This window comes from Cricetulus griseus, chromosome 2 (assembly GCF_003668045.3).
Source record: "Cricetulus griseus strain 17A/GY chromosome 2, alternate assembly CriGri-PICRH-1.0, whole genome shotgun sequence".
Taxonomy (NCBI): Eukaryota; Metazoa; Chordata; class Mammalia; order Rodentia; family Cricetidae; genus Cricetulus; species Cricetulus griseus.
This window is the reverse complement of record NC_048595.1, coordinates 348,169,362-348,241,450: the sequence shown is the minus strand read 5'-3', so window position 1 is coordinate 348,241,450 and position 72,089 is coordinate 348,169,362.

The following is a 72,089-nucleotide window of genomic DNA, read 5'->3' as shown; positions in this document are numbered from 1 at the left end:
CTCTTGAAGAGCAAATGGTTCTCTCACCTGCAGATCCATCTCTCTAGTCGTAACACAGAAGGTTTCATCCAAAAAGACCGAGTCTGTTCTATTTAACTTACCCAGAATTTTTTTTTATTATTTAGACAATAATTGCTAAGTTCCTGGAATCAAGCTCATGTGCACAAGACCTTTGATATTTAATACAGTCTGTGTCCACCGTAAAAATGAAAAATAATATTTTTAGACAAATATAGCTTTAAATGTCTGTCTAATGCTCACACACAGTGTACATAAATAAATTTTTGCCAAACTTGACAACACAGGTGTGTTTACCAAAATTCAAATTGTTCATTTGTACATTTCTGGTTTCTTTGGAGGGGGATTATAGTATAATTATATCAATTCTCTTTCTTCAATAAAATCCCATCCTAATACTACTCCTTGATCTTTTTAAAATCCATGGCCTCTTCTTTCATTAACTATCATTGCATGCATACATGTAATAAAGATCATGTGTACATGCAATAATAACTATATGTATTAAGTGTAACCTGCTCAGTCTGTACTATACATATACCAGTGTGTGTGTGTGTGTGTGTGTGTGTGTGTGTGTGTGTGTGTGTGTGTGTAAGATTTTCAGGACTGTTCATTTGGTGTTGGATAACCAATCGGTTGCTCTTCCCTTGGAAAGACTACTATTTACCACTCTGAATGTTCCTTAGTTGCCAGTAGTTCTTTGTGCATGCTTGAGGCCCCATGGGCTTTTAGTTTGGCCCAGTTGTGCATATCTATTGGTGTTATCTTTATTCATCTCATGTTTAGGCTGTCATGGAAGTGAGAATTTATGCTATAGATTCTGACATTTATTGGAGACATAATCTCTCTCTCCCACACACAAAATAAAATGTCCTTTATTTTCTGGCTTTTATGTTCTTATGCCCCCTACTCCCAACAATGTTCCCTGAAACTTAGGTGCTGCAGGTGTTTTGCACATGTGTTCACTGCAAATGAGCTTCACAATTTTGCATTTTGGTTGGTTGTAGTTTCCTTTAATTGTCTTCATCTATTGCAAAGTGAATTTTCCTTGAGAAGCAGTGAGGACTATACAACTTATCTGTGGATATAAGGAAAATTATAGTGAGTGTAATCAAGAATTGTACTTTTTGCTCCAGTCATTGCAGGCTCTCCCCCAGGATCCCTGACTTAACTAGCTTTGGATAGTTGTCAAGGCTTCTAGTATTACTAACCCAGTTCATTGTTTCTTTATCTATAGAGATTTTAATTTTATGATGTGCCACTTTACAGTTGGCCTCATGTCTTGGACAGATTGACTGTAATTCAGGAAGGTTTTCACTCCAGTTGTATCATTATGATTACTCCCAATGTTTTCTACTAGCTCTTAGAGTCTTAACAATCAAATCTTTGTTCAATTTGTGATTTTTGTAATTTAATAGATAAATATCTAATTTAATAAATCTACAAATGTACATTGTCCAGGTTTTCCAGCACTGTTTGTTGAAGATGTTTTCTTTCTTACACCTTAAGGTTTTTGCACCTCTGTTAAACATCAAATAGCTAAAATTCTGTGTACTCATATTTGGGTCTTTAGATTTATTATATTGGTCTACTCATGTGCTTTTTGTCTATACCATATAGGTTTCATTACTATGGATCTGTTATATATCTTAAAATCTTGAAAGGAAATTCTAGTGTTGTTATTTTTTTGCTCAGGACTATTTTGGCTAACTGGGGTATTTGATGATTTCATATGTAATTTAGGGTAGATTTTCCTATTCTTTCTGAAGAATTAGATCAGGATTGCAATTTGAATTGCATTGATCCCATGAAGGTTCTTGGTAAAATGGTCATTCTACCAATCCATGAACATATGATGCAGTTCTATTTTCTTAGATCTTTATCTATCTCTTTTTAAAAGAGTTTTAAAATTTTTTGAGATCTTTTCTTTCTAGGTTAAGTTTATTCCTAGATACTTTGTTTCCTTTGTGTTTATTTTGAGTGGGAGATTGACCATTTCCTCAATCTCTGTATGTTTGTTGGTAGTGTGTATAAAAGCTATTGATTGGTAAAAGTTCATTCTATTTATTCTGTATCTTGCCACATTGATGAATGTGTTATCCATTGCTAAATGTTTTCTAGTTTGGCATATCTCATGTACCGTTTCACATAATAAGCAAGTAGCAATATTTTGACTTTTTAATCCCTACTTAAATTACTGTAATTTCTTTTTCTTGCATCAATGCTCCACCTATTGAAAAGCATGAGGATAGTGGAAATCCTGTCTCCTTCCTGAATTCAGTATGATTGTTCCAAAGCTTTCCTAGTTGAGAACATGTTGGCGGTTAGTTTCTCATATATATCTGTTATTACACTGAGGTATGCTCCCTCTAATCATACATCCTTCATCACGTTTGTTATGTAGTCTTGATGGAGTTTGTCAAAGGCTTTGTATAAATTATCAATTTTTTACTTGAATTACATTGGTGGCTTACTACATTTATTGACTTAACCATGTTGAAGCATACTGTTATTCTGTCATTTAAGAGGTAAAGTCAGATTGATCATTGATTTCTTGATGTATGTCTGTATTCTGTTTGCAAATATTTCACTGAGCATTTTTGTGTCTATGGTCATCATGGATATTTGGCTGTACTTTACCTTTTTGTTGTATCTTTACTTTGTTTTGTAGCAGAGTGTTAATGGTTTCAAAGAAGGAGATTAGAGTACTCCTTGTGTTTCTAAAGGTTGTTTTGTATCACTGGATGTTGTTTTCATTAAAATATTACTATGTATTCCTGAGTATAGTGTGCATTTATTTTTAGTAAAATCTTATGAAAGCTATGGTCCTAGGCATAAGAGAAAACAACTATAGAAGACAAACCTGGTTTTTAAATTCAACAGTAGTGTGGTGTGGTTAGGTTCAAATGCACAGAATACTACAGCAAACTTCAAATTGCAGACAGACATGGACCATGATCCTTGCATGATAATAGTGAGTCAAACAAGTCAAAATCTTCAAGTGAACACATACACACACACACACACACACACACACAAACACACACACACACACACACACACACACACACACACAAACACACATGCACACATGCACACACAAAACCACTGCAGAAGTCATTTAATCTATATCTCTGATGTTGACACTGAGAACACGTTAACCTAAACTCAGGAAGTAAGTACCATAATCATGTTTTCTGTTAGAGGAATTTAACTTTAGGGCAGTTACCCTATGTATAGTATAAAAAGTTTATATCATTCAGAATAAATGTATGTTGTAGTTGCCCCAAATCTATTCTTATGAATACCAAGCTTAATTATACTGCATACCTTTGAACTCAATGAAATTCCATTGAAATATGTGTAAGCACATCAGATTCCTCCTTGCTCAAGTCTCACTGTTTGTACTTACAGCATTCACATAAGTTGCAAATTTAATCGCATCCTTGCTTGAGGTTAGATGATGATTGTGAGTGTTTGTATTGATTTCTAGGGTTTTTATGAAATTTACTGTCATTTTCTTATACACCAGTAAGCTGTTAGTACTATATTTTATTCCCGTCCTTTTTCCTTCATAAGTTTGAGTACTTCTGCAGTTCACTATTCTTAAATGTCATTTCTACTTCAATATAATGATGAGAGGTGCTCAAATGCTATATATGTTAGCACTTTAGTGGTTAACACTGCTCAATATAAGAGCATTATACAGTATCAGATCTACAGAGAAGTGGGCAGTGCATCAATGAATAAAAAAAGTGTTTGGAATGAAGAGAGTTTCCTACCATAAACCTAGTTGGTAAAGAATTAGATGTTGTCAAAGCATAAACAGTCCAAACCGAAAGAACAAAACCGTGTATGCAGTGATTCATTGGTTCATTAAGTAGAAAGAAAAAGCACCTTTTCCTTGACTGATGATATCTCCAGGACAGTATCTTTGAGTCTAAGAAACCTGAGAAAAGTGAACATTCAACCAGTAAGAATTAATGTATACTTCAAAGGCAGAAGATGACTTGGAAGTATTAGAAATAATAAACAAAGCAGCCATCTGAACCAACTCTGCTCTGGAAACTACTCAGAATACAGGAATAACTGTAATAATATATTTCTAACAAAGATGACAAATTAAAATCATAATAATGTTGTGAACTGTTATTAGGCACTTCATGGCATGTAAATATTGTTGATATTGAAAATAACAGTTAGGCATTTGAGGAGAATGATTTGTGTTAGTTTAAGTTTGGAACCTTAACAAAAATGTGTTTCCCAAGGTTCATCATAACCTTGCATTTCTGTGAAAATCTTTTGTCAAATGACTATGCACATTACTCTTCTTCGTACTTAAATTATAACCCACTCCAAAACCTGTAATTAAGCAAGCATGAAAAATTGTAGGTCTTTCTTTATCAAACAGACTTAATTCTTATAGGGTCATGATATAATCAATTATGAAAATATCAAAAAATTCAAAAGAATTGTTCAGAAAAAACATAACTTCCAGCCCCTGTAGATGATTCTTTGTGAGATAGTTTTAGTCTACAATTATACCTGACAATAAAAATTCACTTGTAGACTATGATATTGAAGTTGACATTGCATTGCTATGTGGAAATATCTTTCTTACTTTCCCATTGCAATATTGCAAAGATAATCAGCTTTTTATGTAAGCAAAATTCTTAGAAAAAGTATTGAAGAGATCATAATATAATTAGAGAATTTATATTTATAGTGAACTTACATCTCATCAGTATCACACTGTGCTTTTATCTTCATAGGTGTGATTAATAACTATTAATAGAAAATATGCAGTTAGTCTCAGAAATATCTACTAAGCCAAAAGGGTGTTAACACAAAACTTAACAACATATAGGATTATACTGTATAAAATTAAAATGAAGGATATTCTACAAATGAAGTGAAACATACAGTAAATGTTTGGATAATAAAACTCAAAACATCATCTTAACTTTATGGATTACAATGTGGCAAAAACAAAGGTAAAAACGCATATTATTTGACTTGAAATAAAAGCTAATGAGTCTATATTATTCCAGAACATTATTTGTCATACTACAGTCATTCATAAGTAGAGTGATTTAAAACATTCAAAAATTATCGAAGACAATATTAACAGGGCATACATCTTAATGGTTTGGAGCATGGGAAATGAGTTAAAATAAATGGTTATAGTTTTAATCAATGAAACTAATTATATTACATAATACAATTATTTAAGCAGTAAATAATTTCCAGACAGTAAAGTAGGGACTACTGTGACATCATTATGGTGGAAATATGTAAATGTTCTAATTGTGTTCATTTAAAATAAGATCCTGAACATAAAGCTAGCTGTATAATTTTTTCTTCAGTCCATGTTGTTAGGTGTTCCTTTCAAACTAAAATCTCTATCCTATAGGGAGGTAAAAGCTTCAGACCACTGAGGAAGTTCATGAGATATACTAGGCTCATATGGAGAACTCAGAAAATCATGATGTGGACAATCCCTGTTCTGAGGCTATATAAATAGTATATTTGCTGTGGAAGAAATAATTTTTTGGAGCATCCTACAAGTCAGCACCCATGTTGGATGTGCTGTTTAGTGATGGAATTACAAGTGAGTTGCTTGCCTTCATGTAATTCTTGTTCTCCAATTTAGACTTGAGAGGAGTCATTCTTTCTTTGAAATTAGCACTCTATCTTGGGTCAGTTTATGCTTTCATATTTTTCTCCAAGAAAAGATATTTAACAATAACCAATGAAAGGTGTATCAACACTATGTTATTTACTAAAATGAATAAAATATAGTAATCACATTTTAGTGCAAATATTTCAGAATAATTTCCCTTGAGGCATTTTTATTACTAAAGTAATACAAGAATTAAAATAAAAGTAGAATTACAATCAAAATAAAATAAATAATTGTTTTGTAAATTGCAAGATCTCCCTATATTTTTATTATTGAAATCAATGTAAATCATGATGAATATTTCCTCAGGACTTCCATTACTTTCATTTCATTTCATTAGTATAAACTAATACAACGAAGAAAGTGTACATCTAAGTTCTGGAGGGTCAAATACAAATATCTATGGGCAAACGAGAAACAGTTGTGTTAGAGCTTTCTGGAAACAATGATGACATCTAGACAAAATACAGCAAGACACTGGATTTCTATAATTGCTTTCTAGAACATATACGCAAATGGCCCAGGACATCCCACCAGCCTCCAAATATGTTTCTTTTCTAATATTCATTTTTACTTTATATTCCTTTAGCCATTATTTATATTTTCCGTATTTTGTTCACACACATCTCCCTTTACTCACTCCTCACAGATCCTGTCATCTACTCACCTGCTTCATTTTCTTTTCTTGCTCTCTCAAAAGTGAAAAAAGTAATGTGAAAATTAAACAAACAAACAAACCATTAACAAATCAAACAAAGAGCACACCAAAACCGTGGTTTCCCCTTTGTGTTGTCCAACCACTTCTGGACATGGGGCCTGCCCAGGATTGTGGTTGATAGACTCAGTAACACTCCACTGCAGAAAACTAATTTTGCTCCTTTCCCAAAAGATATCTCCTGAAAATAACTTCTTTGATAAGGAATGATTAAACATTTTGTGCACTCCTCCATCTCACTGTTGGATTTTAAATTGTTTGTCTGACTCCTTCAGGTATTGTGGATGATATCAGAGTCCCTTTGAGCTCATATGTACTTCATCTCTATTTTCCCTGGAACACACTGTTCCTTTAGAATCATGTACCACCTCTAGCTCTTACAGTCTTTCTAGGTCCTATTTCACAGTGATCCATGAATCTCGGGAGAAATATATATATATATATATATATATATATATATATATATATATATATGGGGTGAGCATCCTCCAGACTCGTACTCCTCCCATCTTGGCTAGTAGTAGGTCACTGTGTTGATCTTTATCTACTGCAATTAGAAGTTTCTGAGATGATTGTTGCATGATACTCTGATCTATAGGAATACAGATAAATCATTATGGGTTGGTTTGCAATCTATATTTATTTAGCAGCAAAATAGTAGCATATTATTCCTTAGAGCATATGATTTCTAGCCATATATTCCTTACTTGATGATTGTGTCAAGTATGGGTTTCATATTGTGGAGTGAAACTTAAATGCAATCAGAAAGTGATTACTTACACTCAGAGTGTCCCTGAATGTCTTTCGAGCCTGGTCATTGTTGTAGTTCACAGGACTCATGGTTGGGTATAATTGATATTAAATTTCCTCTTCTTGCATGTATTTTGCATAGCACCTTCCAGCACTATGAAAGCATGGAACTAGGACAAAACTTACAGGGCAGGACCAGCTTGATTTAATATGTTCTTTGACTAGAGTATTTGATGCCTTCAGCAACAGAGACTTACTGTGAACTTACAAAGAGTAGAAAAGAGTAATGACAAATAGCCCATAATGTTTGGAAGTCTCTGAGACCTCATTTGTCAACAACTCACACAGAAGTAATCCATTCCTGCTATAAGGTTTTTTGTTAGCATCTGGTATCTGGTGGTGGGTATTGTTGCCCTGCTATATGGCTTTGTAGTTCTACTTTACTATTTATGCATGTGTAAATATGCATTTTCGAAAGTATTTACAGTAAAAAGCTTCTGTTTGAATATTTCTGAAGATCAGTACTGTTATTTAGACTTCTGTATACATCCTTCTCTACCCTGGCATTCCTTTCACATCCCAATTTAGCACTTTCTGTCTCATTATTCCTTTTTAACCCTTGACTCCAGCATGTTCTGTTCTTCCTTTGTGACTCCTTAGTGACTTAATGTCCTCTAGATGCTTTCCAAATAGAACACAACGATCTGAAAATCCAAAGCTAACATCCTTAGGTGAGAGATAACATGATGTTTTATGTTTTACAGAAATAGTGAAGATGAATAGAACTAATGCAACAGGAGGGCATGGCAAACTCTTCATTCGACTTTCTACAATAACCATCTTGCTTTAATATCATAAAATAATTCTAATGACAGTGTTTCTTCTTTTACATGGGTCAAAATTAACATAATTGGACCTCAAGGCCAACTGGGAATGAAAGAACACTCTAAATATTGAAATATTTGCTATCTCTTAAAACTGTATTTCTCGGCTTGTTGTAGAATCACATTTTCAGATATTTGACATGTTCCCATAACTTTCTGTAAGCCTGAGTTAAATTACAAACAGCTGATTTATATATGAAAATTAAATAGTTCAGCTACATTGGTTTTCAGGTCCCAAAGACAGGGGGTGTGCAGTTGAAGAAAGAAGGAGCATGACATAATTTGAAGGTGAAATAGGATAGATCTTACTTTATTGAAAAGAGGCTATACATTTTATACACTATAATTGCATAAAGGGTTAAATGAGAATGGGAGATAGGGGACTTGTGAGATGGAGTGGCATATGTGATCAGGGATTGAAGGACACAGAATTGACATTGACAAATTAATTTGCACCACAGTTGTATGCTAATGGGAGGGCCACAAGTTCCTTTACCAGCAGTAAGGAGAATAACTCCCATTGCATCAAGCAGGAACTCCATTCTAGCCTCTGAAGAAATTAGGGCTTTTGTCTAAATGTCTGACCTTGGCAAAAGGGTTTTCTTGGGAGACCAAACACTCCATTATAGAATACTGCCTTTTTTGTATGGATTAGTTTATCCAAAGGCTTAAGGTGAGTAAAGACAAAGCTAGAAAGATATTACTGTGAATATGAGTAGACCTTAGGGATTTATAAATCTTGATTCTCAAATATACTTTGTTTATCAAAAATTTCTTATTTATCAAATATACCTAATTTATTAAGTATATGTTACATATTAACTTTTCTAGCAGTTTGATGTTAACTTCTGTGGGAGTAGCCAGAGTAATCATGGTATATGGTTCCATGGTGGTGGGGATTTTTCCAAAGAATTACTTTGTTTAAATAGACTGCCATTGTATACATCCAAATCCTCATTTTAAGTCCACACAAAATATTCTAAAAGTAAAGGCATGAGTGATCACCCATAGCATACACTGAGAATCAATGTAAATGAAAGTAAAAAGAGGCTAGAGAATTGTGAACTGCACAGTTGAAATTCTGGAAATTTGTGAATAGCAATGGCTGTCACCCAGTTCATGGCAATTGGAGAAAATTTTAAGATTGTGGGAAATGTGAAAAGAGTTTGCATAAAAACAATGAACTGAAATGATTGGATGGGTTATGGAGAAATCCTGTGGAGACAAAAAATGCAACATAACACTTCCAATGAATAATGTAATTTTCAATTTCCATTTTTCCTCAGAGCCAGTTTTTAATAATGAAGCAAAAGAGTCTCATAAAAATTAGCATAACAATATGATATATAAGAAACTGAAAAGTAGTTCATCTATTTAAGATTTCATAGGGTACTTCTTAATTGACATCAAGTTGCATTAGATTCTATAATCTCAATATGTTATTATAACATTGTACCTGGATATTCTTATATTTCCATAACTATTGATTATTTAGTTTAAGGTACATTTGATCAAATCCAATGAGCACAAAGAGTTTTAATTTTCAGATAAAAGAAACAAAACTGACATATTGAGAAATTTCATAATTTTTTCAAAAGTAAGACTAACTTCTAATTTAAAATAAAATTGTCATTTGTGAAAGTAAACATAATGATTTTGTTATTTTTTTGAGATCCAGTTTTAGCTTACAGAGGTTAAATACATATGTCCCTTTTACCAAGTTTTAAGACTTTTTGTTGTTTAAGAGTTTCATGTATTTATATAGCTAACGTTTGTTATTTCTATTCCGTTAGATCTTCCTCTCTCATCTTTTCCCCTCTCCCAATGAAAAACTCCCTTTCAACAATGCTCTGCCCTTTGGTATTACCGTGTCTTCTTATTTGGGTGACACACTGAGTTTAATTGCATTTGCTTAACTGAGTGTGTTGGGGAGTGGGGTAAGGTACTTGCTGCTGGAACCTGACAGAGATCAGGCTCTAGAACCCATATAAAGATAGAAAGAGAGAATGGCTGCCCCCATTTTTCTCTCTGACTGTGATGTGTGTCATGGCACATTCCACCACACAGACATCATCTACAACTTATATTGATACATGATACCTTAAATAAAACAAAAATAATAATACAAATAAAAATTCTACATACAGGTTTTTGCTCTTCTTGATAGAATTTATGATCACACAAATTGGAATCATAGGCATAATATTACCAATGGATTAAACACTATGATTTTTCACTTGTTTATTTCAACACAATCAGAAGTAATTTTGAGATTTCCATATGTAAGGAAAAAGTAACTCCATGATCTTATTGTTTACCCTTTTTGAAATGTTCTCAATTATTCATACATATTCCTATATTCCTGTAGCATTGCTTTTTGAGCCCAGTGACAGAGACAGAGCTCACCTACTGGATTTCTATATGGAATTTTCCTGGAATAAAACAATGTAAATAATAATTTCATGTCTGTTTGGAAACTTTTTCTGTCTCTACTTATCAATATTATAAACAGTTCTTGAAATTCAGCATATACAGGCTAATTTCACTAGATAGTTCCTGCAGCTGATTAGGGAAGAAGCATGTTATAAAAGTGGAAGAGAAAACAGGTTTTTTTGACTAATATTTTCCAGAGAAATTTCAAATTTTGCTACAGAAGAGCATATTCTTCCAGAAATTTATATTTTGTGAGTGAACAGAAAAAATAATTGTTTTCAGCTACATTTCTCAGATGAATACACAGAGGCACACTCAGAGAACTACAGACAGACAAATGTGCGCACTCAGGCCATCTACATTCCTTAAGTTCAAAGTGTTGGTTATGATGAATAATAATCTATGATTAAGGAAAGTCATTTTGGAGAATGCAGAAACCTATTCGAATGATAGTGTGTCTAACAAGATTGCATAAACCCTTGAAGAAGGTGAGGGGGACAGGAAACCCTGAACAAAGTTGGAGCAAGGTGGGTGGAGAGGAAGGAGTTGGGAAGGGAAGAAGTGGAAGGGGAGGAGAATAAGAGGACAGAGACAGGGGAGAAATATAGGATAGCAAGAAAGGAGATGCCTTGATAGAGGGAGACAGTACAGGTTTGTAGAGAGATCTGTCACAGGGGAAATGTTACCAGACACACAGGGATGACCACAACTAAGAATCTAAGCAGTGGTGGTGAAGATGCCATTGATGCCCTTCCCCTATAATGAGATTGATGTGTACCTTGGTTACCATTCCTAGAGCCTTCATCCAGTAGCTGTTCCAAGCAGAAACAGGCACCCACAGCTAAGCACTGAACCATATTTCTGGAATCCAATTGTGGAGAAGGAGGAGGGATGAGCAAAGGAGCCAAGATGATGCTGCAGAAAACTGCAGAAACAGTTGGCCTGACCTAGTGAGAGCGTGGAAACCCAAGTCATAAAGCAGGGGAAACAGCATTGGACAGAACCAAGCTCTCAGGATGTGGGAACCAGCTAGGAGGCCAAGACAGTCTATGGGACCTCTAACAGGGGACCCAGTCTTTAACCCTAGAGCACAAATGGACTTTGGGATCCCATTCCCTATGGATGGATAATATTGCAGCACAGATACAGCAAGGAGGGCCTAGGCCTTCCCCCAAATGAGATGACAGACTTTTAAGGTCCCTGGTAGAGGGCCTCACTATCCCTGGGTATGAGTTGGGGGAAGGGTTGGGGGGCGGTTGGTGGGGAACATGGGAGGATGGGAGAGTGAGGGAATGGGTAAATATGAGTAGTAATTAAAGAATTTAAATAAAAATTAATGTTTGACAAACAAAATGTAGCAAAAGACTTTAAAATGTTCCAAACTTTTTTTTTCTTCCAATGCAGGCTAATAAATTTCTTTTTTCCAATTTTCTTCTCTCATACAATACATTTCAACCACATCCTCTTCTCCCTCCACTCCTCCTAGTTCCTCCCCAACCTCCCCTCTTCTCCAGATCCACCACTCCTTCATTTCCCTTCAGAAGAAGGAGGACAAGCAGGGACATAAACTGAACACAGTCTCACAGAATGCAATAAGATGAAGCACAAACCCTCATATCAAAGCTGGACAGGCAATCCAGGAGGAGATAAAGGTTTCAAGAGCAGACAAAAGAGTCAGAGACACCTTAATTCCCACTGTTAGGAGTCCATAAAACCCCCAAACTAGACTACAACCACATGTATGCAGAGGACCTGATCAAACCCATACAGGCTCCCTGATGGTTGTGAATTCCTTAAGTAGAATATGTAAGCCCAGTTCTCTGGTGTCCTTGAACCTTCTGGCTCCTACAATCCTTCCATCCCCTCTTTGGTAGAACTCTCTAATATTCAGCTGTGGGTCTCTGCATCTGCTCCCATCAACTGCCAGAGTAAGCCTCTTTGATGGTGACTCTGCTAGGCTCCAGTATATAACTATAGCAGAAAGCAGAATATCATTAGTTATCAGTTCACTGTCTATTTTTTATCAGTCATATTTGGTTCTACCCTAGGTCTCTGGGTAACCCAACTTCTGGTCCCAGGCTATCTAAGCATTGCAAAGAATGGGCTTCCTCTTCTCATATAGACATCAAGTAAAAAGAGTCATTGGTTAGACACTCTGACAAGCTCTGAACCACCATTGCCCAAGCACATCTTGTAAGGTTGTGCTTCATCTTGTATGTTGAAAGTTTTGTGGTTGCTTTACTGCCCCAGCCCCACCACTGTAAGTCTCACCTGGTTACAGAGTTTGGTAGCTTCAGGCTCCTGGTCCTCCATTCCTAAGAGTCCTTGCAGGATCATCCTCATAATTTCCAGGATGTTTCTAATATACTAAGTTTTCAAATAACAGGCCAAATTCCCCCGAGTTTCAGTCTTCTCTGTCTGTACCTTCTCTCTCAGTTACGCCCTCTCACACTGATCTCTTGGTTGCTATCCCTATCCTTCCCCAGTCCACATGCAAAATCTACTTTATTTTCCCTTTCTAAGGAGATCTATGTGTCCCCATACAGACCTCTTAGTTACTTACCCTGTCCCGGTCCGTGGATTGTAATAATATTATCCTCTTTTTAACATCTACTATTCCCTCTTTTGTTTGTCTTTCTGGCTCTGGATTGCTTCACTTAGGATGATTTTTTTCTAGTTCCATCCATTTGCCTGAAAATTTCATGATATCATTTTGTTTTTGTTTGTTTGTTTGTTTGTTTGTTTGTTTGTTTGTTTTTCGAGACAGGGTTTCTCTGTGTAGCTTTGGAGCCTATCCTGGCACTCACTCTGGAGACCAGGTTGGCCTCGAACTCAAAGAGATCCACCTGCCTCTTCCTGCCGAGTGCTGGGATTAAAGGCATGGCCACCATTGCCGGGGCATAATGTCATTTTTTAACAGCTAAGGAATACTCCATTTGTAAATGTGCCACATTTTCTTCATCCATTCTTAAGTTGAGGTATAACCAGGTTGTTTCTTGTTTCTGGTGATTAAGCATAAAGAAACTATGAATATAGATAAACAAGTGTTGTTGTGGTGGAACAGAGCATCTTTTGTTTATACTCCCCAGAGTGGTATATCTGGGTCTTTAGGTAAATTCTTTTCCAATTTTCTGAGGTACGATCATACTGACTTCCATAGTGACAATGTGTGTTTGTACTCCCACCAGCAATGGAGGGGAGCTCCTCTCACAAGCTGTCATATTTACATCTTTAAGATGGAATGTCAAAGAATTTTTGATTTGCATGTCACTGATAGCTAAATGCTATGGACAGCAGAATTATGCAGTTGAGAGTTCAGAACATACTTCAGGTGTCCATCTATCAGAGATTGCTTCTCTGTCGAAGGACCTACCTCATTTAGCAAGGTGATGAGGAATATTGTCATCAGAGATGCATATCTTAACCTTATCTGCAAGATGATAAGGAATACTGCCTTCAGGATGTTTTAACCTGACTTCATTGAAGATTCTTGTGTGAACAGCTCACTTTACACCTTGGGAATTCTTCCCATAGCAGTACAGTGTGTTAATTGTTTACTGGGCATACACTGTGGATGGACTGGAAGATGACTTTTCATTTAGCTATATAATTTTGATAATAGAATATATACTGGGACATGCTTCATAAGCAGATCTATTTGTCTGACAGGGACTGTGGACTCTTAACAGCTTGCCTTGTTCTCTCTCAGACTTCTACAGCCAATTAGATCATTTTCTCCTCAGAGCAAGTTCAAGCTAGACTAAAGCCTTTTTGTAAAAAGAAAGCTTTACAACTTGCACAAGTTCAGAGTCCATGTAGTCTACCAAGGTTACTAAAAAGCATCCCAATTCTTCACTTGCCAGTCTAATAACAATATATCTGTGTCTTAAAGTTATTATTGGACACTATGTCCTCCCTGTGTGGTCACGATGTTGTTCCTATGGCCTTGGACACCTGTGTTGTAGTGATAAATGCCTCAGCTCCTTATTGCTTCCTCTAGGAATGTGCTTTTGATCAACAAGAGAAACTTCATTATCACTTCAAGATTCATGAAGAAGAGTTTTTAGATTAGAAGAAGTAAGAAGAAGCTAGAAGTAGGACAGGGTTATTAGAGTAGAAACACAACAATAAAGAGCATGTGAAATGAAGAGCATGACCCTCAGATTGTGTGTGAATTTATTATAGAAATCTTTTATCCCCTCCTTCACTTCTGAGAAGCAGTTCACCTTTGGAATCCTGGGTAAGGACTGGAGCAGGTCTCATAGACCTTACAGCTAAAGTTGTTGAACATTTCATTGAGTGTTTCTCTTCCTTTTGACATTTCTGTGTCAAGAATTCTCTGGTTAGATCTGTACACCTTTTACAATTGAATTATTTCATTTGTTTATGTCTACTTTTTAAGTTCTTTATATAGTTTGTATATTAGCTCTTTATTGAACATGGTTTTGGTGAAAATTCCCATTATGCAAGCTGCCATTGTGTCCAATTGACATTGTCCTTTTCCTTACAGAAGCCTATCAGGCCCCTGAAATCCCATACATTAATTGTTAATTTTAGTGTCTGTCCTATTGGTATTCTGTTTATAAAGTTGCCACCTGAGCCAATGTATTCAAGGCTATTCACTACTTTCTCTTCTATCAGGTTCAGTGTGTCTGTTTTTATGTTGAGATCATTGATCCACTTGGATTTGGGCATTGTAGAGGGTGAAGCATATGGATCTATTTGCATTCTTCTACATGAAGGCATACACTAAGAGGAGCAACATTTGTTGAAGATGTCTTCTTTGTTTCCATAGTGTATTTTGGGGTTCTTTATATAAAAAAATCAGGTATCCATAGGTGTATGTATTTTCGTATGGATGTTTGATTCAATTCTATTAGTCAATGTGTCTGTTTCTATGCCAATACCATATGGTTTTTATTATGATAGCTCTCTAGTACAGCTTGAAATTAGCGATGGTGGTGATTCTGGAGGATCTTTTATTGTACCACATTGTTTTATCTACTCTGTTTTTGTTTTCTTTTTCTTCCCATATGAAATTGAGCACTGTTCTTTCAAAGTCTATAAACAATTGCCCAGAAAGTTGTATCTAGAATGATTCCACTGAAATCAAATTTATGTTCAGTTATAATTATATAAATTATAAAAATTAGGCTAATATTACTTATAAAAACTGTGATATTAGACAAATATAATCATCAACTGCTATTTCTATGTCAAAGATCACCACTAAGTAAATGTTTATGATTGATGTATGGGAAGTAATGGAGATTGTTTTTAAATTTTTTAAAATTCATTTTTAGATGTAATTTGCATCTTAAATGGCTATATCAGCCAGACAAGAAAGAAGTAACAGTCCTCCAAGCAATACAATGTCAAAATATTTCTTAGTAACAAGAAAATCATCCTAATAAGGGAGCAAACAAGCAAACTGCATTAGCTTGTAACTTTGTAACTAGGTTGTAACCAGAATGTACTAGACAAATAGGAAGGGACATAGTATCTATTACATACTTACACTACAATTACAACCTAATTCTTATCTAAGTAATGTTCACACAAAACATATTTTAATTAGTCATGCTAATAAGAAAATAGTAAGCTAGAGCTGACAGCTAAAAGGGCATGAGATACCACATCAGCTCCATTATATGTATTTATAAGTGTGAAGAAAGACAGAGTAGCTGAAGGAATGCTATGTGGGCTTTCCTTAGTTTTCCATGGCCATTCACCTTGATGAGTTTGAATTAAATTGTGCCCAAAGTGCTGTCCCTGAAGTGCAAGTACAGAAACAGTTACCTTTGCCTAAACTCTCCTCTGAAAACAAACAATGGCTGTTAAATGGGCCAACCTTAATCAAAATATTCAGCCAAACATGGTTTAAAGGGTGTTTACCTCTAACCTTAAGGAGGATATGATTAACAAACATCCCCTGAAACAAAACAAAACAAAACAAACAAACAAAAAACAACAACAACAAAAAAAAAACCAAAAAACAAAAAGAGGTGCCACTTGCTCAGCCTGGGCATGGGGAAGAGTGTGGTGCTTGACCTAAGTGAGCAGGTATTTGTTGAATTGATTTGTTGTTTTGTTTAATCCTTCTTGTAGGGCATGGATGACCTTTCCATTCCCGTCATATCTTCAGGGGATGACAAATCCGATATTCTTCTTTCTGGCTTTTACTCTGGAGACAGCTCAGTGATTACATAGACACTTGTATGCACACAAGAGAAAATCAATTATACAGCCTGGGAAGGATCTCTTTTCTCTTTTGATGTGGAGCTTTAAATATATCAGCCTTTTGCAAGTGGTATGTCCCCATCAAATTCACACAGGGGAACCAAATGGATGGCATGAAGGAAGTCATGATTCCTCAGTGCTGAGAACAAGATTATTCTCTCCTAAGATGCTCCATAGTGTATAAAAGTTTTTTTTTTTTAATTCTTTCCAGGCTGTGAAGGCTTTGAGAGACTCTATTTAAAAACAGCTTTTGACCCCAATTTAAGGTTTAAGGATATGTTGGATGTGTGAGTGACAGCATGGATTGATAACTAACATTTCTAAGGAACATGAAGGGAACCACCCTATAAAGTACCACAATGATTTGGTAAATTAAGACTTAGGGGCATATGATCATAATTATTAAAATGATATCATATATACCATGCCCAAGAACAAAGAAAACTAGAGCAAGGAAAGCATATAATTCTTTCACCTAGAAATCATAGCATAAATTGGTAGACAATTAGCATTGGAATAAAAATAGTGCCCACAGAATGCCATCAGACCACCTTTTGTGTACATCCAGGATTGCCAGGTCTGACAAAGGTGGATGCTCCCAACTGTTGATGAGCCTACTCATTTATTGTCTGCAAGTGTTCTGCATTTTCAGTCTATTTGTGCTGTCCATGTGTACATATACATTGTTTCACCTCTACAGGTGTGCTCACCTTAAACTTTGAACCTGTGGTACTCATATAGACCACTTTCTCCAGCTTCCCCCACTGCAGCTGGATTCTGGTTCCTCATCTATACAGATTTGTATTTATTGCTTTCATCTTGTCTGTGGTTCCTGAGGCCTCTTTCAAGCTCCTTGCCTTTCAAATCATAATGCAATGTATACATATTGGTCTAGAGGGTAGATGGTTTGATAAATTTATTGTCTGCTGTGTAATCCTTGAGAAAATATTGAGTAACATACATTGGAATGGGAGAACTTGTATTCTCCTTGTCTGGTGTTAGCAAGGAAATCAGTAATATCTGAGAAATTATTTCTACTGAAATGGAACAATTTGTCTCACCAGGGCAATGTTACAACACCAAAAAAATTAGAGCATCATAAAATCAAAATCACCAATGACAGTTTATGCTGGAGAGGATATGGAGAACAGGGAACACTCCTCCACTACAGGTGGGTGTGCAAACTCAAACAGCCACTTTGTAAATCAGTATGGCAGTTCCTCAGGAAAATGGGCATCAGTCTACCACAATACCTAATAATTACACTCTTAGGCATAAGCCCAAAAAAGCACATTCATACAACAGGGACATCTGTTCAATTATGTTCATAGCAGCATTATTTGTAATAGCAAGAACCTGGCTGCTTCCATCATCTACTAGATGAAGGTTCTAGGATAGCATATATGATAGTCATTATTATCATTATCAGAGAAGGAATTTAAGGTAGCCTCTCAACTATTGCTTAGATTGTCAGTTGGGGTCATCCTTCTAGATCTCTGGACATTTCGCTAGTGACAGATTTCTCTTTAAACCGATAATGGCTCACTCTATTATGGTATCTCTTATCTTTTCATGCTCTATTCTTCCCACAACTCAACCTTCCTGCTCCTTCATGTCCTCCTCTTCCCTCCTCTTCTCCCCTTTTCATTCTCCTAACTCTGTCTCCCCTTCCCCCATGGCCCCAATTAGATCAGTATATCTTGTACCTTTCCCCTTCTTGAGGGAAGGGACTATGTATGTCTCTCTTAGGACAATCCTTCAGATTTTCTTTGACCTCCAATTGAATGTAGTTCATGTATTTCTCAAAGAACTTATAATATTTGATATAGTTTCTGGTTGCCAAAGTATCTGTAGTAAAACTGAAAAGGTGCCATATTAAACTTTCATGAGATGACAAGAATCCTAAAGATGGCAAACAGTCATTGATCAGTATTCATGGGCACAGATAAAGTTCCATGTCCCCAATATACCCTAGCAAGTCTTTAAAACAACTAATATCCTCCACTACAACTAGATAGATATAAGTCAGCCTGATGTGGACTTCTTAATCACAAGGTAGCCACGTTCAAGTACATAAAACAAAATCATTTGTAGTAATGAGTGTAAGTACCTTGAAATGCACATTCTAAGAGGAAATCCTTCAAAATAGAGAGTTCAATATGAGTCACCAAATTTTATATTTCATTTTATATTTCAATCATTCTGTATTTAAAATGTAGATTCACTCTTGTTTTCAAAATATAAATATTGTTGTTTTGCATTTGTAGCATGGAATATGTCTCAACTCTTTATGAAAATACAATAACACAAAATGTATTTTAATAAGGGAATTATCATGTGTTGTAACCAATAGACATTATGAAGAATTACCCTCAAAGTTTTAATGGTGATTCAATAATCACAAGTTTATTGCAATTAAAATGTAATTAATGATAGAGGCTTTTACTTTTAATTAGTATTGGTAAGCATTAACAAGACCTAGTGCCTTATGTAAGATTAATTTGGTAGTAATATTTCACATATCTATTATGTATGTGTCAGAAAATAGAATCATCAAGTATACTTTCATTAGAGTTTCCACAAAGTCATAGACAGGTTGGCCATTTGTATTTAATTAATATGCATTAGCTCATTAGCAATCACTTGATAAAATATTCCTTCAAGCTTTAGGGTTTATTTTTCAATTCTCACATATAAAACTATAATTAAGAAAGTATATTCTTATCAATGCTGTCATAATGTTTAATCATTCCATCTTGTAACTGTAGAGCACAGGGAACATAAAGAAATAATTGATTGCTATTACTTTTGAACAGAATTTGGTGCAAGTCAATATACCCAGCTCTTCCAGTCATCCTTAGCTGCTCATAGGATATATGGAACATCTATTTCCACAAATGATGCAAATTCTTAAACTCACAAGACTATGGCTAGGCTTGAATTTTTAATGCATTATTTCTGAAGTGTTGGTAATAAATTGTGTGAGCCTCACTGGGAAAGGTCTAAAGGTCCCACACAATGGGACTATGGTTCCTTTTAATCCTTCACCATCCAGCATAGCTTGTTCACACAGGTGGCAAGCCCCTGAGATAGGGGACATTTGTAGAGTTACAGAGTTGCCATAGTGCATCTTTAGTCAAAACTTCAGGCTGAAAAATAATAGGGTAATAGGCACAGCTACTAAAAAGTCCACTTTGGAGAGTCCTAAGATATAAGAAGAGCAAGAAGCATGGAGCCAGAATTATACTTTTACACCTGTTGCATACTCTGACTCTGACTCCAAATAACTAGATAATTTGCATAGTTTTGAAAATAACTTTTCTCAAACTTTATAATCCAAGGTGTATATTCTCCCAAATATTAATTACATCAAAAATGTACATGTCAAATGAGTGACACATTTAGAAAGACTCAAATACTGATACACGGATTCCTTGTATGACATGGGGATTCATTCTGATATATCTATTTCTTTCTGTTTTTGTGATTTTTTTTTTCTCACAACTTACACTTTAGCATCTGCTTCCCCTCACCGGAACTTGGAAATATGGTGTTCATTGATATAGTTAATAAGCTATGAATCCACATATTTTACATGATATATAAAAATGAACTATTTTTAATTTCCTACACTAACACAGCTTTCCCTTAAAATGGCACCATATGTAATCACTCATTGTTTACATGTGCATAAAAATGGCTGTAACTGTGAACACACAAGGATCCCCTTACATAAATGTATGTCTTTGTAATTTGAATTCTAAGTATTTCCATTGAGGTCAAACTATTTTCTCGACTGCATAAGCACTCCCTAATCCTGTGGCTTGCTTTTACACACATGCTACATATAAAGTGATGATGTGCCAGTTCTGAACTTGGGTACCAATAGTAATTGCAGACTTGTCAAATTTCTTGTAGCCTTCCTGTACCATGTATTCAAACAGGGTTGGGGGAATAGTTTGATTAAAAACTACAAACAACAAGCCACTTGCTCATAGTAAATAATAGTCAAGAAACTAAAATATATGACGATGACTATACTAAGGGAAGCCTATCAAACTAGCCAAAGAATATACCCAAGATCCAGGAGCAAGCTGAGCTGAGGTAATTTCCACCTAAGTCTGATCTGATTGCCAGCAGTACACAAATGGCCAAATGGAATATATTGTACACCTTAATTTTTTACAGTGAAACTGACAAAGTAAAACACTAAATATTCTTGTAAATAAAATATGTCTTTTTTATATACATGAGTCATTTACATCAGCAACTGCTGGTTTTTAAGAATCTTTGAGATAAATTTTAATGCTGATATGTTTTTTGTGTGACCATATGTAATTTTTATATTATGACCACCACAAAACTGAAATAAAAGCATTTTGTAAGGAGAATCAATTATTTGAGTAAAGTGACCACTATTCAAAACAAATATTATGAGCACATAGTAAGATTATTCCTTCAGGGTAGGACACCTGTAATCATAGTCTAACAAGTACTTTGATACAAGTTTGAATTATCTGCTGCTAAACCTAGATTTTCTGTGAGTCAGATACACTATGAATTCTAATTAGACTTCCTTTGGATTTTTTCAACTGTCAAACTCTATCCTATTATAACACTAAAAAAAGAACTCTCTCCCCTGAAATAATTTTTACTCAAGAGCCCAGATAAAAAAATAAAAGTAAATTATAAAGCCATCAACTGCAAAATTATAGAATAAATATGAAAAAAAGGTTAATGAGAGTACAAAGTTGAAACAACCCTAACCCAAATCTCCAGCACACCTATTGTTCTTAATGATAACAGGCATTCAAAATGATTGCCTTATCCTTGTAAAATAAAATACTGGACTCTTGAAATTCACAGGCAAATGGATGGAACTAGAAGAAACCATTCTGACCGAGGTAACCCAATCACAAAATACAAACAATGTATGTACTCACTCATTTGCGGATTTTAGACATAGAGTAAAGTATTACCAGCCTACAGTACACATTGCCAAAGAAGCTAATAAACAAGGAGGACCCTAAGAGAAACATACATTGTCCCCTGGAGAAGGGAAAAGGGTCAAGATCTGCTGAGCAAATTGGGAGCACCGGAAGGGGGGGAGGGAGCTAGGAGAATGATCAAGGGAGAAGAGGAGGGATGCAGCGGACATGAGGGAGCAGAAAGATTGAGTCAGGGGAAGAATAGATGATAACAAGAATGAAGATATCATAATAGAGGGAGACATTTTAGGTTTACAGAGAAATCAGCCAATAGGGAAATGTCTGGAGATCTACAAAGATGACACCAGCTAACAATCTAAGCAAAAGAAGAGAGGCTACCTTAAATGCCTTCCCCAGATAATGAGATTGATGGCTAACTTATATGCCATCCTATAGTCTTCATCCAGCAGCTGGTGGAAGTAAAAGCAGACACCCACAACTAATCACTGAACTGAACTAGAACCCAGATTCAGAGAAGGACAAGTGAAGAGCAGAGGGGTCCAGACCAGGCTGGTGAAACCCAAAGAAATAGCTGACCTGAATATTGGGGAACTCTTGCTGCCCAGACTGATATCTGGAATATCAGCATGGGTCTGATCGAGACCCCAGGAACATGGGTTTCTTTGATGAACTCACAGAAATCTACGGGATCTCCTGTAGAAGGTCAGTATTTATCCCTAGCATATTTGTGGAATTTGGGAGTCTATTCCATATAGAGGAATACTCCCTGAGCCAAGACACATGTGGGTTGGCCTAGTCCCTATCCCAAAGGATACAATAGACATTGAAAACACCCTATGGAAGTCCTGATCATACAGGGGGAGCAGAAAGGATATGTGATAGATAGAGTTTTAGTTGGGGGGAGTGGTAGGGGAGGAAGGTTGAGAGAAGGGAACTGGTGTATGTGTGTGTGTCTGTGTGTGTGTGTGTGTGTGTGTCTATGTGTTTGATATGCATGTTCATGTGTATATTCATGCATAAAATCGTGTGTGTGTGCAAGCCAGAAGTTAATGTCCATGTCTTTACCTACTGCTTCTCATTATTCCTATTAGATATAGATTAGGTAGATAGAAGATAGATAGATAGATAGATAGATAGATAGATAGATAGATAGATAGATATTTGGAAACAGAGTCTTTCACTTAACTTTGAGCTAACTGACTCAACAAGACTATCTGGCCAAGTGAGCTCCAATGGAGTTCATCTATCCCATACTAGGATTAATAAAAATACTGTTGCTCCCGTTTTTTTGTGTGTCGATGCTGGGACTCTGAACTACCATCTTCATGCTGATGCAGCAAGACCTTTAAATATTGAGGTATATGTCCAACAAGATCTTATTTTTACTTTTTATGGTTTAAGATCAGAATCATTAATTTATTTCTTGTGATCACTTCCTTGTCAAGCTTCAATCAAATAAGATACGATGGTTTTTCCTTGGTCACTTATTTAGACGATTTATATGAGGGTTTAGAAGTTAACAGCACTTAACAAACTTGGAGACCTGAGCTAGATTCCCAACCTCATCAAGCGAATGTCCATAGGGACCAATTCAGTTCATCAACATTGCTCCTTGGAAGTATGGGTTTCAGTTCCTGCTTTGAGTTTCTGAACTTGTTTTATCACAGAAATAGAAAGTCAAACTATGACAACATTTGAAATTAGGTACATAGATCCACACACAGATTTAGATACACACACACACACACACACACACACACACACACACACACACACACACACACACTATTGAGGACTTTGGGAGCCCATCCCACATTGATGGATACTCCCTGAGCATAGACAGAAGGGGTTGGTCCTAGGCCCTATCCAAAAGGATATGACAGAGTTTGAAAACCCCTATGGAAGGCCTCACCCTCCCTGGGGAGCACAAATGGTATAGGATAGGGAGGGTGTTAGTTGGGGGGGCAGGGAAGGAGGGGAGGGAGAGGGACCTGGAATTGACATGCAAAATAATTTTCTTTCTAATAAAAAAGGAAAAAAAGACTAGGCAAAAAAGAATATATATATATATATATATATATATACATAAATATACATATATATTCATATATATATAATATTATAGTGGTAAAGAAATGTTATATAATCAAAAGTTCATTCCCTTGATGTTTGGATCAACTTATTTTATATATCTATTATACTAAAATATATTGCAAAATATCATCTAATATCTCTGTATATTTTAACATCATATAATTCATTCATATAATGCCCTTTGCCCAGATTCTTATGTAACCAGTTTATATTTTTAATAAATAATGTCTCAATATCCTTATACATTTGATATGTATTATTGAGGAATAATCTTTTTGCATGCTGTGAAGATGTGTCTCTGATAAGGCACCTTCTGATTGGTTTAATAAAGAACTGAATGGCTAAGAGTTAGTCAGAGGAGATTAGGTGGGACTTCCAGGCAGAGATAGGAACTTTAGGAAGAATCTTAGGGATATGGGGTTTGCCAGCCAGACTCAGATGCAGTGGTACACATGTAACTGAGGAGAGGTAACAAGCCATGGGGCAGAATGCAGAGTAATATAAATTTGTTAATTTAAATTTTAAGAGCTAGTTGGGAAGAAGTCTAAGCTAAGATCAAGCTTTAATAATTAGTAAAAAGCATATGCATTATTATTTGGGAGTTGGTGGCCCAAAGAATGTCAGCCTACAATGTATAATTACAATAAATATTTTTACATATATATATATATAATATATATATATATATATATATATTATAATGTTGATTATACACACACAGACATGTATATATCATATACAGGGAGTTTAAATTATTCTTCTAATCTAGATGTGATAAATTTAAAAATTATTGAACTTGATTTTTTGTGTGTTTGTATCTGTCTATGTGGTAATTGTCTGGGTCTGGGTCTCTGTGTGTGAGCCTATATGAGTATGTGAAGTTCAAAACACAACTTATATGAGTCAATTCTTTCATTCTACCATTTGGGTCCTGGAGATTGAACTCAGACTACTAGGTAACATCTTTACATGCTGAGCCATCTCATTGACCATAGATAATAATATAAGTTAAAAAAATAGCTTTCACATTTTGCTCTAGTAATCCTACAGCAAAAATAAAATTGTGCAGTGTTGTAAATGACAACTCCAAATCATATTTTTCTACTTTAAAACTTTAATTTGAAAAACTGCATTTTGAAGATGTTTGTGTATATTTAGGTCACAATTACATAATCTTCTAATACCTCATTTGGAATATATTAAGATATTAGTGAACATTTTAAATATAAAGGCATTATTACAAACAAGTCTGATAAATGTTTTTATCATTCCAAAAAGTTTTAATTGATAAAAATTACATCACTTTCTTCCATTCCTTTCCTCCCTCCAGATCTCCAAGCTAGCGTCCCTGAAGCACTTCCCAATTTTGTTCTCAACACTCAAGTTTGTGTCCATTTTTGTCTACACCTCTCTCTCTCTCTCTCTCTCTCTCTCTCTCTCTCTCTCTCTCATACACACACACACACACACACACACACACACACACACACACACACACAAACACATTTGATATCAATTTGTTGACTGATGCAGGTCATACTGCAAAATATACATGCAAGCTACTTAATACAAACTAAGGAAGCTACATATAGGAACATATATTTATATATACATAAAATTTGCATTTGTCACAATTAATGATAAAATACAATATGAATTTGAAAGAGAACAAGGAGAGATGTATGGGACAGGAAAGGAGGAAACATATGATTACAATCTCAAAAATAAAATAAATAATAAAATGGTATGATATTATAATTTTATGTCAAGACTGCTATTTATAATTAGATTTCAGCTGTTTTGGACATAGACTGAAGAATGGCAGTATTTTTTTGTGCTTGACCTTGAAACTTAAATTGCCTAGAATTCAAAGGCCACCAAATGTAAACCTGAAATAATGGCTCTTAATATTAAAGATGCAGACTTTCAAAGGAGTGAGTAAATCAACAGAAGCTTTATCAAGTGTGATTTAAGAAAAGTCAGAGAAATTCCCCTAGACAAATTCCAATGACTAAGAAGGGCCCCAATGTGGAAAAGCCAATGGATTTCTTTGTCTTCAGGTTTCATGGGACCTATGGCAGGAAATAGACAAAGACCAGGCTAATTTCTTTTCAGACTGATTGGTTCTCTGTACTATCATGGACTAATCAATGTGGGGCCTTCATGCTCTACATATTGTTTCCTGGTTCAACCAAGAAGATGATAGTGTGCTGCTAGTTAGGAGTAACTGAGGTGTCCTTCTGGTCATTTCTGATATTTGCTTTGTTAGCAGTTGACTTTGGTAGTTGGCTTGATATTAGCCAACAGTTGTCAATTGTAGTATCTTACTGTCTGTGAATTAAACAAGATCTCATATTTCATGAACTTATGTGGTCAGCTTATAGGTCACACAACCTCTAGATGGTGTTGAACTTGTTCTACCTTTTCTGATAATGAAGTCTTTGTTTATGGGGGCAGACGGTCTAGTGTTTTTTTTTTTTTTTCCACAAAATTGAAGTAGGCACTTTAGAAGCCAAATTTACCTATATTTAATTTTATGCTATAATTATGACATTAGAAGCAATTATAAGTGCAATGCTAATAGTGTTTACCATGTATTTATACAAAAAGGGCAGCGAACTCTTGGCTATTTCATATCTTCAAATTTCTCAGTCTTACTATCTTAACCCTGAACTTCATTTTTAACCTCATAACATGTTTTAATCATAATATTTATGAAAAATCTTTTATATTTCTCCATAGGCCATTTTACTGCCTTAAGTAAGCAAGCTCCTGCCTCAAGTCAAGATCTTGACTTAAATATAATTTTAATTTTATATTTAGCTTTCTGAATATTGCTTTTCTGGTAGTTTAGACTTTAAATTTTCATCATCTTTGAATATTTAAGATGGGTCATGATTTGCAATAACATCATAATTCAATAATACTATTGTTTTGGAAAATTTAATAACAGTGCTAGCAAAACGATAACAATAATAAACTTTTCTGTATCTTAAGTTATTGTGATTTCTGTTGCTTTGGTACACTGCCTGTGGACATAGGCCCAAGAGGGCTAGTGGTTTATTTGTCTCTGAACTTCAAAGATCTCCATGCTTACTCAATTGTCTTTGTTACTATGAGAGCTGTGTCAAGGCAGAACAACAAGGGACAGCACACATAGCTGTGCAAACTGTTCACATCATGTCTTCCGAGAAGACATGACCGAGAAGAGTGATTACATATCTGGATATCACCTTCAAGGGTGGTATCCAATGATTGACTAGCTTTCATAAGGCTTAGATATCTGAAAGTTTTACCATCTTCCCCTGCTTCCAATGACTCTTAAAAAAGTCTTTGCTCTCAGATGTTTCAGAATGTTTAAGATCTAACACTTACCAACCAATCTACTATATATAGAGAGTACTGAGCATATGGATTAGTATGGTCTTATTTTGACATTTTTACATGGTTATTAACTGTAAAAACAAATATATTATTCTTATTTGATTGTTCTCATCTATAATATCTGATTTTTTATGAATCAGAAGAAATAGGTTTATAAAATTATTTTGTTTTCAGGAATACATGCCAAGATAGAATAATTTATGCATCTCCATGACTAATATATAAATTTACTTTAATTGGAAACATGAGAATTAATTGAAATTATTGTTTATAATATATTTTGGGGTCTTTAAAGTAAATAAGATTGAAAATTTGTAAACATTTAGCATTAAAATAGCTATTAGTGAATTTCTCACAAATAAAAATTTCATGGACAAATAGCCTTGAAAAGAAACAAGCACAGCCAATGCATCAGAAGCTCAAGAAGGCAGAGGCTATTCCTTTCCATGGCACCTGCTCATCCTGCACAGACTTAGAGCTTTATTCCCCACTTTCTCTACTCTGAGACCACTGGAAAGGAGCAGGTCTAGTATTGTGGGATCTTGTTTTATATCAGAAAGATAGAAGCAACCATAACTTTTTTCCTGGCTCTTGGAACTTTCCTCTTTTATTGACAGTGCTTCTCATATTTTGCTACCTTATTCAAATCACATTTCTACCACCTAGACTGAGAGGTAAGGATAAGGCAATCATAATGAAGTACTACGTGTTTAATATAACTTCTGATCTCAACAACTGGATCTGAGTGATCAAAACAAAATACAGATCAGAGTTAGAACCTGTTTAAAAGTCTCATAAAATAGGAAAGTCTTATTAGAAGCAAACTGTATGCTTTATCCCAATTAAATATCCAGTCACTTTTTATATCTGGTACAATCCATGATGTCTTCATTTTAGATTCTGTTATCTTCACATGCTGATAAATTTGCTTTGAGCTGCACATTTTGTGTGATGCTAAAGGATGTAACCATGACATTTTTTGTTTTAAGTTTGGCGAAACCAGACTTCTGTGTGTGAGAAAGCTGCTAAACTGCTACCTAATTATGTGTTTAATTCCACTGTGTTGAACATACTACATTTAGTCATTCCATATAGATGATTTGAAGGGCCTGTGGTGAATTTAAGTCAGTCCTCCCAAAAGAGTCTTGTTAGTGCTGCTAATGTTACAGATTATATCTTGTGAAAAATATGTCATCATAAGGAGATCAAAGCCAATGCTTAATTTCATGTACCGTTGGTTTCACCTTCACTCAGCTTCCCTTTGTGCTCTTCTCTTGAAAGTTTAATCTTATCTATTACTTTATTTTGTCTTCATTATTACCTTACCAAAGGAGATATATTGAAAACAGAAGACAATTAGACCATTTGATGGTTTGACTGGAGAGTACTTGATTGTGTGATGCTTCCTGGTTCCGTATTCTTTACTATAAATTGTCAGCAAGAACACCTTACCTACTACCAGAGCTAAGAGGTGGATGAACTTATTTACAAAAAGATCCAGAATCCTCTGTGGTCTTCTGGGGACTCTGCCAATAAAATACTACTCAGCTTTTCTTAGATCATTAAGAAGTAAAGTTTACTACTGTGCTTTATATTTTAAGGTATTTGACGAATGGGAGCTCAGTGTAACCATAATCAAAGAAGTGCAATGCAATATACACTGAATACACAACTTTGGTATTTGCAGGTAAAATGAGCGAATTAGGAGTTTGCTTCCTCTTTAATTTAAAATTGCTACTAAGTAAAGAACAAATGAAGAAAAGGTGGCTGTATGATATATTTGCACACAATTTAAATAATGATAAATATTCTGAAATATATGACTTAAAATACACTTATGACATGGAAAAATACCCACACATGTATCAAGAAGTTTGTGCATATTGATTTAATTAGTTTTGTACACCAAATATTTCTTTATCATGAAAGTTACATATAACAATTAGAAAACATGTGAATAACTATTACAGCGTAATAGACTATAAGTGTTTACTAAGTGAATATTGTAGTTGGTTATCTTTTACACTTTGTTCTTTGGGATCCCCCAACCATATCCCAAAATTAAAATACAGAGACTTATTCTTTCTTATAAATTCCCAGCCTTAGCTTAAGTCATTTCTAGCTTAAATTATCCCAAATACGTTATGCTCTGGGGCTTTTGATGTTTTCTATCTCTGTAAATCTTTTCTTTCTTTCTTATTCCATGTCGGTCTATGTGACTGCCCCCAGAATCCCCCTCTCCTCCTTTTCTCACTTCTCCCTCTTCTATTTTTCTTCTTCCTATTTATAATCGCTGCCAGTATAAAGCTAGTTTGACTAGATTTTTGCCATTAAGCTCTTTACTAGACCACTCAGGTGTTGTAAGCAGGCCAAGTAACAGCTTCACAGAGTTAAACAAATGCAACGTAAAAGAACGTAACACATTTTACATCATAAAGCAAACATTCCACAGCATAAAAGAATGTAACACATCTTAAATAAATAGTTCACAATAATTAACTACTTGTTAAATGTAGTAAAATGTTTTTGCTGTGTAAAACTCATGCTAATAAAAATGATTTTGCTGATCTTTTCATCATTTTCTGAAATAAATATATGAGCTAAATAGAAATAAAATAGTTCAATCTGCTCTAAGAGCAAAAAAAAAAAAAGATTGTATTACACTACTGAACACTTATTGCAAAGTAGAATTTATTGATTTAATTGCATTGTTTAACATTTCTTTTTTATATAACATTTTCTGATTTGAAGTAGAAACAAGATTGTTTTCCATGACAATCCCAGTTCCCATATCCCACCCTTCCTCCCATATGAACCACCAACTATAACCCTACCTATCACATATCCTTTCTTCTTCCCCTAGATGGTGAGCCCTTCCATAGGGTGTCATCAGACTTTATTGTATACTTTGGGATAGACCCTAGGCCCAGCGCCATGTGTCTTGTCTCAGGGAGTATTCCTCTATGCAAAATAGCCTCCCAAATTCCACACCTATGCAAAGGATAATTACTGAAATACCACAGGAGGTCCCATAGATTTCCAAGGTTTCCTCACTGAAACCCAGGTTCCTGGGTTCTGGATCAGTTACATGCTGGTATCCCAGCTATCGGTCTGAGGAACAAGAGTTCCCCGTTGTTCAGGTCAGTTGTTAATGTGGGTTTTACCAGCCAGGTCTGGATACCTTTGCTCTTCACTCTTCCTTCTCTGCATTTGGATTCCAGTTCAGTTCAGTGATTATTTGTGGGTGTCTTCTTGTACTTCCAACAGCTGCTGGATGAAGGCTATTGGGTGTCATATAAGCCAGTCATCAATCTCATTATCAGGGGAGGGCATTTAGGGTAGCCTCTCCTCTGTTGCTTAGATTGTTAGCTGGTGTCATCTTTGTAGATCTCCAGACATTTTCCTAGTGCCTGACCTCCCTGTAAACCTAAAATGTCTCTCTCTCTATTATGGTATCTCCATTCTTGTTATCTTCAATTCTTCCCCAGACTCAACCTTTGTGCTCACTGATGTCCTCTTCACCCCTCCTCTTCTCTTCTCATTCTCCTAGCTCCCTTCCCTCTCCTCCTGTGCTTCCAATTTGCTCAGCAGATCTTAACCCTATTCACTTCTCCAGGGGACCATGTATGTCTCTCTTAGTGTCCTCCTTGTTTATTAGCTTCTTTGGCAGTGTGGACTGTAGGCTGGTAATCCTTTGCTCTATGACTAAAATCCAAATATGAGTGAGTACATACCGTGTTTGTCTTTTGTTGATTGGGTTACCTCGCTCAGAATGGTTTCTTCTAGTTTCATCCATTTTCCTGCAAATTTCAAGAGTCCATTGTTTTATTTTACAAGGATAAGGCAATCCTTTCGAACACCTGTTATCATTAAGAACAATGTGTGCTGGGGATTTTGGTTGGGCTTGTTTGAACTTTGTTCTCTCATTAACCTTCTTTTCATATTTATTCTATAATTTTGCAGTTGATGGCTTCATAATTTACTTTTATTCTTTTTCATTTGGCCACTTGAATTTTCTTTTTGCGATTTGGTTACCTCACTCAGAATGGTTTCTTCTAGTTCCATTTATTTTCCTTAAAATTCAAGATTCCATTGTGGTTTTTTGTTTGTTTGTTTGTTTGTTTTTATGCTGAGTGGTATTCCATTGTATAAATGTACCACATTTTCTCTATCCATTCCTCAGGTGAGGGTCATTTAGGCTGTTTCCAGTTTCTGGCTATTACAAATAGTGCTGCTATGAACATCATTGAACAGATGTCCTTGTTGTATGAATGTGCTTCTTTTGGGTATTTGCCTAAGAGTGGAATTGCTGGATCTTGTGGTAGACTGATTTACTTGGGGAGTCGCCATACTGATTTCCAAAGTGGCTGTACAAGTTGGCACTCCCACTAGAAGTAGAGAAGTATTCCCCTTTCTACACATCCTTTACAGCTTAAAGTGTCATTGCTTTTTTTTTTCCATTCTGAAAGGAGTAAAATGGTATCTCAGAATTGTTGTGATTTGCATTTCTCTGATGGCTAAGGATTTTCAACATTTTATGTGTCCTTCAGCCTTTTTAGATTCTTCTATTGAGAATTATGTATTTAGTTCTGAACCCCACTTTTATTTGGGTTGTTTGTTATTTTGGAGACTAACTTCTTGAGTTCATTGTATATTTTGGAGAACAGCCCTCTGTCAGATGTGGGGTTGGTAAATATGTTTTCCTAATGTGGCCATTTTGCATTGCTGATTATGTCCTTGCTTTACAGAAGCTTCTCAGTTTCACAAGGTCCCATTTATCAATTGTTGATCTCAATATCTGTGCTACTGGTGTAATGTTCAGGAATTGGTCTCATGTCCAAATCAATTGAAGAATAGTCCCCACTTTGTGTTCTAATAAGTTCAGTGTGGCTAGATTTATGTTGAGTTCTTTGATCCATTTTGATTTATGTTTTTTGAATGGTGATAGGCTTGGATCTATCTGCAGTCTTCTACATGTCCACATCCAGTTATGCCAACACAATTTGTTGAAGATGTTTTCCTTGTTCCATCGTATAAATTTGGATTATTTGTCAAAATTCAGGTGTCCATAGGTGTGTGGGCTAATACCATGGTTTTCAACTGTATTCCATTGCTATACCTGTGTATTTTTGTGACAATACCAAGCTGTGTTCAGTACTATAGCTCTGTATAGAGCTTGAAGTCAGGGATGGTGAGGCCTCCAGAAGTTCCTTTATTGTACAGGGTTGTTTTGGCTATTCTGGGTCTTTTGTTTATCTATATAAAGTTGACAATTGTTCTTTCAAGGTCTGTAAAGAATTGTGTTGGGATTTTGATGGGGATTGCATTGAATCTGTAGATTGTTTCTTTCAAGATTGCCATTTTTACTATTTTGATCCTACCTAACCAAGAGCATGGGAGATCTTTCCATTTTCTGTTATCTTCTTTAATTTCTTTCTTTAGAGATTCAAAATTCTTATGGTACATGTATTTCAATTTTTTGGTGAGTGTTACCCTGAGGTATTTTATGTTGTTTCTGGCAATTGTAAATGGTGATATTTCTCTGATTTCTTTCTCCATCAATGTGTCATCCGTATATTCTAGGGCTACATATTTTTTTTTAATCTTGTATCCAGCCACTTTGCTGAAGGTGTTTATCCACTGTAGGAGTTCCCTGGTAGAGTTTTTCGGGTAACTTATGTAGACTATCATATCATCTGCAAATAGTGAGATTTTGACTTCTTCCTTTCCAATTTATATTCCCTTGATCTCCTTTTGTTGTTTTATTGCTCTAGCTAGAACTTCACGGAGGTATTGAAGAGGTATGGAGAGAGTGGACAGTCTTATCTTGTCCCCGATTTTAGAGGAATTGCATTGAGTTTATCTGCATTTAATTTGATTTTGGCTGTCAGCTTGCTGTATATTGCTTTTATTATGTTGAGGTATGTTCCTGTTATCCCTGATTTCTCCAAGACCTTTTTTCATGAAGGGATGTTGGATTTTGTCAAAGGCTTTTTTGGCATCTAGTGAGATTATCATGTGTTTTTTTTTCCTCAGTCTGTTTATATGGTGGTTTATATTGATGGAATTTTGTATGTTGGACCATCCTTGTATCCCTGGGATGAAGTCTACTTGATCATGTTGGATGATTTCTCTGATGTGTTCTTAGATTTCGATTTGCCAGTATTTTATTAAGAATTTTTGCATCAATGTTCATGAGGGATATTGGTCTGTAGTTTTCTTTCTTAGTTGTGTTTTTGTGTAGCTTGGGTAGTGATGTTATTGAAGCCTCATAAAAAGAGTTTGGCAATGACCATTCTGCTCCTATTGTGTAGAATAATTTGAGGAGAACTGGTAATAGCTGTTCTTTCAATTTCTGGTAGAATTCTGCACTGAAGCCATCTGGCCCTGGGCTTCTTTTTTGGTTGGGAGACTTCTGATGACTTCTTCTATCTCATTAGGCATTATAGGTCTATTTCAGTTGCTTATCTGTTCTTGATTTAATTTTGGTAAGTGAAATCTGTCCAGAAAATTGTTCATTTCCTTTAGATTTTCCAATTTTGTTGTATATAGTATTTCAAATTATGACCTGATGTTTCTCTGGATTTCCTCTATGTCTGTTGTTATGTCCCCCTTTTCATTCTTGATTTTATTTATTAGCATGTTCACTCTCTGATGTTTGGTAAGCTTGGATGAAGGTTTGTATATCTTGTTGATCATTTATCCAACTTTTCTATTTTCAGCATTCCCTCACATTTTGCTTTGTTTATTGTCTCTATATCAGTTTTTAAGTCTTGAACTGCTTCCTTGAGAGATTTGTTGATATCTTGCATTTTTGGTTTGTTTTTTCTTACATTTCTTTAAGGGATTTTCTCATGTCCTCTTTGAGGTCCTATATCATTTTCAAGAAGATGTGTTTAAGGTCATTCTCTTCTGCTTTATCTGCATTGTGATGCTCAGGTCTTGTTGGTGTATGGTTCCTAGTCTCCGGTTGTGTCATATTGGGTTTTCTGTTGTTGAATGTGCTTTTACATTGTCATCTTCTCATCTTTTCTTCTGGTGGGTGTAGCAGGAGTGTCTTCCTCTCCTGGTGGGTAGGAAGCCAAGGTTCCCTTCTGGTATATGGAAACATTTCCAATACTCTGATATCTTTCTTCTTCTCGTGGATGAAGGTGGCACTGTCACTGGGGCCTTGGCAGTGTCTAGGTGTGTTGGATCTGGCTGCAGAGTTTAGATATGGTATGCAGACCCTTGGCATCAGATGCCTTGCAGCAGGGCTCCACAAACAGAACCAGAAACAGCCTTGCCTTACCTGTGCCGATGGATGAAGGCAGAACTGCTCCCAGGGCCTTGGCAGTATCAGGGTTTGTTGGATCCCAATGCCAAGTTTGGATCCAGTGAGCAGATCCCTGGCATCAGATATTTTGCCCATTGTTTAACATTTCCTATGTACTATTTTAAATATTTTCTCTGATTTCAATAATAATGAAGCAACATTGATAAAATTGGACTGTATTGTAATTTAAAATTCACAAGATTCAATATATTTTGAGAAATCCCATAAAAGCATTCACTTCCCACAGTAAACTGTGTGATCAGTTAGGGCCTATAGAATTGCTTGTCCCTATATTGTTTACTTTATGTCCTCTTTTTGTGGTGTCTATTGTTCCTTATATTCAATTAAAATTCACATTCACTACCAGACTCTATGCCCAGTTTTCTGTCCTTTGATTAAATGACCTGTGTTTGCAAAATTTTCCATTAAAAATTTTCTTGTTCTTTCCAAATAGTATATGCTGTGACATAACTCTCAAAAGTAGGCTTTCTAAAAATTAACGTATTGCAAATCCATTTCTCTTTTTTTCTATGCATTGCACCTCTTTCTAATTCACAGTTTCTCTTTTTGTAATCTGTCTTGTCTCCTCCCACTGAAATACAAATTTTGCAAAGGAAATCTATTCCTTGTTTTTTCCTATTCAAGTTTTTTTATTAGTCTTTCTACTATGTTTACTCAAATTTAATATAGAATAAATAATTCAATAACTTTCAAATGAACTCATGCAAAAAATCTGTCATTTCCAAAGCTCTTTACGAGTATATGCATTTCATCACAATTTACCCATAATTCAAGTTAAATATTTACTTACTTAAAGGCATATACCATAGATAAATGTACTCATCTGGATTTACAAGGCTTCTCAACATGAAAAATACCTAAAGAGTTTTCTAATGCCCAGAGAAATACTAGGAGATAGTGGCGTCATTCAGTTAGAATCCATTGTTAAAATTTCTGAATTTCCAAATCCCTGTTTCTCCCTTTTGAATGGATACTGGTTCTTTTTGTTTGCCTTTTAAATATAAGATATATTTTGTGTGTTTACTAGTAAACTGCAAATCAAATTTAAGACCTGTATATAAATATGCTTGGAGTTAAAACATATTTGATTAATATTTGAGCAAAGGATTCCAAATAATTGAATCACAGAGATTAAATCTAGCTTTTTATAGTTTTAAGTTAGAAGAAAAATTTGAAGTTGAGCAAAATGCTTGTACTCAAAGGGACACAGCTAACAAATGATTCTCCTTGCATGACCTTAAAATAATCTAATATTTCTTGACTATTACACTAAGGAATTATAGCAGTTTTATTTTTGATCCCAACTGAATAAGGGCTCACCTTTTGATGGTTGCCATTTTATGCTTTTTGTGCATAATAACTGCCTTGACATTTCTGGCACTCCAATGTGTCTTTCTTAATGTGAAGGAATCATCTGTGCATTAATGAACTGGTGTGATGTATCTGCCAAGCCTTCCAAAGAAGCAATTAAGTCTCTGTAAGAACTTGCATGAGTGGCATGATTTATTGTAATCTGAGAAGAAGAAGTATAAACAAAAAGTAATTAATTTTAAAGGTGGCAATCAAGGAGTACAGCACCCCAAATATATCTATTGAACTCCATCTACATGGAGCACAATAACAACATGTGATTTTTTAAATGTCTCATCAAACCTCAACTGGTACATTTGGGAATATGTTCAACTTTATTACTGTTTGAAATTGTTAAATTAAAACTATGGTGTATTGTTTTCATCTATCAAAGTAGGAAAAATAGACAAGGAAGAACATGAATATTCAGCATAATGAAGAACATCATGAAGAATGGTGAAATTAAAGGCACTTGATGCTCCTGTTAGCAGTGTTAGCTACAGTCCCATGCTTTGTTGGTAATTTTTCAATATTTATTAGAAGCATAAAGAGGCTATATACCATATTTCATAATGTGCCTTTGGTAAATAAGCATTGAAATGGTATTAAAGTCTGAAGATCACTATGACATTAATTAAATCACTTTTACATATTTTCCATTAAAGCAAATACTTCAAATGTCCAACATAAAGGGATGATGAATTAAACTGCGTTAATGCACCAAAGAAATTGCGATTAGCACTTTAGGTTATACTTTATTAAAATAATACATTCTTAATATACAATATAGTGAACATTTTCTCTCAAGTACTATCCTACTGGTTTTATTATATAATTCTTACAGGGGTTATTTCTTGTCATATCCTATATTTTATCTCAATTTAAAGATAGAGATCATTTTGGCTAAGTTTAACATTTATCAGGGTCACACTGTTCATAGGTGATGGAGCAAAGCTTGGAATAGACATGATTAGGAAAAGCCCATGCAATTAACCCTGACATCCTTCAACTAGTCAGCAATATTGCAATATTCCCCGAAAATTTACTAAAAGATGCTATGAAGGGATTAAATGCTTATACTAGACCAATACCAACTATCTCTCTCTCCCTGACTCCCTTTTCTAATATTTTGTGGCTTATAATAATAATAAGAGTTTGCATGAACATTTGAGGCATGTACATATACAACTCACTTTGCCCCTAGTGATTTATCTGTTGTTTAATCATCTCAGTGTTCTTACTGCCTTCTGTCTTAAAAGGCCATATTTGATTGAGTCATAAAAAATCAGAGTATTCTCAATCAATAGGCTATCTCTTGGTGAGTTTGTCCCTGTGGAAAACAAGTAAAGGTTATATACCACCTTTGCAGTGGCATCTAAAACAAACAAAGTGACTTAAATATTACAAAGAAGAAGGTAAGTTCTTATATGATCCTAAAAAATGCTCAGAAATACTAATACCTATTACTCATGTTAAATAGTTCAAAATATTTTATATACATTCTGAATTATTGCAGAAACACTTCGCCTTTGAATTTGGGTGCAGGACCTATGAGAGAACCATATATTCTATGTAGTGAGGTATAATAGAATGTGGATTGATTGAGGGACAAGCTTAGTATTTATTTCTTCACAAACTGTTAATGTGGTGATTATAGGGTCCAAACATGACTGTCATTTTTAATGTATCACACAGTGCCTGTTGAGTAGTCAGACTATAATGTACACTGCTAAATGAATAGTTATATCATGGCCGTTCTTTGCTTATAATAAATGATGAAATTAATTCATTCATAATTCTGATTAATTATAACAATCAACTAGTAAAGAAAAAGGGCAGGTGAAAATATGATACTGACAGTTCAAACTTAGAATCAGCAAATAAATATGAAAATTATGAAGCAGGCAATTTGAAATTTTATGGTTTCAGATAAGACATAGAATAGGATAAATTATCTCTCAGCAATTCCTCCCTAAACATTTGTTAGGCTGTATGGAAATGCTTCATTTGCACTTTACCTTTCTAATCATTAAATGTGAATATATTTGATACAGTTAGCATTTTTAAAACATATGTATTAAATTGAGAATAGAGTTTCATCACTTTCCCTCATCTCCTCCCTCTAGTACTTTGCAGGCATCCTCCCTCTAACATGATATACACACCTCTCAAGTTGTTAGATATTTTTCTTGGATAATTGTTGTCATATACCACATGTATATATCCATGTATGCAGAAATATATAAATGCAGCACTTTTTGAATTTCTTAGTTGTTTTATATATCATTTCAGGACTGACAATCTTTTGCCAGGCAACCAACAGTGGTCTTGCCTCTGGAAGAGGATGATTTTCCCTCTTTGGGCAGGCATTAGTTGCCCAAATTTCTTTGTCTAGATGTGGGACCTCACAAAGGTTCCCACTTCTAGGTTAATATGTCCATTAGTATCGCCATACTCCCTGTTTTGTTAATGCATTCATCTCTAGGAGATCCATTCCCATTACATAATCCCTAGTATTCTGTCTCTTACATTATCTTCTACTCCCTCTACTGTGATGCTCCCCAAGCTATAGATGTAGGAGCAACTGTGATACACATGTATCCGATGGGCCTGGGCTACCCATGTTATTGCTCTCTGCATGTTATCCAAATGAGATTTTTCTCTGTTGATTTACATTTTCTGTAAAGAGAGACTTATTTGTTGAGGGATAACAGTGATACACAAATGGCATTTAAAAAACATTATGGTTATTTTAATAGTACAACATTTTCAATAAATGTTACTTTTTAACAATGCATCTTCCCACCTTATTGCCTGATAATCATGTCAAGTCATATAGGGACAGATAATATAAATATGTTTGTCCAATTTTATCTTATTTATTTCTAAAGTGGATTCCCTGAGTAAATATACACATATATATTATAAGTATATATATTATTGTTACATGTATGAATTTTTATACTGCAAGTATGCCTGTATATGATAGGTGTTTGTGATGCCCACAAAGGCCAGCAGAGCTCATCATGTATCTCCAGACTAGTGTCACAAACAGTTGTCACCTGCCATGTTGGTGTTGTAAATGAAACCCTGATCCTCTGAAAGAGTAACCAGTATTTTTTTCTGCCATGGAGACATCTCTATAGCTCAATTTGTCTAATTTTAAAGTTAATGTTTAAACACAAACTATCTTCTCAATGTACTCCTCTAATATTCATTGTGAGAAATTTAATCTCAAATGTAACAATTCTTAGAATTGAACTTTTCAAATTTTATTCAGTCATGAGACCTATGCCATGTTAAATATACTGATAAAATTATCAAGGGAGAAGACAATGTGTTATGAGGGTATTCCAGGTTAAAAGATGAGTTTGGTCCTTTCTCTTTCTTCCCATGTCTCTTTTTTCCCCTTAGGGGTACTCATTCACTCATATGCACAGGTGTTATTTTGTTGCAGAAAGAATGATCTTGCCAGATATGACCTCATATCAATCTTATACACCCTAGCCTCTAGAATTATGAGTGCTTAAATATTGATTCCCCTTAAAAACTACCCTCCTTTGTATATAGCTATAGGTGCAGAGAACATATTCTAAGTATTTACAGGAATTTTTAACAGTAGTTTTTAACAAATTTATCAGTCTATACATATCTACACATTAAAGTATGTTATATATGTATTCAATGAGAAATATTCCTTTTCCAATGATTTTTGTAGTTGCTTCTGTGTGTTGATATCAACTACGTCATGAAGTGTACACATACACACATACACACATACACACATACACACACACACACACACACACACACACACACACACACAGTCCTTGGATTACTCTGCATAATACAAATCACATATGTGTGTGTACTGAATTTTTATACCTGAAGATGTGGCACATGCAATATGTTAGTTATATTTCTAAGATAAAACATCCTAACACAAACAAGTTAAGAAGAAAAGATTTATTCAGGCTGTCAATTCCAGGTTATTGTCCCTTAATACAGGTCACTTGGGAACTTAAAGCATCTGATCATATCCTATCTGTATCCAGGAAGGAGAAAATTATCAACATTTTTGGCTAGTAGTCCCCTTTACTCATGCTTACACTCTAGTATCCAGAGGGAATGGTGCTTTCCTGTAACTGGTGCAAACACGATCCTCCATGTGCATGCCTGGAAGCCCTTCCTGTAAATGGAGTTCTTAATTGGTCTAGATATTAAAAAGTCAGATATAGAGGGAAAAGTTGAGAGATCAGAGAGAAGGAGCAAGCCACAACACAGCTTACATCCTTAGCGACTCAGCAGAAAAGAGCAATTTCCTGTTTATCCCTGCTTATATCATGTTTCTGCCCACCTACCTCATTTCCTATCTGTACGTATAGATCTCCAAACTTCTATGGCTAGCTAGTGACAAGCTGCATTCCACACCTTCCCCCAGATAAGCTCAAATTAGACCAACTAGAAAGTACCCATCATCGTATCTAATGAAGATTATTGAGAATATAATATATTCCCTAAATGTTTGGGGGCATACTAAAGTTTACAAGCATTGTCTGTGTAGCAGCACACGTGATATTTGCATCTATTCATCCACTCTTGTCTCACCAAGTTCTCAATCCATCATGTTGGGTAAGGGATGCCAGGTACAGCCCAAAGTCTGTGGCCACATTACATTTACACTCAGGACACAGGGAGATATGCATGCTAGTCCTTAATTTTCTCTCTTTGGTTGAGTCTGTTTCATCCTCTACTTTATCAGTGGCATCAATCTTCAGTTCAATCTTTGTTGATATACTCCCAGAGAGAAACCTATCTGTAGGGGTCCACATAATTGTAAATCCCAAGTTGGCAATCACAATTAACCACTAATGTCTTATTAAAAAAACATTTTTCAAATATAGTAAAAGTAAGCCTTCACAAAGACTATTATATAATCATTTCAGATGAAATGGAATCTATCCTTTACCCCTTAATAACTAAATAGTTATCTTTGAAAGTACATGTTATACTTCTAAATATTTATTTTCCAAAAGAATATACAATTTTATTTGTACCATTTAAGCTTATAAATATGTGTTATTTTATGTCATTCATTTCACTGGATATCAGACAACAACATAAAGATCTACAAATGAGGTGGTACTATTCACCCCAGTGCATATTATTGAAACTATTGACAAAGATTCTCATTTTTAAATTGTATTTCCATTTTAATAGCTGTTATTGTCTCTTGAAAACTTATCCATAAAATACACATACATTTACAATGATTTTATGCACAATTTGACATGGATAGTATAAACATATTAAGTGGATAAATACAAGGATAATAGATGAGCTCTCATTAAGTTTGGGAAGACATGATATATTCATATATATATATATATATATATTATATATATATATATATATGATCTGAATTGTATGAATACATATGAATTTAAAACTTTAATAACATTATTATAATAATAAGTGTGCAGATTGTTATAAAAAGTCCCTAGAGAGAAATCTGTTAAGTCACATGAAACAGCTTGAATTTTGATGTGGTAATGAAGGGAGATTTTACCTCAAAAGTGGCATTATAAAATTATAGTGTCCTTTTTTATATAAATACACAAAACATGGTTGTTCAGGTTTCCAGTTTACCTGCAAAGGGACATTATTTTCTGTACTATAGATTGTATTCTATCTGGGGCATAGAATTGCTAACAGAGAGAAATAAGTACATTTATGGATCAATCTTAGTGATTCTTTCCGTTCCCCAAGGATTTGCTTTATTAAAGACATTGCCATCAGGGCTGAAGTGATGGAACCATCTTCATGAATATGCTGGCACTTGCACATTCTTATGCATATACATTGACAGATACACACATACATACATATAAATTTAGAAAATAAAAAACAGCATTGAAAAAGAACAAATATCATATCCCTTAAGATAGAAAAACTCACTCTCAATGAGTTAGATAGATAACATAAGATAGGCCATGTTAACATTTGTCTAACTATCAATGTGGAAGTGAAAAAAAGCGGCTACTCAAAAAAAATTCTTCAAATAAAATCAATGTGCTCAAAATATGAGTGCTAAAAGGCAGGGTCATGAAACTAGGAGCAATCTATGTCATTGTGGCCTATAAGTGACTGGGAGCATGGCCAGTTTCCGGGGGCTGTATGTTGAAACCTTTCACAGCACCGTGAGTTAATACATGAAGACAGTTGTCTTCAATGAGTGAACTAAAGGCAATAGAAAACAAAGCTTTTGTTTTATTTAGAAAACAGAGGAACACATAGACATACACGTAGGAAATGAAAAAAGTGCTTGCTTATTTTTGATGTATCCTCAGAAATCTCATACCTTCTATCAAGAAACAAACAAACAAACAAACAAACATTTGCTAATGCAAATTCCATCTTGTTTCCATTTTCTCTGAGAGACTGATGGTGGTATAATTATTTTATAGTTTCAGCCAATAATTTTCAATATACTTATCACAAAGCTGAGTATATACAAAAGCTCCAACTGTCATGAAAATGTGACCTCAGTGGACTGTAAAATAGCAATGCAGCTTGAGAAGGTGACTCCGGGAAATCCCAAGAAGTGTACCTCTGCTTAATCAATTTAAGTTGAGGTACAAGCAACTTTGACACTAGGTTGTCAAAATGGGATCTGTCCAAAAAGTCAATATAACCTTGGGGCCTGCAGGCTGAGAGGAAAATTAAGGTAAACAGCAAATATTTGTAAGTCATGGTCATTTGGATAATTGAAAATATGAAAATTAGTTAGTTCATCTATGAATGACACATACATACTGAAAAAGGATAAAGGGCATATATAAATCACATGATATTTTTCAATATTAAGGTTCAAATACAGAAAGGGAATTTGTAAAGAAGAATGAAAAAGAACATAGTTGTCTAGAGACTTGCAAGAAATATCGCATGACTCTTAATGTGCAGTGGTGTAGTTTATCTGCACTCAAGTACCCATCAGGATCTATAAGTGCCAAGTCCTTGGTGCTCTGCAGAAAATACATACTTTTTGATATAACCTTTGGGGTAGCTAGTTTATTCATTCTCCATAATCTATCCCTAGATCACCTCAGAACAGCTGAGGTTGCAAATATAAAGCAATTTATTTTAGCCTGCTTGGAATAGTTTCATTGAAATACCTTTGGTAACAATCCTTGTGGGAGACTATTACATGCTGCTTTATTAAACTTTGTCTGTACCTTCTGGAAAGTTGAAGTGTTAAAGAAATTACACTATACCTGGGAAGACCAATGCACTAAATGCATCTTTGGTCACTGTAAAGGAAACTATAGTGCTGTACTTCAGTAAATTTCCTATCCCTTTGTGATGCTACTATGCACTAACCCTAACAAAATTTCATCCTTATGGCACATAGAAGAGACAAATTAGCTATCTAGGTGAACTCTAGATAAATTTCTTGTAAATCCCATATTTAGCCTTTTTACCTTTCATTTACCTTTTTGCTCCTTTTAAAAAACAACTTTCCTCATTTACATTGGCAGTCTCTTCTTGCATGCTTCCAATCATGTCAATTCACCTGGAATGGCAATAGCCAGTGTGCATATTTTGTATTTTTTTTCAGAATGATATGTCCAGCTTAGTTTTACTGTCACTGTAGTGATAGACACCAGTTTGGCCTACATCTTATAATATTCTATTATAGACTTTCTCAAAGCTGGTTAGCTGTTGACCAGAATAACTTACTTTGCTTTGCACTGTGTAATCATGCTCAGATTCTGCTCATATTCTAACTCCTCAGAGTGTAGGGAGCCGTTCCCGCATTCTCCATTACAATAATGGTGCCTGAAGACACCAAATGTAAATTACTTCACAGGCGCTGGGTAATTTCCATTCCTTTGATCTCTGTCTATCCCGTGGCTCATTTGGCCCGAGGAGCTGAAGCCATTCATAGGGTAACACGTCCCAGGCGGCTGCTTGCCAGCCTTTATTAAGGGATGGGTTTCTTGGTTCAGGGTCTCCGCTCTGGTAAGCTTATGCTCTCCACTCTCAAGATGCATTAAAGCTTGTCTGCAGAAGGATCCAAGTGTCCTGCGTGTATTTCTTGCCAGCGAGAACATACAGCGCATGGGACATCAGAGCCTATACCTGATCAACTCCTTAGAAAGACATTGTATCATTAAGTGCCTGACAGCCTCCAACCTATAGCATCCAGCAAGGTAGACAGAGAATGAGTAAACACCTTTTAATTCTTAATTCTTACTTTATCACAGAATGCCATTGTATTTTAAGTATATGATTTAGGAATGCATATATAATCTGTATTTTCCTTTCTCATAAAAGATTCCATCTTATAACTTCAATTATACTGTGTAGATGGAATGTTTTATGTATTACTTTGATATATTTCATTTTCTCTTAGTCATAAAGGTGTTTGCATTAATCGATAATGGAACCTGGAGGACTGTAATATGATAAACTACTTTCAATAACTACTCCTGTCTTTGTGTATTACCATATGATTTCCTAGAAGCTGTGATCTTCCCCAAATCCCATAGGTATAGCCATGACATTTTCAACAATAGCTGTATAATTCTCCAGTTACTTATTACAAAATTCATTTATTTTGTTTCTAATTATTAGCTTTCTGCATTTCTCCTAGTTTTTCTTCATATATTTACCTACCTCTATATGATATGAAATTATACTTTTTAGAATGTTTTATTTGTTGCTGAGATATTAACAGATTTATCTTCATTATCTTTTAATGAAAAAAACACACAATTTCATATGCATCCAGGAATTCATATGTGTTGGTACATAGCTGCCTATTTATCAAAATATGAAACGTCTTAATTGTGTAGGCCAATATCTTGAAGTACAGAATGGAGAAATTCAAGAAACATGAACTTTAATAGCTACTTAACTGCTGTTATCAGTATTTAACAACAACAACAACAACAACAACAAAATATTGTTCATTTACAACTTAAACAGAAGTCCCCAATCAACACTGCCTTCTGAAATTCAAAAATTAATATTTCTCCTTCAAATATAACAAAACTTGGTATGTGTGTCCAAAATCACATGACAAATGTAAAGATGCATGTTTTCAAATGAACATGCAGCAAACAAATCTAGACATTTCCAATGCAATAAAAGAAAAAAAGGTAATATATAGAAACTGTCAAAATCAACTGTGCTGGAATGGGGGAAACAGTCAAAGTTTTGAGAAAAATGTGAATATTAGTTGATTAGGAAAAATGAAAACAAAATATAAGCTCTGTGAAATTGTTTTCCAATTTTCTCCAAACACGTGAGCACAATATTATTTTTGAGTAGGAAGATCCACATTCGAAGAGTGGAGTTAAGATACCAGATTTTGGAGCTCAGGAGACCATCTTTGCAAACACATACTACATTTGTTCAAATTGGTCTTAAATATTGTGAAAACCATGATATAAAATGTTAATTTCTTCAATCACACTGGAATTGGGCAAATCAGCAAAACTTCCTGAACATTCTCTGTCAATAGACTACAGTTGAAATAAAGGCTGCATTACATGTAGAAGTGGAGGGATATATGGGTAGTTAGGAATACCAACACATTCAAAACCACTCTCTGCTTAAGGGTAACTTAGAAACCTATTATTAGACTCTGGCCAAAAGAAATGTACAGAAAATGAAGGGATATGTCACTATTGCCATTGTCTGCTTTCCAGATTCAGTGAAAACCTAAAGATGTATTGAACGTGTTCTTCTCACACCGAGAAGCTGTTATCGTTAGTGGCTTTTAGTGTCTCAAATGCAAACATCTCTGTCAAAATACAATATGAATGCAGAAATAGGCTGAGAAATTTCAGAAGTCAGGAACATGAATGAAATACATCACCTTCTAATTCACTGTGTGTCCCAGTGTTATTTAAACTGAGGGACAAAATAAAAGGTAAAATGCCACATATTCAAAATCATTGATGATACACCAATGATATGAAAGTCAAGCTATAAATCAGTAATGTCATATATGTATGAGTATGACCATTGATATTTACATGAAGAGCAATTGATTAACTGCATACTTCTCAGAGCAAAGCTATTTTCTGATGCCTGCTCCCCACAGGGTAATATAATACAGACACATATACTGTTAATAAAGGGAACACATTACATTGAAGGATGTAAATAATAAAACTTGGGTCAACCTTTGACTTATTATTCTGAACACATGTAAAACTACATTTTCCCCACAAGTACTACAATGCTGCTTTTCACACATAAAGACAGAAGTTTCTGGGTTGGCTTCAGTCTCTAACTCTGTCTCATTACTCACCCTGGAATAATAACTACAATGCATGAAGGCAGCATTGTGAAAAAGGATGATGACCAAAACTGAGACCACAGCCAATAGCCAATATGAGTCACTAGAGAAATGAGAAAAGGGACAAGGCAGTCCCAGGTGAACCCCTGTCTTCCAGCTTATGGGTAGACTTGAGTCAGAAATGTTCACATAAACCCACTGCAGGTAGACACAGTATTTCACAGAAATAGACTTCACATAAATATATTTTAATTTACTTAAAACTTAAAATTAAACCTTTAAACCCAAAGAACATAATCTTTTGTTTCAGAAAAGAAAAACCACTTACTTAAAACATCTACAATGTCATAATAGTCATTGTCTTTGTGTTTCATACAAGAAAATGAATATTTTCATTTATTTCTTTCCTATTGTTTTCCTAAGTAGCAAACATTTGAAAAGTAGCATTATACATAATCCAAAACTTAATTAAGGAATCCTACCTTCCATTCTTTCTGTTAATTGAATTGTAAAGCAGCATAGTAGAAACTCTCGCAAGCATTTGTTTGATGAACATATCTTCTAAACACTTAATCACACATACACACACACACACACACACACACACACACACACACAGAGAGAGAGAGAGAGAGAGAGAGAGAGAGAGAGAGAGAGCACAACATCCACCTATATGTACTTTCAATTTCTAAACATTAAAAGACATTTTCACAGGAATAGCATAAATATACTTCAGTTGCCATGCACTTGTTTTCCTTTATGATGCTTGGTTTCAAAGTAAGTCTTTATTGTGTGTTAGGCAAGCATCAAGCAAGGAAGAGCACCTGTTGTGTAACTGTACTGAGAGTAGCCCTCAGATGGGATGGAACTGAGCTGTAAAGGAAACTATAACAAGAACCAAATTCTAAAGAAGACTGAGAGCAGACCAGCTGCCTGGATAAAAAGAAACCACCCCAGCTGCCTGGAAGTGGTTTAGTCCAGAGTCACCTTTTAAAGAAAACTCTCACCCTGTTGAGATCACTGCAGGCTGTGCAGTGTGCTTAGGGTTTCCAGTTTTGTGACCTGTCACACATGCTGGGGTGGACTTTGGTGATGTAGCTGTCTATAACTGATTTCTACATTTCTGCACCTAAGTAACCCCTAACCATATTCCTTATAAAACACACTGGTTGACCAAGCTGAACTTTGGAAGAATCTGTTGTTTGGTCTGTCTTGAATTTTTTCTCTGGGTTGAATAGTAGTATGATGGGGAATGTCCTTCTGTGTATGTTTATCTTATTGGGTGTTGAATAAAGCACTGTTAAGCCAATGAGGAAGCAGGAGAGTTGGGTCTAGGAGTTGAAGAGGATTCTGGGAAATGTAATAAGAAGTCTTGTGATCCAGGCAGGAAGTGACATAGTAGGCAGATTCAGAATATAAGCAGGGACAAAGAGGAAACTACTCTCTTGCTCTTGCTCTTCCTCCTGCTTTCTGCTCTGTCACTGCCATGTGATCCTGAGAAAAATGGACAGGTGCCGCCAGCATCCTCAATAAGATAAGTTTACAAATATACAGATTAATTGTTATGGCTGATAATTAAGACTGAGCTAGCATATAAAAAAACACTAGTCTTTGGCCAAGCGGCATTTGCACCTAATATAAGTCTCTGCATAATATTTGGGGCCATAAAGTGGTGGGAAGAACTTTTAAAAGAAAGAAAGAGAGAGAGAGAGAAAGAAAGAGACAGAAAAAAGGAAGAAAGAAAGAAGGAAAGAAAGAAAAGCCGATTGTGGTGGCTCAGTGGCTGGGTGGTGTGCAGGAGCTGGGTGGCATGCAGAACCTGGGTGGAATGCAGGAGCTGGGTGCAAGCAGGTCACAGCATTCAGCTGGGGGAACTGGAGGTAAAGTCCATCTCAAGAGCGACAGAGTCATTCTTATACAACCAAGCCAGTCAGGGAACAGAGAGAGCTGCATGAGTGCAACCCTCATATTTAAAGTCTTTCTATGTCACTCTGACCACTCCCAAGTGTTTGTGGTCAGCGTCACTTGTGCCAGCCCCCAAGTGGGCATGGACAGCTTCACCATGGCCAGCATTTCTCCCTACAGAAGTATCTCTCATCTCCCCATGAAAATTTTGATGATGGTGTTAATTTATAATAAAATCAAATAATAAATTCATACAAATGTTCTAATTAATCGCTGTGGAGGTGAGCAATAAATTGAAGGTTATTAATATAACACTCAAAGAAGTAAAAACTATCACAGAAAAGAAGTACTTACCAAAATTTGAATGCATTCAATATGATAGAATTTACATAAAGTAGCAAGTAGTTATTTTTCAACAATACTTAGGTCAATGTGCAAGTAAGATTATGAAACTCCAAGTTATAATTAATCTATTTATTGTGCTCTTAATAAAATTATTGTGGCACTTTCTATCTAAAATTATAAACACCATACAGAACTTTCTTCAATTTTAATGTATAATTAGTTAATATCAATTGTGAAACTTTTCAACTAAATTAATCTTAATTGGTTACTAGGAAAACTCGCTTTGAGAGAGGAAGGAAAACTTTAAGAGTATAAAATTAGAAATGACCCAAAAACTTTCCTGGAATATTAGTTCAAAGCAATGTTACTAAAGTTGTGAATTGAGAAAACCCAACTAGTAGTTTACTGTGAACTGAGAAAAGATAGAGACCCTCTTATGTTTAATGAGCATATTCATTGCAGATAAAGACAAAGAGACATTTTCTGAAACCAAGGAAAACACTTGGCCTCTCTGCTTTGGTTGGAATCTTCTTGATGAAGACTGTATATGGGAACATATAGCAAAATTGCCCATAGTAAGACCTGGAAAATAATGATTCCAATTTTAGGAGTAACTTTTGCAGGAGTAAGTTTATGCAAGTTTTTTTTTTTCCAGATGAATTTAAACACATTTAGTACTGACTGATTTCTGTTTTCATGCACTTAATTTTAAACTGAAAGAACATGTTATAAAATTGAGTAGCTGCTAAAATCATAAATTCTCAAAAATTTATAGCTACATTAATTATTAACTAAATTGCAGCATCAAATGTGATTCTGGAGGACAAAAATAGGAAGAAATATTCCCCAAATGAATTTAATTTAAAATTTATCCTTCAAATAAATCCATTTATTGGAGTAAATAATCTTTTCCAAATACACAAAGACATCACTGAGGCTACACAAAGCTGAATGTAATGAAGGAATCACACTCTGGTATTAAATCCTGGTATGTAAATTGGTATTTTTCTCCCCTAAGTGATTTATGTGCATTTCTAATAAGTATAAGAAGTAATGCCAAAAAATTATTACTATTATTAGCAATTTTCAATTGAAATTTCCTCTTTTCCAGATGATGCTTGTTTGTGTCAAGTTGACAAAAGTAAATCAACACAACCAATACTATAGATGAATTCATGCAGATCTAGAGAATGCACATACTAAGAATAGCAGGTTCTGAGAAGACAACAACATGTGACTTGCATGTACTGGGAAGACAACAGCCTTTGCTCTGCTCACCCTTGATCAAGCAGGAGGGTGCCAACTGATGTCTATGGTGGTTGAATGTGATAATGGTTCCTGTGAAATGTGAACAAATGTTAGGCATTTAAGAAGCTGTTTGACATATACATGGTAAGTAGTTTCCTGGAGAAAAAGCCTTACTCAGTGGTCTTTTTTTTTCCCTCAATATGCAGTCTTTATTTAATTCACAGAATGCAACATATAACATGCAAATCACTAAAATTCTTCTGGTCCAATCTTTTTTCTTAAAAAAAAAAACTTGTGAGTATGCAATTGATTTATTTTAGATGACTATGAAACAGAGATGAAAAAGCTAGATGACTGAGTTAAGTGACTACTGTGAGAAACTCTGGCTTACAATCCTTGGCATTTCTTTGTGTTTTAAAGATAATATGTTTCTCATAACATGTAAATTTGATCATTGTTGCTACCCACCAAGTCCTCCCTGATTCTCTCTACCTACAAAATCCACAGCCATTCTTTCTCTCATTAGAATATAAGCAGGCATCTAAAATAACAATAGTAAATAAAATAATAATAATAATAATAATAATAATAATAATAATAATTATAAAGGCAACTAAACAGAATAGGACAAAACAGTAAATAAAAGCTCTGACACATAGAACCTTCAAAACTGCCATTCAGTTTGTTTTGCAATTCTCATCTATTTCTTTGTATGGGGCCTTCCCTTAAAAGTGGTTTTTGTATCCAATGAGACAGTTGAAAACTACTTTTTTGCAGTTTATAGGTGGAGGTAACATCTAGCATATGATCAGGAGCTTGTCTTGACTAACAAATTTGTGACTGGGACTTCATTAGGTACAGACATTGCAGGCAATGTGCATGCTGCCACAGTCTCTGTGAGTTTACATGTACATTGATCATGCTGTGTTTTCTTGTTCCAATCCCTTCTGGAACTTACACTCCTTTTGTCTCCTCTTCTGGTAGACAACTAATTTATAAATATATAATGGACTCTAAAAATCGAACATCAAGAAGAATACAACATACATGAAAATTGGATATAATATGGGAAAATACCAATATGGAGCCAGGTAGAGATACAAGGGATTTTAGTAGGGAAAAGGCCTTACTTATAGAGCAACCTATCCAACCAGCCAGGCTGCACTTTGTACAGCAAGCCAAAAGTGGGCAAAACCGAAAGTGAAACTGCAATGACACCTGAATGCCTCTCACACTACCTCACCCTGACCATGCCTTTGTAGGCATAGCTACAACTTCACCTACAATTCCCCTTATAGTATAAAAGAAGTTTAAAACTTAACAGTGTAAAGTATCCAAAATTAACAATCATAAAAGTGAAATATAAGAAGATGCAACAATCTGCTTATGTCACTATCTATTTTAACTAAATCGTAAAGTTATCTGAAAGAGGTATCCAAGCCTGTATCCCTAAATAGGTTTATACACTATCCTAAATGATGACAATGGGGAAAAGGGGTCATCCTCTAAGTTACTTCCTGCTGAAATGGGACAACAATAGCCTTGTGGGGTCCTGTAGGAAGAAAATGTTAGTGTGGTGAAAGAATTGTATCCATTCGATGTTAGATGTGATTAGCTTGATTGAAGATCTCACTTGAAATCCTCAACTTGATTGAAGTCAGTATCGGAAGCCTGTCTGGAGTGTCAGTTGAAAAGGAGCAAGTTAGATCCAGTGTAGTCGAGGAGGTGTGGCCCATTTTCTTTCATGGGTGTCCAGGGATTGCTGTCAGGCAGGTCTTCCTTGGCAGTGTGGGACTCAAACATAAACAGTTAGCAGAGAAACATTTGCTTGTATATACTAAAAAAGGCAACCATGGGAGAATAACAATTATGAGAGTGTGTACATGTTGAAGGAAAGAGCCAAGAAAAGACAAAGGCAGTCCCCAAATTCAACTCTTATTCTGTATAATCAATTGGCTACTTGACACAATACAGAAACTCTAAAGTTTAGTTAAACAACCTGCTTGGATTTTAGAGGGGGAAAGCCAAATACACCTCTAAATCCAGCATTGGTTTAATTGAATAGGAACTAGGAAATAAAGAGAAATAGAATTATCTGAGAGACAGCTGTAAATTTTACCATAAGGCACTTTCCATTTGTTTGATGGTTATAGCTACCTTTTCTTCTTAAGCATCTACCCATGCAGTGTCCTTTGCCTTCTGGAGATGAGTTTTCCTGTGAAGATAAAAGCAAAACACTTACCTTTCCTTTGGGAGGTTTCTAATTAGTTTATAAGATATACCTTAGTAGAATACCTGTCATTTGTCCTCATAAAGAGGTTTTTCCTTTTCCACTGTAACCGGATCAACTTTTATGGTATCCAAAGTTTTTCTTCTCCTGTGGAAACCAATTCAAAACCCTTACCCCAACGTAACACATTTCCTGGTTTCCATACAGAGTTTAGTACATCTTTGAAATATACCGGCTGATTCAGTTCAGTGGTTTTCTCTGTCTAGTCCAGTGTCTTTCTGCAGCTGTGTAGGGGAAGCTGTAGCCATGCCTACTTAGGGGCTGGCTACAGGTGTGCCTGACCATGCTTGTGAGGGCATGGTCAGAGTGACGTAGTGTGACTGTGTTTGCTCTTTCAGTTTCACTTTGGTACTTGCTGTACAGACTGCTGCCATGCCGGCTGGCTAGGTCACTCTGTAAGTAAGACTTTTCCCTATTCAATGCCCTTATATTTCTACCTGACTCCGTATTGGTAATTTCCCACTAAACAGCTGTTTGTCTTTTTCATTGGCATTAAGAAAGTTTAGTGTTAATGCAATTTCTATAATTAATAATTCTACAATTATACATTACATATTTGAGGCCATTACAACTGTATGGAGTTGTAAATAATTTGTCTCATTCTCTCACTCGTTCCTGTGGTGTATGAATTGCATCTTTACTCTACATGTTAACCTATATTATCTTATTGTATACTAAATACTTTATTATACCTTTAAAGAAACAGCTAGGATGATAATCAAAGTTACTAGAAGATTGATTTATATGTGTCTTTAATTTGCTTATGCAAAATCATATAATTATATTATATTATATACAAATTATATATTATAGTGACACATTCACACCAAGGGAACTGAGAAACAAATGCTTGATATTATTTTAGAATTACTTTTATCATATCCTGGTTTATATTGAACATCAATCTTAACATAATAAAACTGTGATCGTTCAACAACTTAATGTTTTATATTAAATTTCCATTTCCTTTTTATATTAGTTACTTTTGTTGCAAAAATAAAATGTCATGACAAATTTTATTCATTAATGAAGAATTTACCTTTTCAATATTTTCATAACTTCCCCTAGTAGTGGGCCAAGTTTTGCAATATGTGAGCCTGTGGGAGACAGTTTTCATTGAAAAGACTATATTTCATCCCATGTCCCCCATAGGCTCCTGGGCATTTCAGCATGAAAATCTAACCCAAGTTTCAAGGTCTCCTACATTCCTTCAATAACAAGCAGGACCATGGTTTTCTCAAGAATTATGTACTCTCTAGTACCAATTTCTGTATTAGTTACTTTTTACTACTGTGATAAGACACCTTGACCAAAAATCACTTATTGAAGGATGACTTTTTAGCTTATACTTCCTAAGTGGGAGTCCATAATGTTGAGAATAGCACAGCAGCAGAAAAAAGCATCTGAGAAATCATGTGTCAAGAGAGACACAAGAAGTAGAAAGCAAACTAGAGGTGGGGTCAGGCAATAAACTCTCATTGTTACACCTAGTCATATGCTTTTCCAACAAGAGATGACCTCAACTTTCATAAACTCCCCAAAAGATATCACCACATAGGGTGTTTTAAGGTTGCTATTGTTGTGATAAAATACCATGGCCAAAAGCAAATTTTAGAGGAAATGGTTTATTGGTTTTCATTTCCACACCATAGCCCATCATTAAAGGAAATCAGAACAGGAACTCAAGCAGTTCTGGAACCTGGAGACTGGAGCTGATGCAGAGGACATGGAGGGACACTAATTGGCTTGTGTCGTGTGGTTTCATCAGCCTGCTGTCCTATGGACTTCAGGACCACCAGCCCAAGCATGGCAGAGCCACAGTGAGCTATGCCCTCCCATATTAATCACTAATAAAGAAATGTTTACAGGTTTGCCTCCAGACTGATCTTAAGGAGGCATTTGCTTAATTGAGGTTCCTTCCTTTTAGATGACTTTAACTTATATCAAGTTGACATAAATCTATCCAGGACATGGGAAATATATTAAATTACATGAGGCTATGGAATACATTTCTCATTCAAACCAGTACATCAATCATGATGAGTGATGTATGTATTAAAAGAATTACTATCTATATTATGAAATTTCTAAATACGTACATGATAAAATTAAATTTTGCTTTAAGAAGTTAATATTTAGGATAATTTTCTAGCCTGATTACCTTAAATTGATGTACTTATTACTAAAGTGTCATAAACCTTGTAATTATCTGTAGTATTTGAATGCTTCACTAGTGTTTCTCCCCGTGAGTACTGGTGTAGTATTAGTATGAATACTTCTCTAATATTACTTCTGTAAACATTTTCCTGCATTGAAATTTGTTCCTCTCTTTTAGAGTGGCAAGTACGGCTCTATTATCCATATCTATCCTAGAATATTTATGACTTTGGTTGGCTGCTTTTACAACTTAGAAATAGTAACCAGAAATATTGATACTTTTATTATTTTTTGTTTTCCAAGACACTTAATTATAGACGGAAGCAAGCTAGTTATTATATATTTAATATATGCTTATTTATATAACTTACTTTAGGAGAGTAGAAAATAAGCTTTTCGTGGTTAGAATAATGTGATTTGGATACAGAATACTTCCCAAAAATGTGTTAAGCCCCAAAATTAACATTTACATAATATAAACTTTATGTACTTGCAAAGTGTGTATGAAATATAGAAATTCATAGGTGATTAATAACAAAATTAATTATGCAAGTATAATGAATGCATATTGAGAAGTCAATGACATAAATAAAATACTTTTCAATATCAATGAAAATTTCTTTAGAAGTGTAAAAAGTTATGTTAAATTGCTAAAATTCAATCAATTCATGTATAAACAATATTTTAATTATCTGAAAAATGTTTGAATAATTATTAACTCCCCCTTAACAAAGAATTAAAAACAGTTAATAGAAGGAGAATTATCTTCTCCCAATGATAAGAAACCTTACACATTGACCAATGCAGAATGGACTGTTATGAGACTATTTACCAGCAAATGCCTACACACACACACACACACACACACACACACACACACACACACACACACACACTTAAAACAAAGAGTCTATCAAGTTGAGAGTGGGTGATTCATGGGTGGGGATAAAAGTGGGGTATATTGGAGAGTCTGAAGAGAAGAAAGATGGGAGTGGTGATATAAATGTACTTCAATTAAAACATTAAGGATGAAAAATAAAATAAAAATGGAAAAATAATAAATGCTACAAAATAATCCAAGAAAATGAGCCAAATATCAGACAATACAGTGCTGAACACTCACTTGTATAAAAAGAAAAAATGGTTCTTACAATATTTTGTAATTTTCAGGAGGCATAGGCAGACAGATCTCTGTGAGTTTGAGACCAGCCTGGTCTACAAGAGATAGTTCCAAGACAGCCTCCAAAGCCACAGAGAAACCGTGTCTTGAAAAAAACAAAAAAATATTTTGTAATTTTTAAAAGTAGAGGCTAATATATCAACCTTCATCAACCTGTCCAGAACTGTCTGTGAGACCTGGGATTTGAAGACATTGAAGAAGACTAGGGCAGACTACAGTCTAATACTACAGGCAATTTTACCTCAGTTTCAACATTCCTTTATACATGAATGCACCAATGAAAGTGATGGTCCCCAAGGAAGGTTTTGTAAGTTCAGAAAAACATGTATATAAATGTCAGTAACTACATACTAAGTCTTAGAAGAGCAGCCCTTTCCCAGAAATTTCTCAGTACAGACCCATTTAAACACATTTCCTACCACATCCTTTAGATCATTGCTGGGATATCATTAGTCTAGAAGGCCATATCCAGAATCATGGTACACTTACCAGATTGTGTTCTATAGCTATGTTCTGACATCCAACAAGAATAAACATGTCTTATAAATTGAATGCAAATGTTTGTCACAGGGGGCATGGAATCACACCGGAAATCAATGCAAGGAAGTCTTCTGCCTTTTTCTCTCACATGTTAATTAACAATTTGGAGATATAAGGCAATTGTATCAATATATTTAAGTATAACAAAGAAAAACTCCAATTAGATAGATTAATGTGGTATTTGAGGAAATTAATATCATGCATTATTTAAGAAAAATGACCTAACTAGGTTGGAAATGTAAATATTTTTTTGTGATTTGCCTAGGTAGATTTGGAACATTTCTGAAGTGTGTGCCCATGCATTCAATATAGAGAGATAACAAGCAAAAATTAAACCAATGCCTCTTACTTTAAGTTCAGAAAAACAAAACAAAATAATGCCAGCAACACATAACAGTCATTCAAATGATTTGGTGCCTGGACCTTTAATACTTGAGAGTGAAAATAATTTTTAATTCTTGTATCCCTCTACTACCTGAAATTCAATAAATATTCTTCTCTCTCATACTTACAGACATTAATTCAGCTATTTCTCTTTAATCCCATTAATACTTCTATTACTGGAAATACAGGTAAGTACATTTTCACAGTATAAATATTTGCACAAGTAATTCTAGACAGTAAAATACATACTGTAGGAAGGATGAAGAATAAAGCAAGCCTGCTGCCAATATATTTTCAAGTTTAGATTGTATTTTGTGCTTTATCCTTAATTTGTGCTGGAGAATAATGTGAATAATGAATAAACCAAGTTGGAAACAGTAATTTAGATAAGAAAAATCTATTATGTAATAATATGGAAATGTCATAAAAAACATCTACAATCAATCTCTGATGCAGTACAATTGAAAAGTCCTAATTATTATTTTACTACTTATTTACTAACTATTGACAACAACTGAGGAAAGCTAGGAGTTGAAGATTAGTCTTTTTCTAGTAGAGCTCACCTCGTGGTGTCCAACTACCAAAAGTTTAGCCCTGAAAACATACATACAAGTTACACAATACAATCTGAGCAGGTTATATTTAGTAAGACATAAGCATACGCATGTACATAATGCATGTAATAATTACTAATGAATTAAAGGGCCATGAGTTTAGGAGGTGTCTATGAGAGGGTGTGGAGGGAGGTGAGGGAAGGGAGAAGTGTTTAAATTATAATACCAAAAGGAAAAGACCAAGCAAACAGAATCACTTGCCAGTTACACCCCTGTGTTGGGATATTTTAATAGCTCCTGTAACTGCTGAATGCCACATGACCTGCTATTACAAACCCTAGTTTGAAAGCACTATGGAAATTCCTTCAGATTGCACTGTAGCTTACAATTGTCTATACATAGGTAGAAGGTAATTATCATACCATGTATTTGTGGAAAGGAAAGAAGGCAAAAATTATGTTGAAAGAGAAAATGGCACCACAGAAAATTCAAATGATTGGTTATAAGTAATAATATCTACAACAATATGCTCCCAGCCTCCGCTCACTATATAATTTTATATTTATTGATATCATTTGTATATATTTTTAAGATACAAACAATAATTATGTTATTTATTGTTAAGCACTTAGCAGAAACAATTGCTTAATTTAAAATTTCTTACATTATTTCTACAAGGGCTATTTTTAACAGTGAGGGAAATATCCATATTAAACTATATGTAAATATAGTTGACACACACTTAACTGTTATTTCTGCAGATATTTTATGGTGTTTGCTTCTGTCTGTGGGCATAAACTCCCCAATGGATGTCACTGCAGATGCCAGAGACTTCAGGTCTGCAGCTGGATAATAGATGGTTGTGACATCATTACAAAATGCTGTGAAGGCCCCCATAACCATGGAGACATGTCTCTAACACTTCATATCGTTTATAAGAAAGTGAGATTTTCAAGAAATTATGCTAAAGTAACAATATCTAAGAGTTTTTAGTTTAAGATCATATTAATCATATTCATTTAGAAAATATTTCATTTAAAATATAATCCTTCAACAGTAATGAATGCAAAATTGCAATATTATTCTTGTTTTTTTCTACTGTTATTATTGATTATACATCTTTTTAGTATATAATATATTCTGATTATTGTTTCCTCTCTCAATTCTTTCAGATCCTTCCCACACTTTCTTCAAAATCCATATCATTTTGTTCTCTCATTAGAAAAAAATTGGATTAAAAATAATAAAATATACAAACAAAACAAATCCAAAATAGGATAAAAGAACAACAAACAGAAGTAAATGGGTCAAAGTAAAAGATCAAGAAATGCTTGTAGACACAGAGACGCATAGTTCACATACACATAAATCACATAAAAACACAAAACCATGAATCACAATATATATGCAAAGGATGGATAAAGTAAAACAACAACAAACAGTGCAACAAATGCCTTCATAATTCCTCCATAAAGATAGCTATTACACTTCATTGTATTAATGTGATTTGTTCGGAGACTTTCATTTTTGTTTTCCTTTTTTGAATTTCAAGCAATTCAAACTACAATAACTCCTTTACTGCTAAGTTCCTAAAAGTATCAAGAATTAACTGATAATTTTTATTATAAAAAACTTGTGAATCACAAAGATATTAGAGTTTTGAACTAGGAAACTAGGAGATAACCAAACAGAAGTTAGGAAAAAACCAATATAGTGATTTCCGATAATATTCTGCTATACTTATAGATTGCTGTCATCATCAGAGACTTCCCCTGGCACCAGAAGGGAGCAGGTGTAGAAAACTACAGCCAGACATTATGCAGAAAGAGGGTCTAAATCAGAGGTCTCCATCATGTCCCTCCAATAGGAGCTTGGATTAGGAGCTTGGAAAAATCCAGTGGAGAATGGGGAGGAAAGATTATAGAAGTCAGAGGAAATGGGGATGGAGGAACGCTAGCCAACCAGAGCCTGAAAAACATGGCTCTGGAAGTCTTTGTTCTTCTCCCCCATTCACTGCATCTTGCTAAAAACCTTTACAAAAATCTTCTTTTATATTTGGCCACGTCCTTCTTCAGAGACTCACTACCAAGGTCCAGCTATCAAAATACTGAAATCCACTAATCAAAAGTCCTTTGGGATCACCAAAATGGCATGCCGAAATAAAATTAAATATATCATCCTAACACTGAGTTTTTCCTTTTACCTTTGTAAACAGCCATTAGCTTACGATCAGTGTCTGTCTCCATTCGATCCATGTGCAGTTCTTTGTGCCCCTAAGGACAGATATTGCTTTCCCCTCTCCCTTTTTTCCTATTTCTTCTCCATCATCCTCTATTTTCTTTCTTTACTTCATATTCCCTGCCTTTTGTCCCTCTTGGGCAAACAAAGCTCTTTTTTTGCTGTGAACTTGGTCTTCGGGTGTCCAGAGTCAATATGAGTCCCTACAGAGGATACCAGAAGAACATGGCCCACTTAATTAACTAAGCAGGACTCAGATGGGCTCACAGAGACTGAAGTAACAAGCATTATTGGACCTGCAGAGTTCAACACCTGGTCCTCTATGTATATGTTTTGGCTGTTAGTTTGGTGTTTTTGTTAAGACTCCAAATGGTGGGAGTAGATGTATCTTTGACTCCTTTCCCTACCTTTGGGTCTCTTTTCCTCTTGTTAGGTTGCCTTGTTCAGCCTCAATATGAAGACTTTTGTCTTGTCACATTGTATTTTATCATGTTATTTTGGCTGCTGTGTCTTGGAAACCTGTGTTCTGTTGGAGGAAGAGTGGCTCTGGGGGAAAGGGGAGGTGGGTTGTGTCTGGAAGGAGTGGAAAGACAGGAATCAGTGGTCAGAATGTGACAGAAGAAGCTATTTTCAATATGAAAATTAAAGAATAATGTCTTATATTTAAAATTTTTATACAATTTTCTTCTATCTTTCCTTCAGATTTAATATTTAAGTAAAAATTAACTGTACTAACATTGCATGAATTTCTTTAAGAATTACTCAAAGAATTACTTAAAGAATTTAAGAATTCTTTAAGAATTACTATGACAACATATGTAATACAATATGATAACAGCATTTCCAATTAAATTTTTAGTGTCTCTTGAAGAAAAATTAGGAAGCTACAAATGAGAAGCAATTCCTACCTAGCCAGAAAGGGCTTTCCCTTTCCCTCTGCCTCTCCCTCTTCCCCTGTTCACCTTTCTCCTTTCCTCTTCTCTCCCTTTGTGTGTATGTGTGTTTGGATACACATATATCCAAAGTATATATATACTCATACACAAGTTACCATTTGACAAGTCTAACAGTAATATTAAAAAGTATTTGCTAGCATGCAACATCAGATGCCATTTTAGCATGTTTCAATATTTTCCTTATCATTTTGTAGCTTTTACTAATGATAACCTTTATGTTTATTTTTTACTTTGTGCCCACTCTTTTGTTTTCTGCAGATTTTTTATTTGAATTAGAAACAAGATTGTTTTACATGACAATCCCAGTTCCCCCTTCCTCCCCTCCTCTCCTACCCCCAAATAAAACCCTACCTATCACATATCATTTCTGCTCCCCGTGGATGGTGAGCCCTTCCATAAGGTGTCATCAGAGTCTATCTTATCCTTTGGGAAAGGGCCTAGGCCCATGCCCGTGTGTCTTGGCTCAGGAATACTTTCTGCCCACTCTTATGAAATTGATTACAAATATGCTATCGTTCAAGAAAAGGCAGCAATTTTTGAATAACTACAGAATCAGCTGATAATACATTAAAAAGAATTTAAGTAAATATGAGGTTTTCCAAATTTTTAAATTCCTTTCTCCAAAATAATATACATATAGTATAAAAGTTTACATATGGTGTAAGGCAAGGAAAATGAAGCAAATCTGGCAGGTGCTATCCAAGGCCAACTACACTGTCAAAACCAACCATTAAAATACGACAAAAATAAAAAAAAAGTAACAACAAAACACTCACTCAGCTGACCCATAATTAAATGCAAACTTCCAAGAGCATTGAGATAAGATTATGGAATAGATAGACACATCCTATCTATGCACTTAGAAGAAACTGATAGGCGTTAAGATATTGGCCCTTAGAATGGCTACTTACACAGCCACAGTCAAATAATAACATCTTCAAATATAAATATTTAAAAGACATTTAAATAAAACTCAAAAATATAGGCTAAGACAAAGTGCAAACAACAATATTAACCTAAGCCACCAAGGGATATTTTCTTAGTTGATGCATTGCCCAGTTCATTGATCTTCCCTTTACTTAGGGAAGAGAATGTAAACATTCTTTGTTGTTCTTTAGTTTATAAGACAAATAAAAAAATTCGACAATATATGCAAATGTGTAACTGTGAATGAAAGCAGTGTAGAATTATTACCAAAAATAACAACAGACATGGAAATATGTTTAATATACTTTCTGACATCTTTTCAAAGTTTATTTTCATAAGAAATGAAAGTGAAAGGTTTATAATAAGCAAGGCATAGAAACTATTTTTAAAGAAATTGAATTTGAGGCTAAAATTGAGACTTCATCAATTGACTGGAAAAGATCCAACAGGAATTATAGTACCTTTAACTAATGAGTAAATTTCCTCCTTATGGAAGGATAATGAATACTGGCAGATAGCTCTTACTGACTTTATAGGAACAATTAGCAACAACTATCCCAAAACTGACAATTAAATTTATTATTTATAAATTTATTATTTATAAATAATATAAATATAAATTTATTATTTATAAATTTATTATTTATAAAATTATTTTATAATATAAATTTATTATTTATAAAAATAATCTGGATCCTTTCACATATTGTAAGGCTAACTCCTATTTCTGGAGATCTTACCTTCTACAGTGATGTCAACAAAACAAGTAAGGTAGGATATAAATCATGAGAGGTAATAAAGTAGTTCAAAGTCTGTATATCTCTGAACAGAAGGCAGAATTTTATGCAAATCTTATGGTGCTTATGGATTTTACAGAGCCTCTCAATATAGTTACTGATTCTCAATATGCAGAGAGAGACCTTTTACACATTGAGGCTGCAGAATTCATTCCTGATAATACCGAATTAACTTCACTGTTTATATAATTACAGGACACAATCAGCAACAGAATTAATCCTATACATATAACACATATCAGATCCCATACAGGTCTGCCAGGCCCACTAGCACAATGCAATGATGAGATTGATTGTTTATTAATAGAGAGCATGCTAGAAGCCTAGAATTTCATTAGAAATAACAAATGTTTGAAAAAGGACTTCTGCATCACTTGGCAACAAACCAAGGTGATAGTGAGAAACTCTCCTACCTGTTCTTTCTATAATCAGTCTCCATTGCCAGCAGCCTGTAATCCTACGGGCATTCAGAGGAATGAGGTTTGGCAGATGGATGTCTTTCACTTTGCAGAATTTGGAAATATGTGAATCATACTATAGATACATTTTCAGGGTTTCAATGGGCTACTGCTCCTAGCTCTGAAAAGGCTGATTCTGTTATTACACACCTGTTAGAGGTGATAGCCATTATGGGTATACCCTCAAAAATAAAAGCTGACAATGCTCCAGCATATGTCTCTACAAAATTAGAAAAGTTTTCAAATATTATAACATAAAGCACGTAACCGGTATAGCACACAATAATAGAACACCAAAAGAAATGCTCCATAAACAGGCTGGGGGAACAACCCCTATGCCAAACATGGGTTATATAATGTGTTATTATTACTAAACTTTCTTAAAGCTAATTAGGAAGGACAAACAGCTGCAGAAAGACAGTGGACTATGGAAAAACCTGCAGAACTGAATCAGCCAGTATACTTCAAAGATGTACTGACTACTGTATGGACATGTGTTACGTTGGGGAAGGGGTTTTGCATTTGTTTCCACAGGAGAAAGAAAAACTTTGGATACCATCAAAGGTGACCAAGATTCGAGTAGAAAAAGAAAAACCTCTCCGTGAGGAGAAATGACAGGTATTCTACCAATGTATATCTCATAAACTGTATAGAAAACACACAAAGGAAAGAGAAGTGTTTTGTTTTTATTTTCACAGGAAAACTCATCTCCAAAAGGCAAAGAAACTGCATGGGTAGATACTTAAAGAAAAGAAGGAAGCTATAACCATCAAACAAATGGAATGTGCCACATGACAGTGTATATATATTCTATTTCTCTTTATTTCCCAGTCCCTATTCAACTAAACCAATGCTGGCTTTAGAGCTGGATTTGGCTTTCCTCCTCTAAATCCAAGAACATTGTTAAAATGAAATTCAGAGTTTCTGTATTATATCAAGAAGCCAATTGATGTTATACAGAACAGTAGAAAAATTGGGAACTATCATTTGTCTTTTCTAGGCTCTTTCTCTCAAAGTATACATTATCTCATAATTGTTATTTTCCATTGTTGCCTTTCTCTATATACACACATATACAAGTAAACATTTCTCTGCTAACATTTATGTTTGAGTCCCACACAGCCAATGAAGACCGGCCTTACAGCAATCCTTGGACATCTGGAAAAGAAAATGGGTGACACCTCCTCAAGTACACTGGATCCAACTGCTTCATTTCTAATGACACTCCAGCTAGATCTTTGGGTACTGACTTCAATCAACACAACAACTTCAATCAAGATAAGAACTTCAACTTGTACCTTCAATAAAGCATCTACCCCCAGACAGAAACAAACTGGATATAACCCATTCAGGACTTTCACTACACTAACATTTTTCCCTCGGGATCCCATGAGGCTGTTGTCATCCCAGTTCATCAGGAAGTAGCTGCTTAACTTTCCCCACTGTTGACATCTAGTTAGGGCTAGTTTCCTATTGTTTAGGGTTGGGTTTGGAAGGAGGTGTTCAACCTTATACATCTCTTTCAGATGACTTTAAGGTTTAACTGGAATAGATATAGTTAAGATGTGACATTAGTATTATTATAACTTCTTGCAATTCACCTTTATGATTGATAATTATAGATAATTTACACTGTTAAATTTTAATCCTCTTTTAGACTAAAAGGGGAATTGTAGGGAGAAATGATCATCATGCCCACTTGGGGTCTGGCACAGGTGATGCTGACCATGCACAATTGGGCATGGTCAGAGTGATGTAGCAAGGCATTAAATATGAGGGATACACATTTGCCCCTCTTTTCCCTCTCCTGCCTGGTACTACAGGACTGGCTCAATCGCCTGAATACTTCCTAATAAACCATCTGTTTTTCAAACTAGTTCTGACTCCATTGCAATCCGAGTTAATTGCATTCCACTAAAGATCAGAACACTTGTTGCTTTCACAAAAGACCCAGGTTTGGCTCCCATTTCACACATTCACTATTATCTGTAAATTAAGGGCATGAACACTAATTTCTGCATATACAGAAGCAGAAAAAACAATCATAAGTATAAAATAAGAGTAAAGCTTGGAAAGCACTTAATAGATATGTTTAGAATCATGGTGAATATATTTTATATTAATATATATGTGTGTGTTATACATTATATATAACATATGTAACATGTGGAATATATACTTTAATATAATATGAAAATGTATTATATATTATGGCTATGATTTTTGAAATAATCAAATATCAAAGCCTGTATAATTTAGCTAATATACCTCTTTAAAACTTGATTGTTCTTGAAACAATGATTAATATTTGGGAGAAAAATTTATAACTGAAATTTAAGTGCAAAAAGTAATGAGTATTAACTTCCATTTTTCTTCTTCATGCAGATGACTGAGATATGGTTCATACCTAATATTTTGAAGAATGTGGTATGAGATTCATTAATTTTAGATGTTTTCAGCACAGTTTCAGAGTTTTTCAATGGTCAGATTTAATCTCTCAGAAATCTGGGACAATGTCTTTTGGGGGACTTCTTGATTAACTTAGGAAAGGAAAATCAGACAACATAAATTTTTCTACTATGCAAAACTCAGGGGGCAGAGGCAGGTGGATCAGTGGAGTTTGAGTTCAGCCTGGTCTACAGAGCAAGTTCCATGAAAGGTTCCAAAGCTACACAGAAAAAACTTTTGTCAAAATATATCTTCTAATGATTATCCATGTGACCATGTTCTCAAAATAATGATTATAACAAAAATGTTTCTAAATTTCTGGAAAGACATAAAACATGAAACCAATAGAAACACAATAAACCTTTTATTTATAAATTTACTTATCTTTTATGCAATATATATGCTATGAATTTATTCCTTCAAAGTGAAAGGTACATTTTAAAACACGGGATGTGTATATATGTACAGTAAATAATTGCAGGTTGAATTATCACATGTACAAACACATGTTCAACATGTTTGTTATTTTCTGAAATAACTTGTCATTCCTCTGCCCCTCTGTTGACTCCTCCCACTACCCACTGCCGAAGTGTCTTCTCTTCTTATGCCATTGCTAAGACAAACCAGAATGCATTTCATGAAACCAACTTCTTATTGTATTCAAAGAAGTTTAAAGAATAATTATCCTCTATTTAGTTTACCATTCTATAAAGAACTTAGAGTTTTTCAAAGCTGTCATTTGGAAGGTATTAATTTTGCCTCATTGTAATTATCTGTGTTTTAACACAATATTTAAAATTCAATTAAGATGAGAGATTTATTAATGTATAGAGTATGAAGTTTTTAGTTAAATTAGGAGTTGAATATTTCCCAGGAAGGATTAAAACTGTCTTTAGATTTTTATTAATCCATACATGCTGAGTAGAGCTATTTGACTGGAATTTGATGAGCGCTATGCATATAATTTTGAGCCAGTCAACTTAAGTTCCACCACAATTAATCCTTTTAAGTTTCCACAAAAATGTTTTATTCATGAAGTCATACAGCATACTATTAGTTCACAGTAATTAATAGAATATTTATAAGAATGTGGAAAAGCACAAAAACTATAACGTGCTTACAAACCTCATGTTCCTGCATGCAAAATAACAACATTGTTATCAGAAATGTGAATCATGGAAGCAAAGACTGCATTTAGTATTTTATAGAAACTTAAGGTGTTTCCTTATGCCCTAAAATAATTGGAGAATTGTTGTCTATCGATTGATGGGAGTCCTTCTTGCATAGGGTAGCACTGTCTTCTCAAAGTTGCCATCTTAAAACCAAGTGCAGGTTTCTCAATATGCATCACCTTGACAGCCAAAACCTGCTGTTACTGCTTAGAATTATATTTCGACAATTTTCCCAATTATTAGCATTTACGGAGAAACTGTTTCTATATATTTATTTATATTATAATGCTAAAGATTGAATACAGAGCTATATGCACATGCTTTGCAAGTGCTCTCGCATTGACCTTATATGCCTGGCTCCCACTGATTACTTCAGTGAGGCATTTGGTTGGTGGTGTTATAAAACTACTTTATGATAATAAAATCTCCAAGGGTTGCTGCCTTTTCTGTTCAGTCATAGAAGATAATTAATATTTTAGCTAGAAGTAACTAAGCCATAAAACAATGGATAAAAGCTGATTATTTGTGTTTGCTCTTACCAAAGTAATGTATGTTTGTTTGGGGAGAAGATACAGAAAGCATATAAATGTTTAAAGAATAAAATCTACCAAACTTTGTACCCAGGATCAACCAGGTTTAATATATCTTCAGTATGATTTTTTAATTTCTGCTACCATTAGGTATAATGGTAAATACTATACTATAAAATTCCTGTGTAAATAATACTCATAATAAAACAATGCTAGGAAGATTGCTAGATCCTTGCATTTTCCCTGAGGCTGTATTAAAAAGCACAAGAAAACAGGAATGAAAGGATGTAAGGGAAGGAGGGAGGGAGTGAGAACTCAAGTTAAAAAGTTTGAAAATTTTCTTCAGAGACTTCCAGATTGGTGATAGAGATAAAATTTTCATTATTTTCTCTCTCCGTGCTTTTTTCGCTATAGACTGTGGGTGAGTTGAATACTGTTGCACAATTTTACTTAGGAATAGCATATTTTGGAATTATATTATTGATGGTAGTCCTAGACTTTGAATTTAACAGGTATAGTAACACTATTTATATCACTAGAATTATTCTTTTGATTCTTGGGACGAGTTAATATTATAAATATTACAACATGTAAATCACTTCTACATGAAGATACACACACACACACACACACACACACATATATATATATATACGTATATATATACATGTATATATGTATATACTCATTATAGATAAATGAGACAGATATGTAAGTACATCAATATATGGATGGATATATACATACATGTGAAAAGTTAAAATGAATGATTGGATGAGAAATTCTTCTTATAAGTTCTTAATTATGACGGCATCCATATTATTTGCAGTTACTACCTTAAGTAAAACTGCATGATAATTTTAATCAATTCTTTAAGAAGAGCTATCTCTATTCCCTTTATATTGTGACCCAAAGCTGGATGATATTCTGTCAATAACTTTTATCCTTTCACATCCAGAACTTATTCAACCACATTTCTCATTTCATGGGTCAGTTGCTTTCTTTGTTCTCATCCATGAAGGATAAACCCAACTTTTTTTTATTGGATTCCTGGCAGGTAGTGTGAGACTTAACTTTATTATGGATCTTGGCTTGTCACAGATGAATTGCTTCTCTTTGATACAACTGGGCTAATCTATCTAGTGTGGGGAAATGCTATCTCTGTGGAAGAAGAAGCTCAATTCAGAATAAAGAGATGCTTCTCTTATTTAAAATGAATGGTAACTATTGGTGGGTAACAAATCCACAGTCACTTTAAAGTTGCCTGTCAATTGTCTCTTGAAGGATAGACACAGCTGTAAAAATACCTAGACTATATAAGTGCACCCTGGATACATTCTCCTAGAGTAAGTTTACTAAATACAAGCAACTGAGTTTAAAACCTTTATTTTTCTCAAGTAAGTAAACCAAGAATATAATGTATATTTTCTTGTTTGCAAAGAGAAACGTTAGGTTTATAGGATTGCAAAAACCTTTATAAAGAAATGAGATGAAGCACCTAAGTTAACAGTTAAGTCTTGAAGCTTGTTTCTGTCTTTATTCTTTTAGGAAAAGTTCCATATCATTTTACTTTTATAATATCAAATTTCAAAAGTCCTTTTGGTTATGGCAAGTTTAGAAATAATGAGTCTCCAATATCCCTTCAGGTGTGTAATTGTATCATTTTTAAATAAAACAGTAAATAGGAATCTACTGAAATAAATGATCAGATTTAAAGCTGTAACTAAAGAAATGGCCTGTGAGATGTTATTTAACACAGGTGTATAGAAATTTATATTATCAGCAAACATATTTATATCAAAAAATTTATTCCTCATGGAAACTGTAGATTCTAGATTTTTCTAAATAAGTAAGTGTGACTGGGAGGAATCAGCATGCATATGCGAATGTCTTATGGTTAACAGTTAGATGAATTACTAAGTTGCAGAAAATCACATATTTAGATAAAACTCTTTATCCATAGAAAATATTCCCACAAAGATGTAAATAAATTGTGCATTGATAAATATAGCATGCATTATTCTTAAATAAATAACTTGTAGTTGTTTGTCTGGCACTGTAGCACAAATTATCTGGTTTAATAAAATATCTAAAAACTAAAACAGATATGACAATGTAGGGAAAATCCAGAAAAGAAATCATAATAAATGCAACTATATCCATATTTTACAGATTAACATTGAATTCTTTCTTTAACTTTTTAAAAATTAAATTAGAAACAATCTTATTTTATATATCAACCCCAGTTGAATACCCCTCCCTTTCTCCCATGCCCCATCCCTTCCCTCTTCTTCTCCACAGAAAGGGTGTGGCCTTCTTTGGGGGATCATCAGAGTCTGTCTAGGCTGAGAGAGTATCCCTCTATGGAGAATGGGCTCCCAATGTCCATTTGTACACTAGGTATAAATGCCGCTCCATTAACAGGGGTCGCAAAGGCTGCCCATGCCTCCTGACACCCATGTGCAATGGACCTGGTTCAGTCCTATGATGTTTTCGAAGCTGTCAGTCTGGGGTTCATGAATGCCCCCTTGTTCAGGTCAGCTGTTTTTGTGTGTTTGCCCAGCATGTTCTTGGCCCCATTGCTCATCACTCCTCCCTCTCCACAACTAGATCCCAGGATTCAGCTCAGCGCTTATCTGTGGGTCTCTCTTCTGTTTCCATCATCTACTGGATGAAAGTTCTATGATAGCACATAAGGTAGCCATCAGTTTTGTTATAGTGGAAGAGCATTTAAGATAGCCTCTCCCCTATTTCTTAGATTGTTAGTTGGGGTCGTCATTGTAGACTTCTGGACATTCCCTAGTGCCAGATTTCTCTTTAAACCTATAATGGCTCTTTCTATTAAGGTATCTCTTTCTTTCTTTCCTCTATTCTTCCCCTGACTCAAACTTCCTGGTCCCTCATGTCTTTCTTCCCCCTCCTTTTCTCCCCTTCTCTTTCTCCTAACTCCCTCTCTCCTTCCCCCATATTCCAATCTGCTCAGGACATCTTGTCCCTTTCCCCTTCTCCGGATGATGATTAACATGAAATTCTATATTGAAAATTTATGAAACAACTTCTTATATATGTATAAAATTTAGCAGGAAAAAGACTTTTACAGAAATTAAGTAGCAGGGTTTAAAGTAAATGTTTGATAGTTTCTTTATTATCTTCACATAATATCAGATACTATTTTAGTATTATGATAAAAATGAGGTATCCCATCACTGTAGTAGTCTATGCATGTTAAGAAATATGATATTGATTTAATAAATATATCCAATAATTTGTGACAGTTTTAAATAATTATTTATATTAATTTTCTTTAAGTAGATGCAATCATTGGATGATATGTGTGACTTATAAAGTGGTATTTTAAAACTTATTAATTTGAGCATATGTACATGTATATATTTTCTACACTATAAATATATTATGAATATATCTATGCTTCTAATTTCAGAGAAAAACTTTTTGTACATACCAAAACAAAAATTCATGTGATTTCCTACTTAACTTTGCTCAACTTTTATTGCATAATAAATACTAAATATGGTAATTATGAATTTATTCAGTACAAAATCTCACAGTATCTTGCCTTTTATCCTAATGCAGTGATTGTTACAGTGCATTAACTTGGTTTGTCATATTTTCATCTCTAATGAGGCTTGTTTGCCCTTTCTCTCAATACACTCTCCTAATGAATATTCTGGACTTTTTTCTTCTCTATGAGTTTTTCTTGTTTCTTTCCTTAATTCACTTTATCCACCATCCTTCTTTCCTTCCTTCCTTCCTTCCTTTATTTTGTACTTGCTCTCATCAGAACTTATTCCTTTCTTCCTCCCCTCCTTCCCTCCCTTCCTCATTCTTTCTTTCCTTCCTTTCTTCTTCCTTCCTTTTTGATTCTTTTGTAAGTGTGGAGAATGGTCAATTTCATAAGATACTCAGGAACTTACAAAAGACAAAACCTACTGTCAGAATAGCCATCAATTTTCACATCCAAACCCACCTGAGACAAAGCAACAATGTGGTCTTTTAAGATATCATCTTTACTATAGTGGGAGAAAGGTCCCACACAAAATGGTCATTTTACCCTTCTTTAATTCCTCAAAGCCTTCTTGATCTTTAAATACAAGGTAAACCCAAAATTGTTCATCTATGTCCTCACCAATTTAACTCATTGCTGTATGTGTTCCAATTTCACTTTAAAATGTCCATCTAGTGTGCTGCCTAAGGCCAAAAGGGGGAAAAGGTGATTTTCCTCATATTCATTCAACAGCTTTTTTGAAAGTAACTTTTATGATTTCAACTCTGTCTGAAGATGTATGTTTGCACAGTATGTAAATCCTCACAGAAAGCCAATCTCTATGGAAACAAAGAGTGCTAGGAAGAGGGAAAGGAAGAGCTAAAGGAAACTAAAGCACACCTGGGTTCACACAGATTGAAGTGTCGAGCACCAGGCCAGCATGCGCCTGCACCAGGTTCTCTGAATATATGTTATGGCTGTTTGCTTGGCATTTCTGTCGAACTCCTAACAGTGGGTCTGTGAAGCTCAGACTCTTTTGCCAGCTCTTAGTATTCTTTTTTTTTGGGGGGGGGTGCTTGCTGCTGTAATTTAAAAAATCAAAAACAAACAAAAAGAATGGTTGGATAGAGAAAGATGCCATGCTACAGAGTTCACATGGAAGGCTTGTTACTAACGAAAGGGATTAAATGTAGGGGAAAGGGGAGAGGAGAGACAAGCCTCCAGGGACAGGAGCAGCAGAAAAGAGGAAAGAGTCAGAGAGAAAGAGAAAAAATAATAAAAAAAAGAATCACAGTGAGGGAGTGGGACAAAGAGATGAGTATGGAAGGTAGCCAGGGCACTTTTAAAAGGGAAATTAGTGAATGTGCATAGGTGGTGCTCTTAGTGGTTGCAGCTGAGGGCGTATCTTGTAAGAACCCAAAGGACAGGCCAGAACAGATGCCTGAATACTACTAACAGTTGCCTTTCCAAGTCTTGATATGAGGACATTTTTGTTGTTTTATTGTATTTTGTTTTGTCTCTTAGGTTGTTGTATCTTGGAAGCCTGCTTTTTTCTGAAGGGAGATAGAGGGTAAGTGAATATGCAGGAGACAGGAGGTGGAGTGGAGGAAAAATGATGGTATTGTGTTAGAAAAGACTGCATATACAATTTTTAAAAAGAGAAATTATATAGAATGTGTAAGAGCTCATTTGAATAATGTTTAAAATATCACAAAGAGACAATTCATTAGCTACAATTTTTAAAAAGATGACCGGCCTTATGATAATAGATAGAAAATGTTTTATAATAAATCTCTAATAAAGTAAAAATAATTTTCTCTAGAAGGTCACGATGTGTGTTTTCATTTATCTACCATAGTCATTTAGCCTAGTTATTAGTTAAATGATTTTTGCTTTGTTTTGTTTATAAAAAAAGTCCATTGCATAAAATGCTGGTGAATTTCTTAAATCATCACAAATAACTTTCTGTTGAAAGAGAACTCAGTTTAATTCATGCATTGACCCTTTTCTGCTGTTTCTTTTTCCTACAGATTTCAGGTGCAAAAAGTAGAAAAATAAAACAAACAGACCTTCATGTAATGTGAAAGACTGATAACTGTTAATGAGGAAGGAATATAAAATAAAATATTAAAATATAAATTATGTGCTAATTTTCAGAAGACTATAACACACTGCTGTAATAATGGAAGGCCTTATGAGTGAGGACACTTGGAGGCAATATCATGCAACAGGTAATAAAGTTTTAAAAATACCTGTTAAGTATGAGAGAGACTTCTCCCACAGGAGAATGTTTCCCAGTTACAGTTA